This window comes from Saccostrea cucullata, unplaced genomic scaffold, assembly GCF_032062105.1.
Source record: "Saccostrea cucullata isolate Sc308-1 unplaced genomic scaffold, CSIRO_AGI_Scuc_v1 ctg1012, whole genome shotgun sequence".
Lineage (NCBI taxonomy): Eukaryota > Metazoa > Mollusca > Bivalvia > Ostreida > Ostreidae > Saccostrea > Saccostrea cuccullata.
In genome coordinates, this window is record NW_026923086.1 from 129,875 (window position 1) to 201,963 (window position 72,089).

The window sequence follows — 72,089 nt, forward strand, 5'->3', positions numbered from 1 at the left end:
CAACATGTTTATCAGTAAACTATGTCGCTTGAAACAAATAATGTCGAGTTGAATGCAACAGCAAGTATTTTTTTTTTTCAAGTATAAGAATTTGAACAAAATCTGCTTTATATCAATACAAGAAAGGTATGCTTTTGGGGCAAAAGTGGTCCTCTTAAGAATTCCAATAGATTATTGGAAGATATGGTCTCCAAAAACCACACAGATATTGTAAATTAGAAACTCAAGCAAATTTTAATTATGATCTTCAAAGTACGATCATAGTATTTTTTAACAAAATATTTTTGCAAGAGTTCTATTTTTATTGAATATTTAGCTCAGGTTCTTGAGAAATTTCATCAAGAATACCGTATGGCAGGTTATTTTACCGGCGTTAATTTTGGCGTTTTGATGGTTGTATTGGTTGTATTTGATGGTGATTTTGACAGGTGTATAGAGACACGCGTCTATAAAACTGATGTCGGAAATATTCAAAAGAACTCTGTAATTTCCATATTTGACACCCTTGAAAATATAAACTAGTAACAGAAGCTTGCTGGATGACGATCTCTTTTTTTTTTATCGCGGAAACGCCAACTTCGTGAATTGATTTTTCTCTAATATTGGACAAACCTTACAACGTCGCCAAACTGAGATTTCAAAAAGACATCGTATGCACATTTTAATCTGTGAATCATCTTCATCTGTCTTTAAGATGAATAATAAAGGCCTATCAAATTGCCCGAGGAAGGCCATTTTCTTTCGCGTTCTGTAAATACTTTGAAAGTATTTTGATGAGTTTATTTAAATTGCTTACTCGTATCACTTCAGCAAAACATTTACATGAAGTGACCCATTAAGATTATGTAATGATAACGTCTCACTGATCAATGCACTACTGATGGCGCATGTGTGTTGCATTTTTTTGTTAAAATGTTCGAGTATTAAATATATCTAGAATTCTAATATGATAATAATAAACACAAGTAAAACTCAGTAGAGGTTAACTAGGTCAAAGCAGGACACGAGAGGGTAGGATGATGCCACAACAGAAGATATTAATAAAAATTTCATAGGAATGTTGAGAAAATCTTTAAAAAATGCTTTAAAGCCATCATTATTGATTTTAACGTAAAAAAAAGTCTTGATATGCCAAAAAATATGTTAATTAATATACTGTTCTAAAATTGAGGGGACACTATTTTAAATTAAGTTGTTTTGTAGCTTTTGGAAAATATACATTGGCTTTACTGAGGACACGACCCCACAACTTTTCTCTTCGTTTCCTAAGGGCCTGATAGACTCAACAGTTTAATTTGTTTATATTATTCAACAAGAATTTAAAGCAATGAATCAATTCTTGTAAATGTCGAATCATTTACAACATATACTCACTTGTCTAGAATTTCAGTTTTAAAATATTGAACTTCAATTCCAGTTTCTAAATTCATTTGCTCAATCTTTTGAAAAAGACATTTATTGCTGTTTGATACCTCATGGAGCGAATGTTGACGTTTGATAGATAAAAAACTTGATCTGTTCTTTTGGGGAGATTGATTTTCACGATTTATACATGAGAAGACTCAAAAGTTTACAGCATCATTTTCCTGATGAAGCAAGAAATATTTTTGTCTCAGTCAAAGAGGCCAGCTCCCTGTGTATAATTATAATTATTTATTGAAAATAATATACATTAAAGTAAAAGAAATGAAGATTTGACTTTTAATGAAGTGGCGTTGTTTTAGTAATCTTATATGAAAAAGAAAACTTTTGGGGTAATTTATTGATGTGAAGTTATAGTCAACGCTATGCAGAGGTCATATCAATTTTTTCCCTATGTTCAGTATCCAAGGACGGTAAACATATCCCTAATTTTTATTCCCACTGCTTTAAATCTATTCCACACTTGGTATAAAGATTGAAATTTGCTTTAAGTATTATTAATTTTTGTTATAAGATTAAGAAAATTTCTCGAATAATCATTACAAATTCCATCAATATTTTTTTCTTTCTTCTTGATAGAAAGGCATTGGCTTTTAATTATTTGGATGAACACTATATGCAAAGGAAAACTAGTAGTGGTCAAAAATTGTAGAAGGACAATGGGGGGGGGGGTGGTTCCAACGGATATATGTTCAACGAAATACATAATTATTACATTGATCATTAGTTTTTTTTTTTATCTAATTTTTATCTAATTGAAGCGGTATTCAAAATTTATGAATGGTATGTTTCTTAAATTTTTCAGTCGAAAATGATATTTTTAAAAACAACTTATAGAGACAAAAGAGTTGCATTATTGATAATATATAGTGCATATTAGAATACAAAAATAGGAAAAAGGCGACTCTACTACTATATGATTTTTAAATAAATAATTATTACACGCCGGGAGCAAGTCCCTGTGTTCCTTCCCTAAAAATTAGACTCCAAATTTTTTTTCCTATCCGTAACTGTGCTGCGAAAGTTGACGGGCGAAGGATGGCGCACAACAGGGAACCTTATGTTACTTGATTGTTTGTTCAGGTTCTACGTGGTGTGTTGCTTTCCTTTTACCTTGGATGTTTGGAATGATGGGAACCTCGTATTCTAATTAACATCTTTCATGGACACTGGATGGGATCAGTAACCGGTCCATCTTTGCATGCCAGTTCCTGCTACAGCCTCTTGTAACAATGGCATTGCAAAAAAAGGAGTGGTAGTTATCATTTAAATTCAAATTTTAATTCATAATTCTTTTACTCAGTTGTTATGCATAATTCTTTTACTCAGTTTATAAGATTCAATTTTTATAGACAATAAAATATATTCATATGTTTACAGCAAGAATCCAGAGAAGGTGGTGACAGGTGTGTCACTGTAGGTAGAATAACCTGATCCAGAGCTATGGTTGACCCATACTGTGTCTCCCTTGTCCAATCGCAAGGTTACCAGATTCGTACCAGTCTCATAACCATCATTAGAATTATACACATTTGCCATCGCTCGAACCTTTTTAGATCCATTGAGTACAATATCTACATGTATAGCACTGTTATTGCCGTAACTTTGGATACTGACGTAGAACACGTAGTTTCCGTCCACTGGTGCGGTGAAGATTCCGGTGTAACGATTATATCTTCCTCCTATGTTGTTGATGACTTTTGGGAACACCAATATCCCACTGTTCCAGGAACTGCTACCAGACGTCACTCCAGCGGTGAAGGCCACTCTTTTTGGCAAGTCTACAAAAGCATTGATCTTGTAACATGTGCGACGTAAATATGAACATGAATCAGATTACTGACCCCCCCCCCCCGGGAATTTTGTGTGTTACCTACTTGCAATCACTTCTGCTAATTAATGATGCAATTCTACAAGTATCTGCTTTCTCATAGCTTATATTTTCTTACTGCTGATTTTTTTCAGTCAAGGCTTCCGTTTTTAGCTCAACTGAACCAAAGACTCAAGTATGTTTTTCTGATCAAAGAGAGCCCAGCGTCCGTCGGTCGTCTGTCTGTCTGTAAACTCCGCATTTTCTACTTCTTCTCAAGAACCACTGGGCCAATTTCAACCAAACTTACCACAAAAGCATCTTGAGACGACGAAGGGGATTTAAGTTTGTTTACAGAAAATGCCACGCCCTCTTTCAAGGGAAGATGATTACGAATTTGTGAAAAATTGGTGCATGGCATCGAAAAATAATCTTCAATATAACCCCGACCAAATAAAGATGAAACTTATGTAAAAGCTTCATTACATACTTTAGATTTGTTTATATTAATACCCTGGGGGTGGAACTCGGTCAAAAGAGGGGTCAAAAATATTACATAGGAATGCTGTAAATGTTTTACATTAACTATGCTTTCTTTTAAGCACCTTCCGCGGAAAGGAACTTCCGCTAAATCAAGTACATCACTAAAATGTTTAGAACATGTATATATAAATCGGAACACATGCACTAAATAAAATCTTCGCTAACTTTTATTCAAAAATTAGTTTCCGCCAAATATCGTACAAGCTAAATACCATGCATTAATTTTACAATATATAGGAAATGTCTTCAAAAACCTTTCCTCAAGAACAGCAAAGCCATGGTTAGTCATATTATTAAAGAAATATTCTCAAGTAGTGTGGATTTAAGTTAGTACAAATCATGACCCCTGGGGGTTGGGCAGGGCCACACGGATCCAAAGGGGGGACAACACCGATCCAAAGAATTATAGACCAATTACTAGTACCTTAATAAGTTGCCTGGGTAAATGGTTTACTTCTGCTCTGAATGAAAGAATAAGTAGATATACAGAAAACATTTCTCTTATATTGGAAAACCAAGCTGGCTTCCGCAAATATTTTTCCACTCAGGATCATATATATTCTTTGTATTCTATAATAGAACTCTATAAATCAATGAAGAAGAAATTATACTGTGCATTTATTGACTTTGAAAAAGCTTTTGATTCTGTCTGGCACATAGGCTTATGGAATAAGACCTTGTTGAAGAATATAGATGGAAAGTGTTTTAGAATAATTAAAAATATGTACAAAATATCAAGCCCAAAGTATTTTGTAATGGCAAAGCTCTGATTTTTTCCCTTGTACTGTTGGGGTAAGACAGGGTGAAAACTTGTCACCTATTCTGTTTTCACTGTATCTCGATGATTTAGAAGAATTTCTTGTTGTAAATGATGTTAATGGTTTAACAACAATGTCAGATAAAATGGAAAAGAATATTAGCTTATATATGAAACTGTATGTCTTGTTATAGGCAGATGATACTATTTTGCTCTCACAAGACCAATTTGATTTTCAACATCAATTAGATATTTTTTCTAAATATTGTGAAAAATGGCATTTAAAGGTGAATATTAACAAAACTAAAATATTAATTTTTGGTAGAGGCAAAGTGAATCACAATATTGTTTTTAGATATAATGAAGTACCATTGGAAGTTGTTAATGAATACAGATAAGTTGGGTGTTACTTTTTGTAAAAGTGCATCGTTTAATATGAATATAAAGGAGTTGTATGACAAAGCAACAAGAGCAATGTATGGAGTGATTAGTAAATGTTATTATGTAAAAGACATAATTTATCTATGAAATGTAAGCTTGGCCTCTTTGATAAAATTGTTAAACCAACGGTTGTGAAACATGGGGTTTTAATAACTCCTTGTTAATTGAAAAACTACATTTTAAATTTTGTAAACATATCTTAAATGTGAAAATCATATACCCCTAACGTAATGGTATATGGAGAATTGGGAAGATACCCATTGTTGATTAATATTAAGGTTAGGATGATTACTTTTTGGATAACATCAAACAATTCAAAGGTATCTTCAAAGCTTCTGACACTAGATGTGAACCAAAATGAAACACCATGGTGTAAATTTGTACAAAAAATTTTAAATGAATGTGGTTTATCATATATATGGAATTGTAAAACAGTTAATATCAAATGGTTGAAAAACAAAGTATACCATACACTTATTGATCAATTTAAACAATCATGGTATAGTGAAATGTACAATTCATCAAAAGCTCTTAATTACAGGTTATTCAAAAGTACATTATCTTTTGAGAAATATTTTGATATCTTACCATTGAAATTTCTGAGAATTTTTTGTAAATTTAGAACTGGTAATGCCAGGCTTCCTATTGAAACAGGGAGATGGCATGGTATTCCTAGAGAAGCAAGACTCTCTAACCTATGTAATTGTAAAGAAATTGGTGATGAGTTTCATTATTTATTCAGTTGTTTTGACGAAGTATTAAAACAAACTAGGTCATTATATTTATCTAATTATTATGCTGAGAACCCAAATGTATATAAAGAACTTTATGCGGTATATTGCATATATTTGCCCCCACAAAAGTCAAAGTTTGAAAATTTCCTGAAATGTGCTGAATTCAATAAATTGTATGAGAAATATAAATCAACAGAAAATATTATATTTTCAAAGCAGTGTATTCACAATTTTTGTTTTTATGACGTCACAAACTAGTCCGATTTTATATCCTTTTTCAGAAAGAGGACAAAATGGACAAAATTTCAACAATTTTAGCTTTAAAATTTATAGAGCGCAAGTTTGTTCAGGAACAATATTGACATATTTTATTGATATTATCATTCTAATATCAAAATATTGATCCTGAACACACATGCGCTCGGTGACTTTTACGCAAAATATCGACGAAATATGTACATTTTTCTGCAAAATTCATAAAAAAACTGAAATTTGTCATGTTTGTGATGTCATTACGTACATATGACGTCATTACTTATGAAAATATTCAGTGCTTTGAAGTCAGCATATACTCCCCTGTTTAAGAACTTAATTAAATAAATCTCCATCAAAGTTTGATTTGGGGGCCAAATATTGGTTATTACCGATAAAGTTCTTTGAGAATCGGTTTAAAACCACAAATAAGAAACAGTTGATAAAAGTTTGTAAATTTATACAAAACATTATCGAGAGTGTTCGCTCTCCTGATTAAATTCTAAATCCTGGTAGAATCATGGTTTCATCACTACTAATGCGCATTTTTCTTGGGAACAAGAAGGGGAAAATCTTTTGAAAATCTAATGAAGATGAATGGCAAGGTCAGAGTTGTGCCCCCATGGTTTCTTAATTGGTTCCTGCAACGTTGCAAGACTTGGTGTTTTCCTCATTTTTTCAAAGAAAGTATTTTAATTTTATTGTTACATACCACAACGATTGCTGGTAACATTCATTCGGAACACCTCAAGGGACGAGACAGTAGAAGATAATTTCAGCTGGTCATACTGTGATTGTTTAACATCATTCTGTAGATCAGCAATGGTTTTGTTAATATCATCTGAATATAAAACACACATAGGAAAAAATAAACAATGCGAGTTAAAAAGAATGTCTATCGTGAACCTCCCCTAATATTACTCACAATAATATTAGTATTCAGATATCTAAACGAAATAATGATGAGGTTAGCTGCTCTTTACTGTTAAAAATATTAAACCTTTTTAAATGTTAATATATTTTAATTATTAAAATATATAACACGGATATTGCATTTACGAACTTAAATTGGCGATGATTTTCACACAAAAGGAACTCCGAATAAAACAAATACATGTAGATATATTGAATAATTTTAAAAAGAAGATACAATTATATAATAGGGATGTCAAAATTGTCAATAAATCATTTGAGGAATAACTATTTTTTTGTTTCATGATGTGATCAATCGAGTGGCTTGTGTGATAATTTTATGCATAAACCTAAAAATAAATCTTGTTCAACTTCTTTAACATTTTGTCCAGCTAAGTCGTACAAAACAATGTGGCAGCACCAATGGTTTTGGTGCTTCCTAAAAAGGATATAGACCATATAAATACCTTTTTATATGTAAAAATCTAGTAAGTTTACAACCAAAATTATTGATTTTCGAGTTCTGAACATTTCATTTTAAACGTTTTGAATAAATCTCCAAAATGAAAAATGTTTTGCTTCAATCCATCTTGAGTAAAATCTTCACATACATGTACTAGTATATGTTCTTTTGACAAAGAAAAAACTGTCAGGAATAAAATAATCAGGTGGGTGGCAGTTCTTGCATTAAAGTCTCTCATTAATAAACACACATACCAATTATCATTTACCAATTTGAAAGTATTCCATTTTTTCTATTACTTTAAAAAGAAACAATCATTAGAAACACATTTAAGGACGTTCGATCCTGAGATTTTGAGCGTATTTTGGTCAGGCCCTTTATTTATAAATTCTGCATTATTTTTAAGTTCTAACATTAAATCTGAATTGTACAGTGCAAATTTAACTACATTCAATGGAAAAACCGCGATTAAATTCCCTTCAAGTAGAAATAAGCTAGGGACTATATTTTGTGGCGGAAGGTTTTTTTGACGAAAATGATCAGTTTTTCCATTTTGAACTATAACAGTACTGTTAATTTTTGATTCCTATTTATCCATCCTGGTTGCACACAAAACTATTTTTGCAGTGAAATGTGTTATGCTGGCACTGAAGTATCTATTAAATTATTTCTAATGAATTCTATCAACAAAGTTTGACAAATATAGTAAATATATTCTGAGAATCCGGGAAAAAATTGAGTCAATTTTAACGTAAAATTGACACTTTTTTAGTAATATTTGAAAATTTACATCACATACCCCCACTTTTGATGTTCTTTTCTAAACATTCAAGATAAATTTGAGCGATTTGCTTAAAATCAGAAAAAGTTTAAGACGTTAAATAATTTTCTTGCTTATTAAATTTTCAATGCCAGAAAAATAACTTTTTATTAGTGCTGAAAGGTCAAATAATTTAAACAAACTTAGAGTTTATTTTTTTTCATGCTTTAATTGGATAAAAATATTGGAGGGAGAACTTCAAAAAATTAATTAATTAAGACACAAATTTCAGTGCAAAAAAAGTCATATTAAATGTACTGTAACGCCAAAAGAAGGATATTGACCCCCATTTTTTGATTTGAATTTTAGTTAAGCTATGTTTGTAGAAACTAAAATATACTTGGCAAAAAAAGTTTGAGACTTTAAATATCAGGATCGAAAGTCGAACGTTAAAACTACAAAAAGGCATTATGAGTATTCTGCAAGACTTTGGAAAATCAGCTTAAGTTTATTTTCAAAAAAGTTAAACATACTACTGTGTGTGCTTACAAGAGTAAGGGATACCTACCAAGAATCGATGATTTTATCGTAATCTGAGTGTTTTCCAGGTTTGATATTAATTTATTAAGTTTTGAGTTTGTAGCGTGTAAATCACTTTTTAAATTTTTCAGTGAAGTATTCAGTGTCATTGACAATATACCGAACTTTTCCTGGACCATTTCCGGAATACTTTTATCAATTTCCTCTTGGGTGTGTTTATTCAAATCCAGCAAAGTGACTGACAAATAAAGGACTTCAACTTTCAAGTCGCCAAGTATCGTGCTGGTATTTGTCTCAAAAACTCTTCTTTTCTCCTCAATCTGTTCCAAACCCCTTTGGAAATCTTCATCGAGCTTTGTAAAATTGTCCTTAACGGCATTGAAGTTTTCTTTGTGTTTACTATTTTCAAGCTTAAGTCTCTCATTTTCACGTTTCAGTTCGTCCACTTCCTGTTTTATTGCTGTCACTTCTTCTTCCGTTTTCTGCTGTGAAGTTTCCAGTGTCTCCATACTTTGTTTCAGATCGACCATGTCCTTCATCAGTGAGTGAACATTTTTCACCAGTGCTATTCTTATGATGGTTTCTTGGTTCAGGAGTTGCCGAAATACGTCCACATTTCTCGAGTCGATGTCATTTTTGTCCAGCTGGGTGATATTCTGGCCACTGTTGTCTGTGAATATAGAGAGGCATTGGACATGTACGATATGCAGAAAAAGAAGTAAGCCAAGACCCTGCTTCATTTTGAAAATCTCTAACTATGGGGTGATGATCAGTTGGAAGAATTTATACCCCCTTTTCCATCATTCAATTTTCATTTGTATGCGTTAGATAAGGATTTACTTTGTGAGATAGATCAATCAAACAGCTATAATTATCAAATTTTCGGGTATAAAAAATATTTTGTTTAATGGCATATACTTTTTTAATGACGCAAAAAATCACCATTATCTTCATCTGATAATTCCTTCCAAAAATTCATTTTTCTTACTGTATCAATAAAAGTCAAATTAAGAAACTTCAAACTTGTTTAAAGTTCTCCTTCTTATTTTTATCATAATAAAGTTTTTAAAACAGTGAAGGATATCGTTTACTCTCTTTGCAGAAATTCCAATTATGAGAATAACAAGAGCCCCATGGGCCACATCGCTCATCTGAGCACATGGGCTAGGTAAAAAAAACATCAGCTTTCTGTTCAGGAGAAGATTTTTTTTCTATATAATTTTTATGTAAAACTTTGATCCCTCATTGTGGCCGCACCCTAACCCTGAGGTTCATAATTTGAAAAAAGCCTGAGGATGATTCCGTTAGATCCATATATAAAAATCACAAATCATGGATTTCCTGTTCTTCAGAAAAATTTTAAAGATATTTTAGTATATATTCCTATGTAAAAATTGATCCCACATTCTATCCCTACCATACCCCTAGGGGTTCTGATTTGAAGAATCTTGAGCCTACACTACATGAGGATGCTTCCATATAAATATCACCAATCAGGCTTTGCTGCTCTTGAGAAGAAGATTTTAAAGATTTTTCCTATATATTTCTATATAAAACTTCGATCACCCATTATAGTCCCATCCTCCCCCGGGGTCATGATTTGAAAACTTTGTATCTACAATACCTGAGGATGGTTCTGCATGAGTTTCATTTTTCATGGCCAAGTGGTTATTGAAAAGAAGATTTTAAAAAGATCCCATTAATTTTTCACTAATTCACAATTATCTCCCCGTTGAAAAGGGCATGGCCCTTCATTTGAACAAACTTGCAGCAAGTAGTTGATATACCAACCACAGGAAAGAACATCCTGGATCTATTTTTAACATCACATCCGGGACAACACTTAGTCGATGTTAGACTATTCCACCACTTGGAAATAGCGATCATGCTGTAGTACTCCTGCATTCTACACATACTAATTAACTCGACCAAGACCAAAAAGGAGAACCATATACATGTATCTGTGGAAGAAAGCCAATACTAACGACATTAGAGACTAGCTGCTGAGTTACTTAGATACCTTCACATATACCAATTTTGAAGATGTCAACAGCATATGGGGGTACATTAAGGATCTCATATGAGGAGCTGTAAAACATCACGTACCTTCTAGTCGTACACTTGCCAAACATACCTACCCGTGGATGACCTCTGAGCTAAGACGCCTTAGCAACAGGTCACAAAAAGCCTATAAACGTGCTAAGCGCAGCAAGGATCTAAGAGACATGAAGCGATAGAGGGCACCCAAAGGACAACTACAGAGGGAATCCAGGAGGGCACATAAAGCTCATTTGGAGGATCTCTTCAGCGATGACCTGTGTAGCAACCCAAAACGGTTTTGGACATACATGTATATCAAAAACAGGAAGCGGGATTCATCCCAGATAGTGACAGTTGAAGTCCAAAGACGGATTCCTCCGTAGCGACACTGCCAGGAAAGCTTCCAGTTTCAGTCTGTCTATACCCGCGAGGATTTATGCACTCTACTCGATATAGGACCAAACCCTTTCCCTACTATAGACAACAAAACAATTCACGAGATGGGAATATTGAAATTAATACCAAAATTATTGGGACTATGCCTATTCAAAGCCACTGGGCATGATGAGATTTCAGCGTTTATCTTGAATCAGAGTGCAAAGTCTGTAGCCCCAGATATAACATGGTTGTTTCCAGCTTTCCTTAGATGGCGGCCAGATGAATGGAGAGCAAACATCGTCCCATACAAGAAAGGGGAGACACATCAACCGTCAAGCTACAGGCCTGTCTCCCTAACATCAATAGCCTGCAAGCCCCTGGAACATGTCGAACACAGCACAGTTATGGACCACTCTGATCGGAACAACATCCTCTTTCGAGCTCGCCGATCATGTGAGACAACTTGTCATAACACTTGACCAGATAGCCAGAAATAGGGACCAGGGATACCAGACAGACATAGTACTATTGGACTTTTCAAAGGTGTTTGAAAAGGTCCCTGACCAACGTCTTCTATTGAAATTGAAGCACTTTGGAGTGTCAGGTACCACTGTAGGCTGGATTAAGGACTTACTAAGTCAGAGAACACAATCAGTGGTACTGGATGGGCATATATCTTCTCCACTGGATGTACTCTCCGGAGTGCCACAAGGAACCGTCCTGGAACCGCTCCTATTCCTGACCTACATCAATGACTTTCCTGAGGGCACCAATTTAGACGCCAGGCTGTTTGCAGATGAGAGCCTCGTCTACCGATAGATCCGAAACCAAAGAGATGCTGACAGGTTACATGAAGATCTCACAGAGAAATAAGAAAAGAAGTGGCAGATGTGTTTCCACCTTGAAAAGTGCACTGTTATTCGGATTTCCAACAAACGGGAGCCACTGCAAACATCATATATTTTGCATGGACATCAGCTGGAAATCGTGGAGAGACAAATATTCGCGGTGTTACCATCTCCCAAGACTTACAATGGAAAAACCACATTTATACAAACACAGGGAAAGCTACCAGAACCCTGAGCTTTCTGAGACGCAACCAAGGCCATTGCACTCCATCAGAAAAGGCAACAGCATACTGTACCATGATCAGACTATCGATCGTATATGCATCGTCAGTGTGGGATCTTTACCAGAACAGCAACCAGTACGCGGATACCTTCCCTGTGTGCAACATCACTACTGGAACAACTAGAGTGGGACTCACTCCAGCATAGGAGAAAATTACATCGACTTGCCCTAGGCTACAAAGTAAGGAACCGCCTTGTAGATCTCAATCCAGACAAGTACCACACACCTGGGGACAGAACTAGTGGTAGCCTTAGATATAGACAGCCTCTTGCTACCAAGTAGGTCTACAATAATTCTTTCATCCCACGGTCGGTGAGAGACTGGAACCGCCTACGAGAGACAGTTACAGCATCCCGTACTATCGAGGAGTTCAGGACTGGACTAGAAAGTGTCCCCTGGACCCAGCTCAGTTGCAACCCTGGTAGACGAGACAAACCACATTGTAAGTAGTTTTATTTGTTTTTAAAGGCAACAGCATACTGTTTTTAAACCATGATCAGACTATCGAGTTCAACTTCTTATGCAAAAAAAGATAGTCATATCTTTTTAACTATATGATCTTGAATTTTGCACATTTTTGATAATGTCCCATCATATACGTAAATTTATATATGAAGATATCGAACAGTATTTAAGCCCAAAAGTCAATTAAACAATACAAATCTTGGAGGAAAGCAAAATTTGACCTGTTAAACATCAGAGATGGGATCAGACCAGTCACACCGCATTGTGTTTCTCGTCATGATCGGGAAATAACGGAAAATACGTCGTCATCTCAGTTTTTTAAATAATGGCCCAACAAATAGTACGGAAATACTAGTATCTGTCAGCATTTGACCTGTCAGTAAGGAAAGTTGACGACTGAAAAGTTAAAATCAACATGTTTTTCATTAAGCTTTGATGTTTGATAACCATTTACGTCTTTTTCAAGTAAATTATCCAAAATGAAACAGATCTGTCAGAACCTGTTAGACTTATTTCAAGCTCATTGTAAGGATATATTGTTTTTAAAGAGGAAATAAGTAATTGTTGATTAACAATACGTCGTCGATATATCTAAATGTCGAGTTGAATGTAACAAGACTAGTGTTTTCTTTTTTTCACATATAAGATTTTGAACAAATTCTGCTTCATATCAATACAAGAAAGGTATGCTATTGGGGCAAAAGTGGTCATAACTGGAATTCCAATAGATTGTTGCAAAACCTGGTCTCCAAAAATCACATAGATATTGTCAAGCAGAAACTCAAGCATCTTTTCAATATCACCTTCAGAGTACTTGTGTGTACAATCATAATATTCTTTAGCAAAATAATTTTGCAAATGGTCAAAGTCAAGGTAAATTTACGAGTTTCATTTTTATTGAATATTTGGCTCAGGTTCTTGAGAAAGTTATTTCATCAAGCCTATTTTAACTGATTTTGACGGGTATGTTATAGAGACACGCGTCTATTACATGAGCTTTGTGTAAAACTAAGATGTCGGAAATATTCAATAAAAACACTGTAATTTTAATATTTGACACGCTTAAAAATTTAAACTAGTAACAGAAGCTGGCTTGAAGAACTTTTTTTTTTTATCGCGGAAACGTCAACTTCATGAATTGATTTTCCTCTAATATTGGACAAACCTTACAACGTCGCCAGAAAGAGATTTCAAAAAAACGTCGTATGCAAATCTTTATCTGTGAATCTCTTTAAGTTGAATAATAAAGGCCTATCAAAATTGCCCGAGGAAGGCCATTTTCTTAAGGGTTCTGTAAATATTTTGAAAGTATTCTTATGAGTATATTTAAAATGCTTACTTGTATCACTTCAGCAAAACATTTACATGTAGACTGATGTAGTAAGATTAATATGTAATGATAACGTCTCACTGTTCAATGCACTACTGATGGCACATGTGTGTTGCATTTTTTGTTAAAACTGATCAATGATAACAACTAGAGTATGTTACATGTGTGTTGCAAAAGTAATTTAGGTAAAACTAAAAGAGTTTTTTTTTGTTAAAAAAATAAGAAGAAAATTTCATTTCTCCACTGTCTTTTCCTCGCTTCATAAATATATTAGAATTAAGCTAAATCAAAATGATAATTCAAAAATCAAAACACAAGTAAAACTCACATACCAAAATTCAGCTCAATATCTGCAAGAGTTTAGAAAAAAAGTGCGGAAAACCAAGTTAACCGGACGGGTCAGAAAGACGGACGAACAGGGCACCTGAGTCCCCCCCGGTTTCACCGGTAGGGGACTAATAATAAACACAAGTAAAACTCAGTACAGGTTAACAGGTCAACAGAGGATAAAACAGAAGATATTAATAAAAATTTTAAAGGAAAATCTTTAAAAAATGCTTTAAAAACTGAAAAATGCTTTAAAGCCATCATTTTTATTGATTTTAACGATAATAAAAAGTCTTAAACAGATATAAAAAGCCAAAAAATATGATTTTAATAAAAAAAAAGTCTTGATATGGCAAAAATATGTTAATATACTGTTTTATAATTGAGGGAACACTATTTTAAATTAAGTTGTTTTGTAGCTTTTGGAAAATATACCTTGGCTTTACTGAGGACACGACCCGACAACTTTTCTCGCCGTTTCCTAAGGGCCTGATAGAGCTCAACAGTGTAATTTGTTTATTTTGTTCAACAAAAATTTTAAGCAATGAATCAATTCTTGTAAATGTCGATTTTTTTTTACAACATATACTCACTTGTCTAAAATTTCAGTTTTAAAAATATTGAACTTCAATTCCAGAAACTAAATTTATTACGCTTTATCTTTTGAATAAGACATTTATTGCTGTTTGATACCTCATGGATCGAATATTGACGTGTAGTTTGATAGATGAAGGGTTGGATTTGTTCTTTGGGAGATTGATTTTTACGATTTATACATGAGAAGACTTCAAAGTTTACAGCATCATTTTCCTGACGAAGCAAGAAATGTTTTTGTCTCTGGTCAAAGAGGCCAGCTCCCAGTGTATAATAATTATTTATTGAAAATCATATACATAAAAGTAAAAGAAATGAAGAATTGACTTTTAATGAAGGGGCGCGTCGTTTTAGTAATAGTTTTATATGATATTAAGAAAATTTTGGGATAATTTATTGATGTGAAGTTATAGTCAACGCCATGCAAAGGCCATATCAAATTTTTTCCCCATATGTTTAGTGACCAAGGACGGTTTACATATCCGTTATTGTTATTCACACCGCTTTAAATCTATTTGGTTCAACATGTTATTTTTGTTTTACATTCTTTTAAAATATTGTTTAAGTTTAAAGATTGAGATTTGTATAGAGCATTAAAATTTTTGTTACAAGATTAAGAAAATTTCTCTAATAATCATTACAAATTACATAATTATAATTTTTTTGCTGTGTTTTTCTACCTGACTGAAAGACATTATTGGCTTTTTTGGGGTGGGGGTGGGGTGGGGTGGGGTGGGGTGGAAACTATATATGCAAAGGAAAACAGCCTAGGGGTGATTTAAAATTGGAGAAAAGGGGGGGGGCGGTCCAACGGAACAATCTGTTTTTGTTTATCTGATACATGTTCATCGAAATACACGTTTACATTGATCAGTGTTTTTTTTTTATCTAATTGAAGCGGTATTAAAAATATATAAATATGTTTTATTTTAAGTTTTATTTTTTTTTAATCTACAAACAGGAGCCGATCTTTAACATGACAGATTTAGGTCAGATTCTACACATATAAAGTACATCTGAACCTATACTACTTTAAGTGAGATGATGAATAAAGAACGCAGCACAGAATATAAACAAAGAGCACAATATCAATGGAACAGCTTTACCTTCATATTCAAAAGTTGGTCAGCTTAGAAACCTACCTAAATTGATAGTGTCTACATAAAATATTTGAAATTTATACTCTTCCTAAGTTTTTTTTAAAAAAATGTAACGTATTTATTTGTCCTAAAAGTGCAATATGACAAGAAAAATATTTCATTGTTATTAGATACTATTAGAATGGTGTCGACTGGACCAGTACATGCAGGTTCACCAAAAAAACCAAAACCAGTAATATTTTATATTTTACACTAGTCTATCCAAACAGTGTTGATTGGGCTCTAAATGACCTATGAGTTTAATATATGATTTCATTACTATTTTGACATTGTCTCTTTGATTAAATGTGATTTCCCGGCTATTAGGTACTTGTTAGATCCCCTAATCACCCCCACCCCTTGGCTTGTTGAATATTTTCCCCCCAGATATATTGATTACACCTAAATGTATATTCATCTTTTATACCCACAGACACCTGACTTTGCATATTCTTTTTAAAAATGATAATAACCCAGTTCCAAATAAAACACAATTTTAAGTTTATCATTAGATATGGGGTTATTTCTATCATATTAAATATGTAACGTCATATCATGTGCCTGCATGTGAATATGAAAAGTATGAAAAAAGTACATATTGCAATGTATTTTATGTATAGTGGAATATTCTTGTGTGGCACGATTATTTTGAAGTTTCTCATTTTTACTTTTTACTATTTTTTATTGCAAAAAGTAGAATTTGTGAAGAAATATCCAACAAGGCCAATTCCACAATACAAAACTATTTTCAAATTTTTCATATATAATTCAAATCTTATTTAAAAAAAAAATATAAAATAAAAAACCACTTTTATACGGTGGTATATTTAGGACACGCAATTTTTTTTTTTTTAAATACCAGAAAAAAATTATCTTGTGAAAACGAAATATGTGAAAACGACTTATTATCTTGTGAAAACCTGAAAACGCATGTGAATATGAAAAGTATGAAAAAAAGTACATATTGCAATGTATTTTATGTATAGTGGAATATTCTTGTGTGGCATGATATAATAAGTCGTTTTATTTTGAAGTTTCTCAGTTTTACTTTTTACTTTTTTTATTGCAAAAAGTAGATATTTGTTTTGAAGAAATATCCAAGATAATTATGTCGTTTTCACAAGATAATATCTCGTTTTCACAAGATAATTATGTCGTTTTCACAAGATAATATCTCGTTTTCACAAGATAATATCTCGTTTTCACAAGATAATTATGTGTTTTCACAAGATAATATTTTCAAATTTTTCAAGATAATTATGTCGTTTTCTAATTTTTTTTATTTAAAAAAAAAATAATTGCGTGTCCTAAATACACCACTGTCCTAAATATTACTTTTACAATTACGTACAATATGTTTGTTCCATTGCATTCAGCATTTTTTAATGATTCATATTTGCATTTTTGGTAATAGGCGGTAAAATACGATATTGCAATCTTTGATAAAAGAATAGGGGTTTTCTCGGTCAGCGAACTATTTGATAATATAACCAGCACGTTCAAAGATAAACGTCTTTTATGTGGATAAGGATATTTGGATGTGTTAACCCAACAAAATATCAAAAAAATAAACAAATAAATTAACATCTGTGAAATACATGACACTCTCTTCGTGGTTGAAAAATCCATACGCTGGTACACATGTAAAATTCATGAATAAAGAAAGGAACGCATAAAGAAGCGAAATGGAATAGGGTATATGCTTTAAACACCAAGAATATAAGAATAGGTATATTAATATCTTACAAATGTTACTCTGATAGTACAATAAATAATTTTTTTTAAATTTAAACCTTTACGCGTGTTCACCTTATCTTAAAACCACAGTGAAACCTAGTGTGTGGCAATGATATACATGGATACAAAAAAGCTTAGAAATCTTCTGATATAATTAGTGACGTGCTTCGGATATCTTGTCGCAATCAGCTGCCTGATAATTTATCGCGAGAAAAAAAAAACAACCATGGCTAGAGATAATCTGGATGACACTACAAGACTTCTGCAAATTCAAAAAATTTGTTTAACATTTTTTGTAAGTAAAAAAGATTAAGGCAATACGTAAACAAATTCTTGAATTCCGGAACATTAGCAGAACTAAATATTCAACACGGAGAGAGAGAGAGAGAGAGAGAGAGAGAGAGAGAGAGAGAGACGTCCTTGCACTGCTCTATGATTGGTTTTGCCGGTAGAAGGTCTCCCCCAACGCTCCAGTAATTGACAGGCGGCAGAAAACGGTGTATATATTTGATTGCCTACGATTGAGTTAGGACCAACATGTCGCTTTGTTTACGTCTGTAGCCATTGATTAGAAAGCTGTCAGTAGAAACGGTCTCTTTTTTTTCATTTCTTTTATTGGAAGAATGGATTCTGTGCTCATTCGTGTCGAAGTAATCTTGGAGTTTATATAACTTCAGATACAGCAAAACAAGAAAAAGTAATCAAACTGAGTGTTGCATTGCCTTCTTTGATTTTTTTTTCTTTAAATTGCAAGAAAATGACGTAAGCACAAGGGTTTTATACGGAATTATTTTTTTTACAAGTGGAATTTGGATGAGTTTCCTAAACTGTAAAACAGGCACAGTGGATCTAAACGTTAACAAAATGACATAACTTCAGAACGACCAACATTTCACGATATGATGCTAATAATGAACATGGACACGAGGTAGTATTATTTCAATGAAGTTGACATAAATCAATAAAAAGACCAAATTAATTCACTGTTTCTCGGATATAAAGTTACACTAGATACTGTTTTTCGTCAAAATATATGTCTCAGTTGCGGCTCGATACAGGAGATTTAAACTACATCATAAAGATATTTATTACACGCCGTATACTGGTAGGTAGTTGAGGAAATATTTCATGGTTTTATTGGTCATTGAGAGTAAATGACCCAGAGGTACGGTACGGCTAGTTACCCCGGATAGGAGGAGAAGACAAGTGAAAATAATTCGACATGTCATACAAACTACAATCTTTTGACGCCATCAGCGATCCCAACTCTCTAGCAACAAGCCAAGATGGACTTTATACCACATCTCACTCCTCCAGAAAATCTGGGTGTTTTGTGTCCGCAAAAACAGGTTTTATTCTCACGTTTCTTGCCATGGCAACAATGGCCATGGTGGGGGTAATAGTGACGTTTGCAGTACCAAGAACGAACGAAAGTGATTGTAATTGTGGAGCTACCCAAGCCCCCGTGGTGGGGAATCCGGATTGTACCACCCCCAGCATCCCCACGCATGCTCACCCATCTCCAACCACGTGTCCAGCATGTGAGTACATTTGTTACTTAATATAGAATATAGCAACAACTTAAATTTTGAACATTTGCAGCAGCATTTAAGAAGTTAGACGTACATTGCATTTTGCTTAACACTTGAATACTTACATGAAAAAAACTGGACAAAAAAAGTTCATTTACTATTTTAACTTAAAAAAAAACGTGTATTTTCTCTCTGCTGTCGTAAGATTGTTCAACGGTTTCTATTTATTGACGATTTTTAAAAAAATATTTCTATTTATTGACGATCGATCATGCAGATTACTACAGACCATTTCTTCTGCAATTGCCCTAGCTATATAAAAAATTGAGAAGAAAATAAGATTAAGATAAAAAAAAGACTTATTTATGTTCAGTGAATGAAACATAATTTCGAAAAAAAGGAAATAAAATCTTAGCTTATTTTGAAAAATAAATTCTAGTATATATTTTCCTAGAGATATAGCTCGTTTCATTGATTTTCAAAATAAAATGAGTTCATTCATGAGTTATAGGCTATAACATCCATTGCTTTTTCTTATCTCATCAAGATAATAATTTTTGACTATTCTTTCAGAAATCGCATATGATACGACATTTATTGTGTAATTATAAAACAGGAAGATTAACTGAAATACAGAAAATGTAAAAGAAAATTTATAGATCTGTCTTAAGTGGGATAATAAAACAGCTGAAGCATCGATTTATTTGCGAAATGGGCAAATCTTCTCGGAGTTTTACAAGAAAAGCAAATACAATACGGTCCTTGCGAAAAACGCATTCATGATCACGTTTAGTGACAATAACTGCGCAATGAGAACAACGGAGACATCTTATCAGACAACAAATTTCGAGGGCGGATCTACATAGTAGAGGTGGGAGGGGGGGGGAGGGTAGTCAATAAATCTTTACTTACACTTGCATATGAAAATTTTCAAAAAATGATTGTCATAAATTTCCCCTTAAATTATTATCGAAAGGCTTTCGAAAATACGCATTTGGTTTAAAATCTTGTTTCATCTCCTAGAATTCTTTCAAATAAAAATATATTGCGTCCTAAAAGTAAATCAAGAGAAACCAACCCTGTCACCAAAAGAATGCATGCCTTTCACTAATCAAACTTTGTTGATTTCAGATGCAAAAACAGATTTCGACATTCACTGCTTGCTATAGAAATGGAATTAACAATTAACAATTTAGAACGCGTTAGATTATGACTGAAAATAAATCATAAATTACAAGACAGGTGATTGCAATGTCTATAACAATATAAAGTAAAGTAGCTAAATCAAGAAAATTGCAATGTTTGTTTTTTTTTGAAACAGAAACCTACCTTCTATTTAGCACAATAATATGCTTCATTTTTTCTCTCTATATATAAGATCTACAATGTTTAAAATATTGGAGTTCAAAGAAACTGAAGGAATTTCATATACAGTACAATAAGTTAAAAATGTTCTGGAGTATAACTTCGGCATTTCATCTCTTCTTACCGGTAGAAAATGTAAGATTAGCTTTACTTGCTCTGAATTAAATCAAGGATTTTATATAGAGTAAAGCTTTATTATAATTCAGATGTTACAGAGGATAGCTTAATTTCAGTTTAATATTTTGCAATTTATCCGTTAATGTGACTTCCAGGCCGTTCATTTTACCCAAACAAGTAGATGTAATATATACAGTGGACTTTTGACGATAACAGCACAGGGAAATTTATTTGACTTGTGTAACGCGGTGTGAAGGGCCCTCCAGAATCCAAGTCAATATTGTTATAACGGCCCTATTCGGGCTATCAGTCGTCTTATACAATTTATAGCCGGTAATTGTATCGCTCTCAATGCTAAATAAAAATTTACTGTCTCCAACATCGCCGACCGCGCCCTTATTTGACACATTAGCATATATATCGAAAACAGACGTGACAAGTTTTATCAAGATCGCATATAAAGTGAATCAAATTAAAAAAAAAAAACACTTGGCATGCCATATTTGACTCTTGGTAAGGCAAAACAAAAGGTGTGATGCTCTATATGTTTTTCAAGAAAAGTAAAACAGTTGAGGTATATCATTATGTGTTAGCAAGATTTCGGATCTCCCGGAGTGCAAAGCACTTTCCCGAGGCGAAGGGACAAAGGCTTGCTCGAAGGGACTCCCGCATTGATGTAATTTAACTATGAACTGATTGAATAGGATATAGTTTCAATAAAGATTTCAAAAATTAAGATCTTTTACAAACAATAAAACAATTTCTCAACAAATATGTTAATTTTACAATGGACAAATACAACTGAAGTGACTTAACTGAAAACGATTACTTGATAGAATATGCATGTATTTAGAAAATAAATGCATGCACATACATGTAAACAGAGGTAGACAAAGAGTTTTTTCATAATTAAAGAGGACATTTTGGGAGAAAATCTTTGAGATTTTGCAGCGTTTTTGTTCAGACGTTTAAATTTTAACAACTGGGTTTTCGAAAATCTTTCAAAATCATATACTGTATACAGGGAAATTAATTTTCGCCCCTCTCGCCCTTGTCACAAGTGAGCGAATTCAAAGAGCACAGTAAAAAATCTTAAACAGACCTGTGACTGGGCGAATTTAAAATAAAGAATTGTTAGCAAGTGTAAAACGCCCAAAATAACCCTTTGTACAGTACATGTATTATATTCGAAGCAATCAGATATGTCTTCATCAATATATTGGCAACATGTAAAAACCTGAAAAAAAATTATATTAGATGTCTTTGTTTGATTTTTTTTTAATTTTGGATAACTTTTTTTTTCTTGATTATAAGGTCCCGACTGTACCGTGCCAACAACACATTCTCCAGAAATGACTACAAAGACAACCATGGGGTCCACATCACACTCTCCGGATATGACGTCAGTGTCAACAATGGCACCAGAAGTAACACAGTCTCCTGAAATGGCTAAAAACTACCGTTTACCAACCTCCCTTCTTCCTATTCACTATAATGTCGTATTGCGTCCTGATTTTTATGACAAAGCTCCCGCCAATTTTTCTACACCAGGTCACGTGAAAATCTGGATTAATTGCACAGAAAACACAAAGAATATAACACTCCATATCAACAAAATGACATTTGACAACTCTACTGTGAAGGTTCATGATACGAATGGAGACCCAGTAACTGTTTCCATAGTAACTGAAGACAAGGAACTACAATTCTTAATTGTGCACGTGACTCAAGATTTGATAGCGGGAAAAATGTACATATTTGAAATGAACTTCACAGCAGCACTGCTAGACGATCTGTCTGGACTTTACTACAGCGAGTTTGACCGTAACGGTACAACCAAGTATGTTTTGAAAAAAAAAATCATTTTAAAAAAAATTAAAATTTTAATCTGACTTTTTCATATCGTCGGGTTTTTAGTCTATACATGTATATCTCTGGTGTGAATGCATGTGTGAATGGTGTGACTTTATACACGCGTAGTGTCGCCCTTATATTATTGCGGACACACCTTGTAATCACTTAGTGAACCGAAAAAAGAGGGGAAAACCAGCTGATTATAATACATTATGAATACATTTTATTAAGATCACCAGATATAATAGATTTCATGAGGAAAATAATATATTTCACTGAAAAACACATACATATGTATATGATGTCGATATATCTATGGATTGATTGGCATGAAAGGGCTGCATTTTGCTACATTTTTTAATAGACAGAAATAGGAAAAATCAAAACAAATGCAAATCTCCTGTTCAGTATTGTATATATTTCAAAAACTGCACGGTGATTTAAAATAAATACAGAGGATCCTTCATTGATTTATTTAATCTCTTATTTTCCCAAGATATCTAGCCATTACGCAGTTCCAAGCAACACATGCCAGAGAATCTTTTCCCTGTTTTGACGAACCAGCTCTGAAAGCGACATTCGACATCACGCTGGAACGGCGGAATAATACACCAGAGTATCAGGACTATATCTCACTCTCTAACATGCCTCTAATAGATTCCTACGCTACGTAAGTCATTTTTATCCGTCTTGTAATTTATTTTATAAAGAAACATAAAACCCTTAATCTATCAATCTGAAAGCGATTTATATTTGATGGAAAAATGGATAAATAAATATACTTTGTCGATAATAATTACTCTTTATAAAGATATTATGGGGAATCACTGGCATTATGTGTTTTTAAAAATATAAAATCCATGATTGTGTTTTGTACTTTCAATTCTTTTTGTTTATCTTTGTGATACTTTTTTGATTTGAGTATTTGGCATTGTTTATTAGATTTATATATTTCACCTAATTTAAAACAAAACTAGAAAAAAAATCATTGTTTTATATTAATGTGAATTGAAAAACATACACATGTACTCGTGTGGGAACTACAATTCATGCGATTTGTTTATTGTTCATTTGAATTGATTTCAACCAAGGGTATCATAGCAAAAAAATATAATACAACATATCTTTTAGCCAGTTTATCAATTGGCCCTAAGCCACAATTATAAGCTGAGGGCAAAAAGTTAAGATTAGAATTCAAAAGTTTTAATGATCGATTGGAAAACTATAAACTTGGACGAAATTCGAGCATCTGATTGCATTGATGTCCGTTGACCTAACGTCTTCTCATAAACTTCACCTTTAGAGGTAAGGATCATGGCAAATCTTAAGACTAGAGTTAAACAATATTTTTGACGTTTTGAGCGGACAGAATTTCAACACATTGCCAATGACCTTGACCAGTAAGATATGCCTCTGAATAAGTATAGTGACCACTAGGATTGTGGCAATTTTCAGATACTAAGTAAAAGATGTCGCTTATTTCAGTCAGAAGGGTCTCCAGGAAATAACACTTGTTTTGATGTAATGAATTTTGTTTTGGAGAAAAGTTGAAACAGATATGACACACTTTATCCACTGTATAGATAAATCATATTCGATTGGTTTAATATAAAGTTTTGATTTGATTACAGGGATGGCGGTTTCATTGCTGACGTCTTTGATACGACAGTTGTAATGCCCACCTATCTTCTGGCTTTTGCCGTCTGTGATTTTAAGTATCTGCCGCATGTTACCGCAAACTGGACGGTATCACATTTTTCCACTTCTTAAACTAGGCCCTACCGACTTTTTACAAAAAGATTAAATTCAGTCATGTTTTTTTTTTTTTCATTTTTGAAAAGAGTTTGCAAAACAATAGCATTTAATATAGTTAATTGTTACGATAATGAAATGCCAACATTTTCAAATTCGGAAAAATGGATGCTAAATAAAATACATGTTTCTAAATTGTAGATGAATACCTATGCATCTAATGAAGAATACGACAAAACTGAATTTGCACTCGAGGTCGGTGTCGATATTTTACGAGGATTTGAAGACTTCTTTGAAATTCCATTTGTTCTTCCAAAATTAGGTAAGAATTTTTCAAATTATGGAACTATCAAATTGTGTAAAGTTTTTATAGCCTTTTAAAGCCCATGGAAGAAATTTCTTTTCTGTTTGACTATTTCAGGGCTAGACTTTTGGTCAATTCTTGATTGATCATAATTAGTGATTATATAAAACATAGTTTATTAATGAATCTTACCTAAATTTTATGTTTGAGTGACTCTCAGTAGGATATGGAGATAACTAATAACAGATCCCCTGCTTACCGGTCACACCCGCCGTGTGCTCCTTGTCATGATCAGGAAATAACAGAAAAATCCGTCGTCAATTCAGTGTATAAATAATGGACTAACAATTGGTATCAAAAACGCCAGTCTGCATTTGACTCAATGATAAAATGTATTTGCTGACAAGGACATTTTATCGACCATAGAACCATGAGCACACTCTGATATTCTTGTTTCATCAACTTGCTTGCAGTAATTTACCTCGTGTTATTGTTCATACGTAAGGTTTATTGCTGCATGCAGGTGATGAGGGTATATTGCTTGGCGAATTGAGAGAAAAGTTAAAAGTCATTACGTTTATCATATAGCTTGGTTGATAGTTTACCATTAACGTTTTTTTTTTCGTGTAAAATATCCAAGTATGAAACAGATGTGTCAGACTCTGTGGTATCCTTTATCTCAAGCTCACCAGGAGATATCGTGTCGACATAGGCATGGAAATTGCCATTGGTAACTGACAATACGTCGTCCATATATCTAAATGTCGAGTTGAAGGCCACATCAAGTGTTTTCTTCTTTTCACGAATAAGATTTTGCACAAATATTGCTTCATACAAGTATAAAAATAGGTCTGCTAATAACGGAGCGCAATTGGTACACATAGGAATTCCAATAGATTGTTGGAATACCTGGTCTCTAAAATCACATAGATATATCGATATTGTCAATCAGAATCTCAAGAATCTTTTTGATGTCGACTTCAGAGTACTTGTGTGTGCAATCAGAATATGTTTAAAAAAAATAATTTTGCAAATGACCAATGGCCAAGTAAGTAAATTTACGAGTTCCATTTTTCATTGAAAAAGCAGCTGTCAATGATATATAAAAAAGCCTGGACTCTAATTCATCGTGGGGAATGGTTGTGTATAAAGTTGAAAAGTCATAAGTTTTCAAGCTGTTGATTTTGATAAAATCTTGTGATTTCAAATTGTCCAAAACATCTTTGGAATTTTTTATTAACTGTAGTTTAGTTCTAGATTATGTATTAGATTCAAAATAAAATAATTATGATAAAAATGTACCTTTGGATAATGAAAATTGCCAAATCCTCTTGATGCTGTCCAAGACTAATATTTCACGCTTGGGTGAATCTAGACAAGGTCAGCATTTGGATCTGTTTCGACTTATAAACAAACCTTGCAGACAGGGAAGATCTAGCAAAATCTGAGTGTTCTTTGCAAGCTTTTTCTGTTATTGATCATTTGAAAATGATGTATTTATAACAAGAATATCATCAAATTTTTATTAAGTCATCATTCTCTCAAGTTCTATGGTCGATACAATGACCTTGTCAGCAAATACGATCTATTATGAAGTCAAATGCTGGTTGACATTTTTCTTACTAATGTGAGGCCATTATTTACACACAAATTGTCTTCGGGTTTTGCATTATTTCCCAGTCATGACAAGGAGCTAAAACTGATACAGTTGATATTAAAAAGATGATGAGTTTCAGTTTGACAATGTCCAATTCCTTTTACGAGATTTGGTATTCTACCAATCTGTTGGAAATCTAATGCGTACCAGTTGAGTTTTTGAAACATTGAATTTATTGAAACGACTTTTACATGAGAAAAAAACACCTACTGTGGCCTTTAAGTCGACTGTTAAAAATATCGACAACGTATCAATAAAAAAAATCCAAAAATCATTACTTTAATCTATATTTCGACTCGATATATCCCTGTGAACTTGAAATATTTTTACTATGTTGGATATGCATGAATATGCTTAGTCTATGAACAATTTTTTAAACGAGGCAAGTTATTAACAAACAAGTTGGTGAAACAAGAACATCAACAGTCTCATTAAAGTCATCATTTTTTATGCATAGATGCTTATGTATTTCTATGTTCGAAACTATGTTCTTGGCAAAAAACTCCACAATCTGTCATTTCATCGAATTCTGACTGATATTTTTCATATTATTTGTTAGGCCATTATATACACACAAAACTCTGGTCGAATTGTTTCGTTTGCCCATACATGATAAGGAACACACACGGAGAACGACCTGTCGACAGAGGTCACTAACTTCTTAACGACCCTTGGTCCCACCTCTGATATTTTAGAGGACTGCACGTGTTTACTCTGCTCCCAGTATGCATTGTTATTGGGCTTCTTAGCTTAAATATGTTTGTTATTCCAGAGGACAAATTTTGAAGATTTTAAAATCATATTATTCTTATACGAGGGTTGATCCAAAAGTTCGTGGAATAAAATTTTACACGATAAATCAAACAACAGGCATATTTATAATATAGAGTCATAATGCAACGACATTGGAAAATTTCATAACTTTCCAATTACCAACAAGGTCAAACGAGCTTTCTGAAAATGGATAGTTGTGAAACCCCGGGGGAGACTTCGCCGTTACGTCAAATTAAATATGTCACGTTCACGTTATAGAAGCATCTCACCCTATTAACGCTATTAATTTGTCTAGAGGGGTAGACACTTAAAACAGAGCCTCCAAAAGGCGGCCACACTTTTAATCAACGTCCATGGAAGTTCTATTTTTCTTAAATTTCTTATGCCACTGGAAAACCAGTAACTAAATGCATTTTCCCCAGCCTATATTATTAATATACGCGTTTATAATAGAGTGATTCCGGGATTTTCACAAAACTGTTATGACTTGACCGAAATTTGACGTGTTCTAACAACTAAAAGATGAACAATAAATCATCAACTAATAAACTAAATATCCAGTAAAATCAGTAAAACTCTCACACAAAGGTTTATAAAAGATCAAGCAATAATAATAAATAATAATGACACAATTTTCGTTTCATATACCACAACGGGCTGTTTTCCTCTCATTTCACGTATTAAGAATTAAAATGATAATAAACGCGCTAATGTCTCCCCCGCGTTTCCAAACAACTGCCATAGAGTTACTATCATGAATATTTGAAATGTTTTTTATTAAAAGTATTCAACAAGTGTCTATATTCTCATTTGTAATTTTCAACCAATTTCTAGTTAGAAAATAAATAAAATATGAAGAAATTCCACGAACTTTTGGATTAACCCTCGTAGATTGCATCGCTATCAATAATTCAATGTCGTTATTTGTATCATTTGTAATTAAATTCGATTGGTTTATGATTTATATACTAGTACTTAATGAATACATCAGCTAATACCGCACATATCATTAGGGAATTTCATGTCATTAGTCGTAATACGACTCTGGTCTAGATTAGAGCTAATGATTGATGTGACCAATAACAATAAAATAGTAAAATATAGGATAATAAAATAATATCTTTAAATTCTTTAATGTATTACCGGTATTTCCCAAATGGTATTTTACATATTACAGAAATAATTTAGAATTGCTTCTAACATGTGAGATACATATCTCAAGATTTTAATAATGAAATATGAGGATAATAAACAGTATTCAATCTCGAAAGTCCATTCAAGCAATTCGTATTTGGAGCAAAGCTAACCTCGAACCTCAAAATTAAAGATGGAATCAGATGTCATGGAGGAGCTAGCATCCCCTGCGACCAGTCACACCCGCCTTGTGCTCTTTCTTATGAGCGGGAAAATTCGTAGACCGTTCGGTGTATAAATAATGAATTAACGAATAGTATAAAACATCACAGCATTTAAGTTAAGGATAGATTGTATATTCTGACATGGTAATTGCATCGACCATCAAACTTGCAAAGTGATGACTTCAAATTAACGAGACTGTTGATATCCTTTTTTCATAAACTTGTTTGTCAATAACTTGCCTCGTTTTAGAAATTGATAATACATATACATAGAGCATGCTCTTGCGTATTCAATCAATTGAGAGATATAAACCCCAGATTCATGTGATAAGGGTGGATTGCTATATAAGTAAGGGAAGTTGGCGATTTAAAAGTTGAGGTCACCACGTTTGTCATAAAGCTTTGACGTAACTGGTTTGCAAATGAATAACAATGGTAATGTGACAAAACTTTTTTTAAGAATAAATATATAAATATGAAACAGATGTGGCAGACTCTGTGGTATCTTTTATTTCAAGCTCATCGACATATGAATAGAAGTAGCTTTTGTTGATAAATTATACGTCTGCGATATAATTTTATCGAAATGTCGAGTTGAAGGACACAGGTGTTTTCTTCTTCTCATGTAAAAGATTTTAATGAATTCTGCTTTATATGAATAAAAAAAAGTCTGCTAATAACTTGGCGCAATTGGAACCAATGGGAGTTCCAACAGATTGTTGGAAGGCCTGGTCCTTTAAAACTATATAAGATATTGCCGAACAGAAACCCAAGGATCTTTTTATATGAACTTTGTGTGAACTGCAACAATCAGAATGCTTTAAAAATAATTTTGCGAATGACAATTGACAAGATAGGTATATTTTCGAGGTTATTATTTGTTTTAAATTGAAAAGCAGCTGTCAATGATGCCAAAAAGCTTTGACTTTAATTTATTGTGCATGGGAATTGGTTGTAGAAAGTGTTGAAAAGTCGTACGTTTTGATGTTATTGATTAATTAATTTCAAATATAGCAAGGACTTGTCGACAATTTAGGTCTTTTTTTTACAATACTTCCAAGAGCCAAAGTGTATTACAAAGAAGCTTTTGCTAATTTATACATAACCAAATTATTAGATCTCTTAGATCTACCGCCAAGTACCCTTTCTGCGTGGGGCTGTAAATTTGATATATTCTCAGTAGAATTCTGTTTCAAGCTGTTTCTGAATTTGAATTGATTGACAGATATGATCGCCATTCCGGACTTTGGAGCAGGTGCGATGGAGAACTGGGGTTTAATCACCTACAGAACACAGTACATGTTATACGACCCTAACGTCACCACGGCAAGCACTCACAGATTCGTGGCCGTTATTGTGGCACACGAACTGGCGCATATGGTAAAAATTCATTTACTTGAAAACTTAATATTATGATTACATCATGTAAAAAATAATTAATATAATAACAGGTGGAAATATGCAGTCATGATATTATTTACATGTACTTACAATTATGTTAAAACTGACAATTTTTTGACAAAATTTTATTTTCATACGATGATAAAACTTATGATATGCTATAAACTTAAAAGAGGGATATATGGTAAGTGTCTCAATTGGCCCCTTAAAATGAATATCTTAATTTTACTTTATATATAGCTTTAAATTGTACAGCTATATATGCGACCTTTATTGGTCATTTTCATTTTGATCAAAATGCCGTTATTTTAGAAATATGACATCATAAAAATCACGTTTTTCCGCCATTTTAGCATATTTTGTATAAAACTCTTTATTTTCAAGCAGTTTTTCTTCCAGAAAATATAGAGCGCAGCCTAGAACAAGCTTTATATTTTTAACAAAGATGTATCTATCCAATACTAATTAGTGACAGAAAAATTATGTATGTTCTACACTGCGCTCTATATTTCCCATAAGAAAAAACATCAAGAAAAAGGCATTTTTTTGGATTTTTTGTTAGTTATCAAAAAAAGCATTATTTCTCAAGTCATTTACAGCTAGTGAGTGCATATAAATGTGAAAAATATATTGGAAATATTTCTAATATAATCTCTTCTACAAAGTAAATAACAAGTAAACATATCTACATGTCATTCTAAAATGTTGATTTTTAGGGGGCCAAAATTGGCTCTTATTATATATACTCCTTTGAAATATTAAATAATTTAATTTTAACTTAATTCGCAGAATTACCCATAATATTCTATACAAATACAACATTGATGGTATTGAGCAAGCTTATTGATTTTGCAAACATGATTAGTTTAAGGTATAACGTGTATAAAATCTCTTTTTTTGTCGGTCGCTTGAATAACCTGTTATAAGCGTTATGATATATATAATAGAAATACTACGTGTATGTTAACAATAGTGTTAATGATAAAACACTCTTACTTTTCCTTATGCTTTAATTTACCATTTATAAAAAAAATATATATTTAAGTTCAGCTTTCATTCCTTGAATTAAACACCTGTCTGACAACATTGAGCTTGTTTTTTGCCAAATAACACAAGACATGTTTGTTCCAAAAATATGTCATTTATTATGAAATGACAACATATAAAATAATATAATACATAAAACTGAATAAAAAAGACTGGGAGACAATGTAACCTTAAAACACAATTCCTGAGAAAATTTATAAAACAATTATGCAATAACTATTGGTCTCCCAGTATGTGACTATTACATAACATATATAATTTGGCAAAATAGGTGGCCTCCAAAATATGGCCAAAAAAGGAAAGGCTACAAGCATTTCCTTGCGCCACCCGATTATGTTTATGATTTGAACTTTTTATTTGACAGTGGTTTGGAAATCTGATTTCGCCCCAGTGGTGGGATGACCTCTGGTTAAATGAGGGCTTTGCATCATTCTTCGAGTACATAGGAGTCAACTTTACCAGGCCGGAGTGGAATATTGTGAGATACGTTACATTGTTCCCTATGAATAAAAGAATCTTTGATACTCAGTTGGGGAGCAATTTCACTGATATTTGATTCAGATCAGTAGACTAGTAATTAAAGTATTTCATTCAATTCGCTCTAAATTTTGGCACTACTCAGCGCAATCAATGATGAATAAATTACTTGCAATATGTCGCTTTCATACTCTGCTTCATTTACCTGACTTTATTATTATACATGTGTAGTTCTGATTGTTATTAACGCACAATTAACATAGCTGAAGAGTTTCAACATGAAACTAAAACTCGCACAATTCCTTACAACAAGGGGATGAAAAGAACAGATAGAATGTATATGTGTAAGACTCCAAAGTCCAATGGTGACACAAAAGTCCGATGGTCTCGCCAAACCCCGATGGTCTGCGCCAAAATCCGATGGCTCGTTGTCTTTACGGACCCCAAAGTCCCATGGTCACGCCAAAGTCCGATGGCTCGTTTCCTATGAGACGCGCGACGCTAAAGTGTGATGGTCTGACAAGCCGAAGTCAGATGGTGCGGAGGAACAATTAACGTTTATGACGTCACAATAGTCCGACGTCATGACGTTATTCTGCATTCAAAATCCGTTGATTCAGTATTCGTCTCACATACGTTTTTACTGCTATTGCTTTTTGTTTTCACCCACCAGAGGTATTAGGGTTAGTCCTCGTACATCGTTCGATTGATAAGGGTTAGTCCTTGAACACTAATGTGTTTCTTCGAACCCACCCGAAAGATTTTAGGGTTAGTCCTCGCACAGTATTGGATTGTTTTAGATTAGTCTTGCACCCACCTATGATAGTTAGGTTAGAGTTGATACTCATTGTTCGACTGATAAGTCTTAGTTTCGCACCTACATCCAAAAGACGAGGGCTAGTCTTTGTATTCATGATATTTTGTATTTATTTATTGGCATGGCGTGGCATCGCATTTTTGCGCAGTAGTACTATGACGTCATAGACGTTAATAGCCATTCTCTGTAACCACTTAAACTTCGTTGCCACGCATGGTCACCGATTTTGATGAAACTTCACCCATGCTTAGTACTTAACACCAGAAACAAATATCAAACAAAATTTCGTTGCTAAGTGTCTCGGTTGCTATGGCAACAGCCGGAAAAGTTTGAAAAATTGAGATTTTCAACCACTTTAAATCTTGACTGACGCTTAATAAAAACTAGAAAAAGCAAACAAACCATTGTAACAAAAACATGACACCTTGATGTCACTTATACTGTAAAAAAACTGTTTAGAATATATCTCTAAGTAAGTGGTAACCAAGGGTACATTTGGAATACATTTAAAATGCTGAAATATGCTAAAAAACACTCCATATTCACTAATGGTAGGTTTTACATGCTAAAACTCAATCATCGACTTAAGAAAACAATGAAAATGTTTGACCTTAAGTATATAAGTATAAGCAATATCATTCTATAAATAAATTTTATGGTTGCCATGGTAACACAGTGTAACTATGCAAAACCAGTAACTAAGATTGGGTTAATGCTACTATTTTGAGGAAAAACATGAAAATTTAAGACTGGCAAATATGCATCCTTAGGACCTTGCAACACCAAAACCATAAGAAAAATTGGGTAAAATTGCTACTTTGTAGTGTTACCATGGAAACAAAGTACCAGTTCTTAAAAGTGAATTATTTTTCACTGCATTAAGAATTAAATTGCCATATAATCAAGAAACAAATTATAGGACTCAACTTGAATAGTACTTATCTGTTAGAACTGAAGTTGAATAGCATATATTGATAAAAGTTGATGAAGAAAACAACACTGTTGCTATGGTTACCAAGAAGGGAAAATGTTCGATTTTGTGAACTTTATACCAATATTAAACTCTGTGTGCCAATTTGCATCCACTTAGAGATTGGATGATAGTCAAAATTAAAAGTCAGGTTAGCTGTTAATAAATATCAATCATAAAAGTTTTGGGAATCTACATTTAAGGGTACGTATCCAAGGAAAGAAAATATTTTTCAGGTTTTTAAGCATATATTTTCTGCTTATCTCCATAGCAACACTCTATTTAAAGAATCTAATCTGGTTTTTTTCAAATGGGAAAACTAGGAGCACACCAACATCTTTAAAAATTGAAAATTAGTTATGAGGAAATGTGCTTTTTTAAAAGATAGGATCAGATTTAAACATACAGAGTGTTACTTTGAAGGCTCCCTGTGGTATAAAAACCTTGGCAACCATTGCCAACCAAAATGAAATATCATATTTTGTTCTTGGTATATGTTTCAAGGATTCTTTTTCTATTATTTGGTCACATTTCATCCTATAATTGCTTTTTATTTTTACGTGTATGACTTTATAAAATTCAATGAATATTTTTTTTACTTTTGAATACTTTGTTACCATAGTAACGTATGTAATAGTTGATTTACCAAACATGTTTATCATGCATTTGAGACATCTGACCTTCAGCTTTTGGAAACAGTCATTGCCAATTGTTTGCTTTGCCGCAAATGTTAACTGTGGGGCTCTAAACATGTTAAAAAATGCCATTTTCCGAAATTTAAGACATGTTGCCATGGTAACTATAAAACATAGCAACCAATTTTTGCCTGATTTCAGTTTAGGGTATCAATGACTTTTATCATAGAGAGTTTGGAGAAATTCTGAGACTATGCGTGCCACAGCTCCTATATAAAATTTCAAATCATTACAGAGAATGCCTCTTAATTGTTTTCTGCGCCATCGGACTTTGGCGTGTCAAACCATCGGGGTTTGGCGCAGACCATCGGACTTTGGCGTGACCATCGGACTTTGGAGTCCCATCGCACTTTGGAGTCCTACATATGAATTGTTTAAATTACCTTGTAGTTGGACGCCTTCGCGATAGAGAACATGCACCCCGCCTTTGGGGTGGACAGTTACCCCACGTCACGACCCATATTTGCCACCAATGTTAATAGTCCAGATGATATAGACCGATTGTTTGATACCATTACATACCAAAAGGTTTGTTCAAGATCAAGTTCAGACAATGTTCTATTTATCATGTTGGTTTAATTTTCATTGTTTTTGAGGTATGTTGAGACCCTTGAATTCATATCCCATTTTTAAATTACAAAGTGACTTTTTTCAATCATGATATTAATATCCCATGGAACATTTTTTTCCTAAAACTTCGAAAAATCACCACATGCAAAAAAAAAACATATATTCATTTTACAGGATCATAAACAATTAATAGCAAGAAAAAAGAACTAACAACTATTCAAATATTGCTTTTCGACGGTGATTTAAAATAGTAAGAAAATATTTTCTTTCTTCATACTAAATACCTAATTTATATGTTTTATTTTGTAGGGGGCCTCGGTTATAAGAATGATGTGGAATTTCCTTGGACCGGAGACCTTACGCAAAGGATTATCTGTAAGAATTATTTATTAAGGATTTTAATTGACCTTTCTTGAATTTTTTCCTAATGTTAGCAATTTTTAGATATTTCCTTTTAACTTGTCCATTAAGAGATATAGAATTTACTTTGAATATTGTAAGGTAAAAGGAAATGTCCTTTCTCTTTCATTCTTAAAAAAAATTAAAGAAATATGTTTCATAGATGCTTGATTGCCTGAACTTCATAATGATAAAGAATTAATGGAAAAAAAATTGCTTTACAATGCCCAGATATCAAATATTTGATATTGTGGCCTTCTACTCAACAATAAGATATATCTATGACGTCCTGTATTTATAAAAACAATATTCATTTTCATTCCAATATTCATTTGATATAGCTTTCTGAACTCTGAAAAAAAACCCACACAGATGATAAATGTTCTTTAATTTTATATAGTTTATTCTTTCGATATATCTACCTGTTTACTAGTATATTAATAATTTTAAATACACTGTTTACTTTTATTTTTAGACATACATCAAAAGAAAAGAATACGGGAATGTTAGACACCAGGAATTGTGGCAGGCTCTGGAAGAGGTAATTATGGCATCTTTTTATGTATTACAACCATTAATGAATCGAGTATCTTAGATATATGCTCGTATATTTTTGTACCTTAGTTATCTTATTTCCTCCGACATGATTTACGCCTGTGTCAATACGAAGCCATGGCAAATTCAATTCCTATTTAAGTACAAAAATACGGATACAATTTCTCTGTTTCATTGTACCACAACCTGAAGTTTGAAAAATGACAAAAAAAAAAAAAAAAAAAAAAAAAAATCCAGAAAAGTTTTTTAAGTTAAGCAAACAAGAAATTGTTTTAGGAGGAAATTAATTTTTTTTTTTTTTCAATTTTGAAGATAAAAACTTTAGACTCCTGTGATTGTACATTGACCTCGGCCTTTGAAAAATGACTTTGAGTAAAGATCAAGATAAGCCTAAAGTTTGAATTATGTGGCAAACATGCAGACAATCATCTCTCCTCGTGTTAGGAGAAAAATAAGTGTTCATGTTTCAATTTGTTTCAATTTTTATAGTTGTAAAAAGTGTTACCGTTTCAATTTCTGATATCATTACAAAACGTCAATTTCAGAAGAAACATTTTTTTTTTACAGCAAGCAAGTTCTGAAAATAAAATTATTGATGTACAAGACATAATGGATACCTGGATCCTCCAACAAAATTATCCCGTGGTCAAGGTCACATTTGACAACAACAACATCCGGGCGGAACAGTCTCGTTACGTCATCGGTAACCCTTCTGATGGAGCACCCTCGCAATTCAAGTAATTAAGTGTTATTTTTTTCTAATTTCTTTTTGAATTTTGAAAAAAATATTTTTCGTGCAAGAGCTAAACTGAAATTTAATTCGTTTCTGTTGGCAAGTCTCGGTTTTATACCCAAAGCAATGCAAGAAAATTAAGACTTACCTTAAATAGTGCGACATTTAACTCTGGACACGGCATTGTTCAGACTTTTTACTACCATCTGTAATTGTGATATCCGAATAATATTGATACATAGCACTTGGGTCTCAGTTGATCACAAATATGTCTATTTTTAAAGATATGAAGTCCTGAAAGTCGGATTCCCATGGGAGAATGATGGGATTTTTAGTCTATCCCACTTTTCTCCCATGGGAGCAAAGTGTCAGATGTAATATTTTATTCCATTGGAATTTTTTTTCTCCCACTAATTTGTACAAATGGGATAAATCCCACGGATATTAACAATTAGTAATTTTCTCCCAAACATTGTTAAACATGGGATATACTAGTATCTCATATATTATGATGAGTGAGATATCACTATTATAATCTACAGGATATACATGTATCCCTAGTTTAACAATGTATGAATAAAAATCCCATTTGAGCATTTTTGTGGGAGAAAAAAAAATCCTAGTGGGAAAAACCCATCTTGCACTTTTTTTGCCATGGGAGAAAGGTGGGATAGACTAAAACTCCGATCAATCTCCCATGGGAATCTTTTAAAAAAAAAATAGACATGTTTATGAGTACAACATGAGAGCATTTTTTTCGTTTGACATACATTACTTCACTAGGATTGTATATTGTCTATTTTTCATTCTTGTATATGATTTTCCTAGTATAGTAAATTTTCCATTATCAATCGAAAATGTCTAACTGAGATTCCCTCTTTTTTTCGCATAACCAAAATTTCTCAGAAAACTTTTTATATTGTTACAAAATTATACAGTGTTCTCTACGTTTCAGCTTCACGTGGACTATTCCTTTCACATTTACATCCAGTAATGATATCTTATATGAGGACAACGAAATTCACTGGATTTACAGAAATCAGACTGGTGTGTAAAACATATTTTCTTGGTGGATAGAAAGTGTTCATATATTACGTAACAATGACTTTTAAAAACAAGCTAGAACGTATAATTATTGCTTTGATATAAAATAGAAAAAATGTTAAAGGTGGTCCATACCTCAAGTACCTGTGAGCTGGACTGTAGAATAAACTTAAGGTTTAACTAAACTCAACACTGAAGTGTGTTTTGAAGAAGTTTACGAAATACAAATAAAATAGACAAACAAAATAATTGCATGGAAATTGTTATATGATTTTTTTAAGTAAAAAGATTCAACTTAACTGTAAATTAATCGAACTTGCTGATGATTGAGCAATGTTGTTGACTTAAAACTACATCCAGCAATAAGTGTTGTTCTCCCTAATACAATAAACGATAAAGCTGCAACCATTTTTATTTTTTGTCTGCTAGCTTTTATTCCTCCAACATAGTAAAAACTCTATCAAGAATTAAATAAACTAGGATACCGGCTCATTGGATTTTAATATTCAATCTACAAACTTTGAGTTGTCTTACACAACACTCTCATCCTTAGACGAACCCGATTACGTCTTTTTCAGCTGCAACTTTTGATTGGACTAACACAATTAATACTAACAATGGTGATTGGGTGCTAGCAAACGTACAACAGTATGGGTATTATCGTGTGAACTATGATGAAAGCAACTGGAGGGCTTTGATAAATCAGTTAAGAAATAACTATATGGTGAGTACATGTATCATCTGTTTATGTAGTAAACGTTTCCAGTACAAATATTGCAAAGGAAACAAAAAATTAAAACGATTTAATGCAAATTATAACTTTACTTATTGCAATATTTTAATTTGCAATAATCTTAAATATATAGAAACATAAAATGCTTGATCTAACTTATTTTTATATTCTAAATTTAAAATTTTAGTACCATGCAACAGTTCGCAGATTAGACAAAATCTAATGGCTCTTGTCAGGTAAAACAGGCCTATATAAAAGGTCATTTAAAAAAGAGAAAGAACTGCGCCATGATTAATTAAAAAAAACAACAACTTACGACTTAGTCTAAATCACTTAGTTTTAACAATCACCAACCTCACAGTTTTGTGAAATTGTCACTATATAAATTTTCTTTACTAACTTCTTAATGTTCACAAAAATTGTAATTATTTAATCCCCTTGAATACTTTTCGATATCTCCATATATTTCATTCGAAAAAAAGAAATCCATAAGCGATCACAAAGTATCGTTTTAGCTTCATGGTCATTTGTACGTTAACAATACCGATGCAGATGAGAACCGATATTTTTAATATGATATAATAATTTTATTTTATAGTTTGGATTCGATAAACATAACCTTGGCTCTGAGTTCCCTAGATTACCTCGATCAGGAGACGGAGTACGTGCCGTGGTACGCCGCTCTGGGGGAAATCGGCTACATCAGGAACATGCTTCTTACCAAACCCATCTTTGGAAAGTTTGAGGTTCATAAAATCTATAAACAGGCTTCAATACAATTAACTGAGAGCAGACTTAAGTCAAAATTTTAATCCTGCATATCTTGAATTTTTTTTACTAATATATTTTAGATTTGTACATCACTGAAATTAAATGTACGATAAACATGTTTAATTTTTTAAAATTATTCCAAAAGTTATTTGGAAAATTTGACTTAATTATATTCAAAGTTCATGGTCTGGGGACCTAAAATTTATTAACCAAGCAGCAAATAATTAGAGTATATGTAACCCTTAAGGAAAAGGTGACCTATTTCTGAATATTTTAATTGAACATTTTTAGCCACTTCTCTGAAATAACACAGCTAATTTTAAGGCAGTTAGTACGTTATATCTGTCGATCATTCTTATAATTTATTGAAATGTGTATTATTTGGTCTTTTTGTCCCTTTGTGTTTGTTTGTTTGGGTGGGTCTCAGTTCGTTGTATTTCTAAAAACGTATATCTTTATGATCTTCATATAGGAGACAAGCTGCATGTAATGTGATAACGAAATGAGACTTCTGAACAAATTTTAAAAAGTTGATATGCATTCGTAGATGAAATTGATTCCCTCATTAGTCGTATGTGGCAACGCACTTTGAAAAAATTACGCACTTTGAAAATTTTTTCAAAGTACGTTAAAATTGGGACAAAATCAACGCACTTTGAAAAAAATTTTCAAAGTGCGTTAAATTTGGGACACACTCAACGCACTTTGAAAAATTTTTTCTAAGTGCGTTAAGAGTGTACATAAACTTTTTTACCATGTGGACATTTAACGCACTTTGAAAAAAATATGTAGAAAACAAAAATTATAGACTTAGATTTTAGTAATTGAGAGAATTAATTTGTAGTAATTATATCTTTCGAAAAGTGTTTATTTACATGCATTAATTTACCTTGATTGAGAACAAGGAGAAGATGAGTATACAGAAGGTCTCTCAGCCAAACTCTTTTTTAGATGTGCATATTATAAATATTTCTTTACTTTTCCGGTAGCACTTTTGAAAGCATATGCCATCCTTGAATATAGGTAAGTTTGCCACAATTTTTAATGCCTACAGAATTATGTAAACTTTGCAGGACACAATGTGTGATGTGCATATTACTAGGAAATTCCGATTCCTTTATTTTTCCAGGAATTTCCACACTTTCTACTTTTTTGCCATATTTTGAATATAGAGATGAACAGTTTGTTAGCACCACTCCTCTTAAACTGTTGCTACATCCAAATAAATGTATATTTGCACAAGTCCATTATTACTAAAAGATGAAAACTTTCAAATAAATGTGTGGATTTGTATATTTAAATGATTGCAAACTGGAAAAAAATAAATGCACAGTAAACATTTCAGAGAGATAGAATTTTCAAAGTATTAAAAGTGCACTGTGCCTTTCATTATGTGTTTCACCATCAAGTTATGGGGGACTTGAGCTAGCTCACTTTTTCTTTTTTATAGTATGATTATAATAGACCTTATCACCGAAAAGTTATTGGTTTTAAACAGGACATATTTAAATCAATTACACATATCATACAATGGACATTTGAAGATTTTGAATGTTTAATATTGGCATCAACTTTATCAAATTCACATTTTTTCAAAGTGCGTGCATATAGTGATAAAAAAAACTTAAAACAGAGTTGAAAAAATTTCTTCTTTAAACAGGACATCTAGTAGAAATGTTTTGTGATTATAATGAGCAGAAGTGTCAGTTCTTTGCAGGTCAGAAAACAGTTTACGGTAAAATTGATTATTTATTATAAACTTACTTGACAATGAAAATCTAACCACTTCCTGTATGTTGGTAAAAACTTTTCCCTAAAGCTTTTGTTTGTAATTTTTCAAAGTGCGTTGTAATTTTTGTATCCTGTATATCTTTAAAAAAAAGAGAAAAAAATGTGAAATATATATATATATATATATATATATATATATATATATATATATATATATATATATATATATATATATATATATATATAATAATGTTTCTCTTTGTTTTGTGAAGGTGTATATGAGATCTAAGCTGGAGACAATATTTGGCAAGATTGGATTCAACGGCAAAGTAAACGAAACTATGAACGACAGGTAAATGTGATTCATTTTTCCTTTTTTCTATCCCTCTTTCTTTTACTAGAACACAATTTTTTCATTTATAGTGCAAAACTGGTTAATTTTTTCCTTTTTTCTCTCTTTCTTTTAGCAGTAATAATTTTTTAATTAATGGATGATGAAATTAAGTACACCAGGTTACCGAATAACATTTACACATTTGATGAAAAAGAAATGCTAAGGGTAGTCCGATCCAATTTTGCCAAAAAAAAAACAAAACAAAACAATTATATATTATAAATTTTTCAGAAGAGCAAGATGATACCTGAAATTTTTCAATCTGAACGAAAATTTTATGTTTACATTTAAATTTGACAAAATACTTAATATTATAAGTTGTTAAAAATAATCCTATCTATTTCTTTAATAGGTTACTAAGGTCTTACATAGTTGGCGGTGCTTGTTACTACTATAATCAAAATTGCACCGACCAAGCAGTAACATTATTCAACAACTGGCTGGACGATGAAACACAATTGTATGTATAATAGATGTACAAATCAAATCTTTGAAATAGGAATAAAGCATTTGTAAACGTACTTACCCGTAGCTGAAGTTTAGATGACGACATCTCTAGTTGTAAGAAAAAAACTAGGCATTCGTATTGTTTTATTTATATTAAACCAGTTTGAAGTAAAGAAATATGCTTAACTTGGATAAAAATTGTTTGCTAATTTTGAAAATACACATGTGCATTATTTAACTTTTCCAATGAAAAGATTGCGAGAACTTGGAAATATTATTTATTAAATTTTAAAATCATAACATATGTTGGGGTCTGAACTGTTTATTTTAATTACTGGTATATGATATATTGTTTTAAATCATAATCATACAAAAAAAAATGATATAATTACTTTGGGATATATGGAATACTGACATTAAAGAGAAAAAATCGGTAACTGTTGTAGAATCCCACCTGACGTAAAATCTCGTGTGATGTGTACTGGGATCCGAGAATCTCGTTCTGACACGTGGGACAGACTGTTTGCACGTATGGCATCACAGACGCCTTCCGACCAAGCCATCATCATCAGTGCTCTGGGTTGTTCTAGAGAACACTGGGTACTAGAACGGTATGTTTATGTACTACATGTACATGTATTATGCTTTATGAATACACACACATAGGAACCTTTTGATTGTAAAAGTAAATTTTATTGGTGGGTGATTAGAGTAAAACTTTAATCTTCTCACGGTTTGATATTATACAGATATTGAATTTTTCGAGCCAATTTCTGTTACAGTTAAATGCTAGATTGAATGCCACTGATCGCCTGTCAGGCTTGATTTTCTTTAATTAGAAAAAAGTTAACATAATATAATACTTTATGTTGAGCCATGTTTTTATCAAGATTTGAATTTGCAATGTGAGAAATTTTTGGTCTGTGTTTTTGTCAAAATGTTTTTCATCGTGAGATAAACCTTGTTCCGACGCCACAGTTATGTATTAGTTACTATCGATCTTGTGAAGAGTTTTTCAGAATCAAAACCATTGTAATGTACATGTATAATGAGAAAAAGGTAATGTTTGAAAATTTTGTTTTCTAACAGATATATGTCTTACGCCTTTGACGATACTAAGATCCGCCGACAAGATGCTCGAAATGCTATTTTGGCTGTGATATACAACCCCCTGGGAAGAGATCTTGCCTGGAATTATCTCCAAAGGAACTGGAATCAAATAACTGCAGAGTAGGTGTATTTCAATCTTAAATTTCTAGCTAGAAAATATATATAATGTAACTGATAAATTTGGCACAAATATCCCATTTCATAATGGTAACTTTACACATAAGGTGATATATACAATTGTGCTACAAAGTTTTGTACTTTTGGTTAGATATACCTTGCATATAAACATTAGTAATTGACCAGATATAGCTAACAATATAGTGTTTGGTCAGATAATCTAACAGTATAGGGTTTGGTCAGATATATCTAACTTATATATACATGTATTTGTAATTGGCCAGATATAGGATGAGCGGAGGAAACATCAACAGAATATTAAGGGGGCTTGCCTCTCGGCTGACCACTCAGTTTCAGAGGGATGAGGTAACTTTCATTTCATCTTTACGAAAAAAGTCATTCAGTTATCTATTGTATACTATATAAGCAACCCTGGTATTTTTGACATTTTCATTATTACTTTTTTTCAACAATATCTATTTTTTTTAATAAGCTTGCCAGTTTGAGAGGAACATTACAAGCAGACAGTCCATATCTTCCATTCTTTGACAATGCACTTCAAGATGTTGACCTTAACGTTAACTGGGTAGGCAAACACTATAGCGAATTGGAGGCCTGGTTATCTATCATAGAATAAGACACTCAAGCTCAGGCAGATAAGAAATGGGAAAAACAATGTTAAAAGAATTTACAGTATAATGTTTTGGAAATCATTAATAATTCATAATCCCATTGTTGAAAAACATTTGATGTGTTCCCCGAAATATGCTTTGCGGAAATGACTGATAAATTCTTGCATTTTGTACTTTATTAATCCAAGATTTTTTTTAAATGTATTGTTTTTTTTTTCATTTTTATATGTTTAAGTTTTTTTTTTTTAAATTGCGTAAAATGTATTGATATACGGAGAGTAGCAAGATATACACAGATATATCGTAATTAAGCTAACTTCCTCTTTTTTGGAAAGTTGTATTTTCCAGTGGTTTGAAATCCGAATGCAATTATGTTTGCCAGACAGTCATGTACTTGAATATAACACATTCTTTCCTATCATGCGCCAATCACTCAGAAACGTTTAAAGCTTTATAGTTGTTTCATTTTGCTTGAATTCCAATATAATTTTGTCCCCCATTGCTTTATATCTATTGCAAATTCATTGCTAATTCATATATTGTTCTTAATATATTAAAACTTTTCCACTCGAATTGTAAATTATAGTGATATCAAAGAAGATAGAGAATTAATATTCCAGGATTTTCAGCGATATTTCAGTGTGGAATAAACATAGGCATAAAATTCTGTTGAACTTTGTTCCAATGGATGTACTCGTATGTAACATATGATGTATTTGTGTGATTGCAGGTATACTAAAACTATGACCTCATTTTATATATGATTTCAAAGATTATATAATGGTATTTTTAACAATAAAATTTTGATATATTTGGTGTTATTTTCATTAAAAGTAAGAAGAAAAACAAGTACGAATTAGTTAAACAGTTACAAGGCAGACGTAAACAGTTGCAACATGCACGTTAGATGAGATTTTGTAAAAACACTTTTTTTGAAAAAGGGGTCAACCTTTTTATATGATTTTAAAGATTATATTGTATTTTTAACAATAAAAAAAATTTGGTGTTTTTTTCATTAAAAGTAAAAAGAAAAACAAGTGAATTGTTGAACAGTTACACGTTTGAAATTTTACATTTGTCCCAAATGTAAAATTTCAAAGTGCTTGTAGATATCGTTGATTTTTATTTCTCAATCTGTCGTGTTATATGAATCGTATCCTTCTTATATTGAATTTTAACCCAGAAAATAAGTTCATTTGTTCCAGTGGGATTGAAAATATCATTGACTTCATTCTCCTTCACATAGTAGCGATGAAAATATGGAGATAAAGAACCGTATTCGAGACCAAGAAGTCCATTTAAGCAATACAAATGCAAAGCAATGCAGACCTTGACCTTTAAAAATCAGAGGTGGGATCCGGTACCTTGGAGAAGCATCCCCTGGCCACCGATCACAATGGCTGTTTTTCGTTCTTGTCATTATCGAGAAAACGGGAAAATCCGTCGACAAAGCAGTATGTAAATAAAGGCCTAAAAATTAGCTTAAAATATATCAGTCCACTTTCGACTTAATGATATACTGTACTTTCTAACAAGATATTGTAATGACCATTTTACTTCCCAAGATATGACTTTAATAAAAGAGACTGTTGATGTTTTTAATTCATAAACTTGTTTGAAAATTACTTGTTTTATTTGAGAAATCGTTCGGAAGTAGAGCATGTTCTTGTGTATCAAATAAACTTAACTGAAATGTAAAATGTAGACATAGCCACCATATGCAGGTGATACGGGTCTATTGCTCACAAGTAAAGGAAGTACACAATAGAAAACTTGAAGTTATAACATTTATCATTAAATCTTCTCAACAGCATAAAAAATTTCACTGGAAAATAAAATAAAAATCATTTGAAATAATGAAGTTGAATGAAAACAAATGAAGTTTATGTGAAAGACATAGGTTTATTGTGTGCTCCAAACAACTGGGACGATATCCTGAAATCACCAATAAAAACTTCCAGCATTTTATCCATTAAATGAAAGAGAGAAGGTATAACCAGTCATCACTCTCACTCTTTAAAAAAGTCTTCCTTTCTTCTATAAACGTATCCAATAAAAAGCACATTCTCATCACAACGTTGTTTCTTTTGTGTCAAATATCCTCCATAACTTCATGAAGTCTTAAGGTTTTCCTCGGGTATTGGAATGTATGGTTGGCAGTGTAGCAATCGTTTAAAAACGTTCGCATGTGGTTTATAACACTGACTATAAAAAAATTCCTAAACTTTAGGGCACATAATGAAGAGTGAACACTGAAAATTTGTGGAGACAGGCCTGTACAGCTACATGGTGTCTGTGTCAGGAACGAAGACTCGAAAGTCGTGGAGACGTGTCTATACTATGGCGCCGTATAGTGTCTTGTTCTACCACCGGTTCAAGTATGTGGCTAAATATATGTCCATTTCCATGACGGTGATGCAATGATTTTATGGATAGAGGATTTGTAAGTTTGGGACGGTTTGTCTTGATGTCGAGTTCATAAGCTTCTGTTTTTTCTGTAATATGGAATTCAAAAACTTGAAAGTATTTTTAAAAATAAAAGGAAAAAATCATGGTTAATTATGTAAATTTTTAATTTATTTTTTTAAATTAAATCCTGCTTTTGAAAAGAAGCTTTCTTGCTTGCATTGACGGATTTTATTAAATATCTAAGTGAACCGAAAGTTACCTGAATGTTTGATTTTTGTTGTCGGTTTAAGAGATGATTCTATTGTAGGTTTGGATGATCCTTCATAGAAACCGAAGAATCCCAAGTACGGATTAATTACTTTCGCAGCCAGTCGTTCCAGTCGCGCGTAGTTTTCACTTGGCGGGAATCCATCGTGTATACCCTTCAAAACAATAAATTTTTTACACAAATTTATAAACTTAGATCAAAATTTCAATCAAGATAAAATCAGACAAACTAAGTACGATAATTATGTTTCAGGCATGTTTAATTTAAATAAAATAATACAATCAGCCTTTCAAAAGCCGCTCACTAGAGTCGTGGATTTCATTAAGAGAAGAACGATCCTCAACTTAATAAATAACAATCGTAATTGCAGTTTTCAGAATGTCACTGAATTTAAAAGTAACCATGCCATTTCATTTAAGTTCACCGTTATAGGTATTCATATTATGTAAGGAAAATAATCAAATCTCAATTATATTTTAAGAAATGCGGATCAACCTCTTAGTCATGAATTTTAATTGATCATTTTTAATTAAAACTGCCATTGCAGCACGTAATAGTTCGTAGATCAGTAATTCCTAAAATAGTTTCATCGTTCGTAAGCCATTCTGCTTTACAACTCTCCTGTTGTTCATGAATTTTATTTTTTTCAATATCTCATGGTGTATTTTGCCACTAAATTCAGCCAAAACGTTAAAGAATTCTTCTCCAGAATTGATATACTGTTATCAATAATACATTTATGTATTGGTTTTGGCAAGTCTTTCATTCTGTACTTGATGATATGACCACAGCAGACAATATATATGTTACGAGCAATTGGTGCTATGATGTAATTCGTTTATAAATAGTAACTTGCAAATGATCGGTTGTGATCTTCTAGAACCTTTCACATGAGAAATTTACAAAAAGGGACATTCAATCGATATCTCGTTAATTTCTTCATTTCCCTTCCTAAATTAGGCTATTATCCTAAAACTGCTCCTACTGAAGTACAGATCAATCCAACTGGGGAAAAATGGAATAAAAATTTGCCGCCACACTAGTTGAGATTTTTTCCCCAAACAGTGGGATTTACTCCATGGGTCAAATATGAAACATAATGCGGCAGAGTTTCAACATTTTCTTAGCTCTTTGTGCTATTTATCCATATTTACTTGTTTGTAATAATCATAATTGTCGTTTTTACTTTACTAACATGCATTATGCACCTGAAACCAAATATTACAAGTACCAGAATTTATTGTGAAAAAGGAATTAAAAGAAATGTAAATGGTCCAATGTGAATTAAAACGAAAAATAAAATCGGCTCGATTTCGATATTTTTTTCATGGGGGGTGTCAAGGTTACCTAAAAGTGAAGACTATCTAGTTAAAAGCCAAAATGAGAGGTTAATCTGAGAAACACTTTTTTAAAAATCATAAATACAGTATTTATATATCTCATCTTTAATTGTTCATCTCTTTGTCTATCCCTTCTATGTCTGGGAATTTAATATAAGACTTTACAGTTCTACGTTTTACGAAATGGAGGGAAATTATTTAAATACATATAAGAAAATAATTTCACCTGTAGAACCAAAAGCATCTGTATTATTTGTGAGGGAACATCATCTCTAGCTACTGAATTCAGGGTATCTAGAAAAAGAAAAGTGAAAATTTTGTAATCTAAATCACCTAACTACATGTATATGAAGAGAATTTTCTTTGAATATGAATTTAAAAAATAGATGCAATGTAATGTTGAATTTCTCACCTTCCATTCCTACTTTCAGAACTACCACGTCTCTGAATTCCAACATTGAGACCTTTCGTATCGACACGTCTTTGTTCTGTAAAATAATTAACAAACCATAAATCTATAAAGATATAATTCTGAGGAAAACAAGTAAAAGTAATCATCAAAGATAACGGACAGAAACAATAATTTACCGCAGAACAGGGTGAACTCGATTTTTTATAATCAACGGAGAATGAACTTTATGGGCTTGGAACCTTTAAAATTAATAACAAGAAATCACATGGACTAGGATCTTTATATTGACGGACAAAGATCGACATGAGCTTAGTACCTTTACAATTAACGGGCGAGAAACAACTTGAGTTTGGAAACTTTCATAATTAACAATCAACAAACGACATGGGCTTGGAACCTTTATAATTAACGCACTAGGATTGACATAGACTTGGAACCATTATAACTAGCGGGAAAAGGAGCGACATAAGTCTGGTGTCTTTGTTATCAACGGACAAGATACAATATGGGCTTGGAAAAAACGTTTTAATTAATGGAGGAGAATCAACGTTAGCTTGGTACTATTATAATTTACACACCACAAAAACTGATATGGGCTTGGAACCTTTATATTTTACATGGGCGCCAAAAACAAAGAACTGGAAAAATAGTTTTATACCTTTATAATTAGATGACAAGGAAAAACTACATGGGCTAAGAAAAAAATAATAAACAAACTAAAGGACACGGGTCTGGAATCTTTATATTCAATAAAAAATGAACGAAATGGGCTCGGAATCTATATAAATACATGTAACAGAAAAGAATGTCTTGAGCTTTGAAATCTTTATATTTATCAAACGAAAAAAAAAAATGTGTTCGGAATCTCTACAATTATTGGACAAAGAAAAGAGGTACTTTATAATTTATGACCAAAGAATATCATGGACGTTGAATTGTTATAGATAACGGACAAAGGAAGTCTTAAGCTTGAAACGTTTACAACTTGCTTACTAGGAAGTACATAGATCTGAAAATTTTTGGACGAGGACATGGGCTTGGAACCTTTATAATAAACGGACACATATCTGCATGGGCTCGAGACCTTTATAATACACGGACACAAATCTATATGGGCTTGGAACCTTTATAATAAAAGGACACAAATGTCTATGTGGGCTTGAAACCTTTATAATAAAAGGACACTAATATCTATGTGGGCTTGAAACCTTTATAATAAAAGGACACAAATATCTATGTGGGCTTGAAACCTTTATAATAAAAGGACACTAATATCTATGTGGGCTTGAAACCTTTATAATAAAAGGACACAAATATCTATGTGGGCTTGGAACCTTAATATTAAATGGAAAAGAACATGGACTTGGAACCTTGACGGACAAGGATTTACTTGACCCTGTTACCTTTATAATTAATGGACAAGGATTTACTCGAGCCTGCTACATTTATAATTATGTACATGCATTTACTCGAGCCTGTTACCTTTATGATTAATGGACAAGGATTTACTCGAGCCTGTTACCTTTATAATTAATGTACAAGGATTTACTCGAGCCTGTTACCTTTATAATTAATCTACAAGGATTTACTCGAGCCTATTACCTTTATAATTAATGTATAAGAATTTACTTGAGCCTGTTACCTTTATACCATTGACGAACAAGGATTTACTTTAGCGTGAACTACCTTTATAGATGACGGACAAGGATTTATTTGAGCCTGTTACCCTTATAAATTAATGGATAATTGACGGACAAGGATTGACTTCGGCCTGTTACCTTTGTAATTAACGGACAAGAATCGGCATATTTTGGAACTGTTAAAATAAAGGGACAAGGGTCATGAACTTGAAACGTTTTAAGTCAACAAAAGTTAACAATAATTCAATTAACGGAACAGGAATGACATGACCTTAGATCCTTTATAATTATCTGGAGACAGGTATCGTCATCCTGTCTAACATACCGGTAACGGATACAGCATAGCCTGTAGTACGGGAAGAACCTGTGTATAAAAATAGTTCCACTGGTCACTCATTTTCTTCAGAAGTACCAAACCTGCATAAAGTATTTTTAAAACGTAAAAAGACCCTGTTAGAAACTTTTTAAAAATAATATATCAATTTAAGAAGGTATTTACCAAATTCACGTCAAGATTACATATTATTTTGATATGATTTTAATAAGTTAAAATCTTTATATACACGTACCTAAATCATTCTTCATAAATTCACGTAGTATCACCATTCCTTTCTTCAATAATTTATCCTGCAAAAAATCAAATCAACTACTTAGTATATAAAATATTGACCTAGAGCATTTGTTTAATAATCTTATGTATGCTGCGACAGGAAACTTGGTAGTAAATGTACGGTATTCATAAAAAACTAAAACCTTAAGGCAACGATCAATTTTTAGTCATTAAAATGTAAAATAATATACTTAGTTACGACTTTAAGGGACAATCTACACAAAAAGTAAACTCATAGCCCACTCAACCCTAATCATTTTTTTGGTTCAAGGGCACGACGATATTCTTGAAAATATACAAAATAGGACATATTGATAGAATGCATCGCGTTATAGACGGATGACAACGATTTGTGTCCTATTCCGTTTTGATAATTAAGGAACTGGTTTCCAATACAGACACAGAAACACAAATCAGATACAGCGAAGGATCAAGTCTTGCATTATTCATCACAAAAACGGAAGCGCGCATTAATATCTGCAATTCTTGACAAGCATGGAGGACAGAGGAAAATTAGTTGATTGGTAAAGATACGTTAATCATATTCTTATATTTCCTGTTGAGATTTACCTTGAAGAAATCGTAGATAAGGGGACCTGCCTCGGAATCCACCAAATTCCTTTAAAAAAAAAAGGACAATAATTATGATACAAATGATTGGATAGATTCTACAACTAGTTAAAAAATCTTTAAAAGGATACATGTACGTAAAATTATTTTCAAATGAAAATGGCCGATTGAATATTATTTTTCAAAGAAAATGACATGTTCGAAAAATAAAATCTGTAAATTCATTTAATTCAGCATCGTTAAAATATCATAGTTTGAGACAACTTTTATGTTGAGATTAAATATTAATGTAAAATGAACAGACTCTGAAAGTGATGTCTTTAAGATGCTTTGACAAGTGTATTTTTAAATCTATCATTGTTCTTCGAAAGTTTTAAAATTATTTATGATAAACGATGAAAAACTCTGACAAAATTTAGAATAAAAAAAATTATCTAATGTTTTAAACTTCAATAATTTAATTTCAGTTGTAACGCGTCATTTGATTGGTTAAACGTTTTTTTTCCATTTCGTATAACATAACTTGCCTACGTCACAATGAGTTACGTCAAAAACGTATCACTCCGCTTGACGTAACTTTTAAAATAATGCTCACTTTGAAGCCTTTTTCTGGAGGAAATATTGTCTCATTGTCTACATTGAAATTAAATTATAAGAAATGAAGCTTATTTCAACTTATGTTATCCGATATAACAAAACTTGGGGCAGTATACGCTTATTTATAAACCGCTTCGCGCTTTATAAAGCGTAAACTGCCCCAAGTTATGTTATATCGGATAACATAAGTTGAAATAAGCTTCATTCCTTAAATATCTATTTTTTTTTTTGTTAAATGTGACAGACATTGAATCTTACCGAAAATAGTAAATTAAAATTATATTTTTAATCACGATTTAACACTAAAAAATTATCAGCTTGTGATAAATATAGTTACAACTTTATTTGACAGGAGCTTTCTATCACGTAGGTAAAAACAAAAATGGTACAAATATACCTTGACATAGATATTAATAAGATGAGAATATTACTTCACTTGACACGGCGGTTTTATTTACATAAATAATGCCTAAATAAAGTTACATATGTAAATGTTGTGAAGTGTGGCTTTTTCGGCTTTAATTACAGGTATTAAATAGATGAAATTTTTGCCCATTACAGATTCGTTAATGACAATGAAAAGTAAATCAACAAATTGTGCTGTTACAAAAATTAGTTTATTAAATTAATTTGCACTTGGTTCAGTCAGGAATAAGTTTGTATCACGTAATGAATAACTCGTTTATTTCACACTTAAATATTTTAAATATGTATAATTAACCATGAATATCTCAAAACTCGCGCAAAAGAAAATAAGCAGGACAATAAATTTGAAAACAAAATACACTTTTAAACACAGATATTACTGATTAAATGTATCAGCAACAGATGTCTTCAACTAAACGTTTTTAAATGAACTGCAAAAGATATTCCTTTTTTTAGTAAAATTAAATGATAGTAAAAGACAAAATAGTTATTTCAAATGAAATATTTCTCTCAGGGATGTTCACTCCTCCATGGCACCTGATCCAATGCACCTCTGATGTTTTAGAGGTCCGTGTTTGTTTTTCTTCTCATTTGTTTTATTTAATGGACTTTGAGTTTGAATACTGTTCGTTACCCCCATATTTTTTCAATCAAACAATGCTATATAAAATTGATGATTTTTTTTGTATCTCTACTCATTTTTTTTTGTTTTTGAAAATCCATTTTAATTTAGAATATTTTAAATTTTGGATTAACCTCTATCTAGCAAATCCACTAAATGATTTCAGAATTGGCTTGGATTAAAGCATTATGCAAAATGAAGGGATGGAAATGGTCATGTCCTGAGAAAGGAAATTTCAGATATACCAAGGGGAAATATCTTTTGTATATTTTTTATGTTAAACTTTTACAACCTGTTGGAGCCCCTTCATACCTGTGGTTTGTGATGGAACAAACTTTTTGAACAGAAAAAGTCACTTCAGTGTCTTGGCTCAGATGAAAACTTAAAATTGACAACTTTTGACATTGATATTGATTTCAAAGATATTCTTTCTTTAAAATTGCTCTGAACAGCCTAGACATCTGTATCTAGTCAACAGAGAGAGAGAGAGAGAGAGAGAGAGAGAGAGAAGGTTACCTGACATTGTCTTGTATCTGTACCAGTTCACATTCTTGTAGAGGTTTCTTTTGAAACAACTGTATAATTGCTATCTGAATGCTGCAAATAAAAAGAACATTGTTAACCAGACACATAGGTAGATGCGATGATGATATTTTCTGACATATATAGATTATGCATATTAAGCGTGGATTTCTTTATCTACAAGTACAAGGTACTGCTTAAATACCTTTCAGCAATATAAAACCTACGATTCCAGCAATTTTTTAAACGATTCCTTGAAAAATCTATAAAATTTTATATTCGCAAATAATTTAACTAAATGCACCCAGTCCATAATTTTTATATACAGGATTATGTTTATGAATAAAATAAACCAATATTTATGATTAAATATCGCATCTGTATATAATCTTAATTTTATTCATGAATGAATAAATAAAATTAGACAACACAATCCGCTAATAAATATCACACACTGAGAAAAAACACTTTGTAGCACTGCTTAAAATTGTAGGTATGAAAGAAACACAATTGTGACAATGCATGATATCGCCGATTTTAACGGTATTTTGAGATACTAAATAGGTAACAATGAAACATATTGAGATAACGCACAGTATTCATGATCAAAAGTCCTTAAAACAATACAAAATAGAAGCAAAGCAAACACGGACCACCAAAACATCAGAGGTGGTATCAGGTGCCATGGAGGAGTGAGCATTCCCTGTTGATCGGTGATTCTTTATAGCTGCATCACCAGCTTAACATATTTTTATAAAGAGACAAAAACATGATCACACACATGTACCCAACAGTCAATTCATTCCAGGCAACTTTTGTGTTTTGCATATTTTATATTTTCTATGTGTATTAATACACAGAATCTCAGATTTGTCTTTGGCACTCTACACCACAGGAAAAATTTAAAAACAGAGTGTTTTATGATCAATGATAGGCTATACATTTGTTTTGCTGAAACGTAGCAGATTTTATGCGGAAACGTTCTTGAAAATGATATCTTTTTAAAACACCTTCGTTAATCATAAGCTTACGGCATATAGCATCACAGAATTATATTTAAGATTATTATCAAGTGGGTAAGCTTAAAAGTCCATGGACTTCATATTTAAATTATATGTAATAGTAAACCAAAATATCAAAATACACTCTTTCAAACACCTATTGATATATCTTCAGGCAGTAATTTAATTGTCTATATTTTGAACTTTGTGAACAGATTAAAATTTATCCTTGTCAACAATGTTTCATTCACGAGTTATCCGTTATTTGTTTACTGTGTATAGCTACTAGAACTTAACTCCCCGATCTAGCTGGTACATAAAATTTTGCTCTAATCCAGGCGTGAGCATATCAGATACAGTGCTTGTCTAAATAATCACTTCACTTTTCACCTATAGGTATACTAGTATCTGATTCATGACGAAGAATTCTTAACATATCAACTGATAATTTTTCTTTAAACATATGAATTAAATCAACTCCCGCAGATAAAATTTTAAGTATTTTTTGATTATTTACGACTTTAAACTTGACTTTTACCTTTCTAAGAATTCATGGCGCGCTGCGCAGTCCAAAGCGTTACCGACCGACATCCGGCATGACGTCATAGAACCCCTTCTACCACTGGACAGCGACAAACCTTTCCAAGCCTCGGCGATGTCCGCAAGACTGTGCCTACAAATAATGGCAAACTTCACATTTGTACGTATAAAGTCAACCAATATCCAAGTAAAAAATTATTAAAATCTACAATAAAATAGCAAAAAGCAAACCAACATCTTAACACCTCTTCTGATCGAACTGTAAATCTAATAAATTCTTTTTTTTTAAGTGAAACAAAATTAACATACATCTTTCATAAAGATCTATTTTAATGCGTTAATAAGAAAATGTAAAATTTCAGGACCTTTTTCTAGAAAACCTACTTACACCTACTTTTTTAGTTATAATCTCACAGTAACATACAGATACGTTACAAATCAGACCGGATCACTGTACTGTGATTAATATCTACTGTGTGGGAACAAAGATCATATTTACAAACACTGCAGATCATAGATAATACATCCAGGATGAGGTATTCAAGTGCAATTCAAGTCGGGAACGGAAGTGAAACATTCGCAATTCTTCGTAACCGGAAACCACGAATTTAAAATATGTGGTATGAAAGTATGCAACAATGAAAGATTGTATGTAGGCTTATTATCAAAATGTCAATTGACTGAGGCAGATTTAAAGAGATTTATGAGGTATATTGTGACATAAATATGTCTACCATTTTATCTACCTTTAATTTCATTGTCGCGGGAAATGTTCCGACTTATATGTGTATGTTTTATTTTTTTTTCCCCCGACTTCCTTGTTTTAAATAACACCCACGTCGATTTGTTCGTCGCACAATGTCTTTAATGTTGTGCTTTTAATAGGCCAAGAACATAATGATTATAATAGTGTATTGTCTTTACATAAGGAACGTGAATATTCATTATATCGGCTCAACCAATACAATATTGACCATTGAAATTAGAATCATTTACAAGTTTGACATTTCTATAGTCCTGGTATTATTAGTAAGGAGAGAATTGGTACTATATTGATAATGTTATTTGCTCTGGCATTTATTTGTTCTAGATCCAGTACATTTAAAACTTAAAACATGCATTTTTAAAATGAACCAATGCCAATGGATTGATGGTTACTGGACTGACTAGTACATGTATCAACAATGGACTGAATCATAAAACAAGAAGACTAAATGACAATAATTAATCTTATGAAGAAATCCAGATGTATACTTATAAAATCTATTTAATAACTTTATCGAGGTATATAGTACAGGGTGTCCGTAATAGTGATCGGATGTTTGTTGAATTCATATCTTATAATATTTAGCCATTAATCTTCAGTGTTAATTGATTGAAGCAAAGCTTTCCTCTAGACTTTCACATCGTATGGAATATAAAACTTACTGTTTGTAACTGACTCCTTTAAATTAATGTATTGATTAACATAACAGGTGCCCCTTTTATGCACGTTACAGCGTGAAATAGAATTATGAAAAATCAATTATCTCACATTGTCCGAGCATGTAATAAGACACTGACCATATTATACAATGGATCAAAAACTATGAATGATTTATTAATACTTATTGTTAGAACTTCGATTTTTCGAACACTGATATTGAGATATGCATATATCAAAGTAAGATGGGAGTCCATATTCCCTTTTTTTATCACTTAACCTTGATATCCCGATTTCTCGGATATCTCGAAATTTTTTCATAATTTTTATTCAGTTCGAGATAACGAAGTTAAACTGTAATATGATACAAGATAAAATTAACACTTTCGTGTAAAAATTTAAGTTTAAGTTTATTATGAGATTTCTTAAAGATACAATGTATCTGATATTTTTAAATTTTTGGGTTTCGCTGACAAGTAATGAAGGTATTTAAACTTATCCAGCTGATCAAAGAAAAACACTGTACATTACACTAACAACCTTTGATCACTCAGTTATTGCTATTTACAACATATCTCTGGCTGTGTTCTGTGATTCAAAATGAGCACGTCACTGTCTGACATAAGTCCACTCTTTAAGAAATATTGGACATTAATTTAAAATGCTGATGTTCTGAAACATGTTGATTCATCTGATGTTCTTCATAATGAATGTATTTGTAAAACGGTGATACAAACCGCAAATTATAGCGTTTATCAGGTTTGAGGCCCCTACTCTGAATGGTGCAGTGCAAATAGATTTACATTTCATTATACCAAGTTTTATATGTATGTTTTTCTACCATAAGTCCATTTACTTTATTTTTCTATTTTCTTTCAAAGGATTTTTCTCTTTCTCCTCGGAAAGCTCTTTTATAAATAGTAGGATGCATTCTTTTGTGTTTCTACTATGGCTAATCCATGTAATCTTAAGACATAATAAAAACAAAGATCGCAATTTTTTACCAAGATGTTACAAATATACTAAAACTTCCTTTTGATCAGAACTCATATCATGTCCGCAACAAAGAATTGTATTTCATCTTAAGAGCCGATTTCTAAAATTAAAAAAGCAAGTTAAAAATAATCTCTGAACATGACACTGATTTCGTGTTTCCCCCCGAGGGTTCAAGACAACAACTGGGTCAAAACTAGTGTAACCCTAAATATGTTTGCCTGTGTTTCCCGACATCAATAGATCATAGGACAAAAGAATCGTATGTTTACATGATGATAAACGAAACTAGTAAATTAAAGCTTTTAACTTTGTTAAGAGGTCATTATGGTACTTCTTAATCTACTTGCCAAAAGTCAGCGCTGCTTTTTCAATGAATGCTTTTGAGAGAGACACGCAAGCGAAAGAAATATTTCTCATCCCCTCATGCAGATAGCACTTTGAAAATTGTATAATAATTGCCATTTAGTGTCTATTTATGGTAAAGAAATGTAATTAAATATTGATTCTAACGAAAATCCTCCAAACACAAAAGATGAAAGTACATATAGCAGACGACATGAGACTTACCGCTTCATGGTGCTACGTGTTCCCCCTATCCCGTTCGTCTGCAGCATCGACATTTTGGTTCCTTCTGACGTTTCCTTCATTTTCCCCTCTCTAAAGCAACTACATCCTAAAACGACAGAAAAGGCAGACATTCCATATAAACCATTGTCCTAACTTTCACGGTGTCCGAGTTCCGGAGGGCCAACTAACTGAATGGTGACCGATGTGAAAGGTGGACCCCCAGGTTAGTGACCCGCCGCAGGTAAAAATTACAGGTGATCTAGACAAGGAACGGTGAAGGTGTTATATAATTGAAATATACATGCAAACTGGAGACTAACCCAAACAGTTGACGTCTTAAGTAGCTTTTTACCTGACGGAAAAATAAATTTATCACTTGGTCGAGTTTGTCAGCCTGCACTTTTAAGCTGGATGTTTCACGAAGAATTACGTAGGAATCAAGTCCTTGTAAACAACTTGATGAAATAGATACTTCCATTGTTTAAAAGTATTGATCAAAATATGAAATCTAATAAGGCTGGCTCCCAATCCTTGCTGAATTAATAAACTTTATATTGCCTGTGAAATATTCCAGATGTATATAGTCAGGCATGTGAAACTGTAATTAAAACTCTCACCAAAATTTCTCGTTAGAAGAAATTCAATTTTAATTATCCATCTTCAGATTGCCGAGTTAAAACCTCCGCAAAATGAATGAGAAATCAAACATGTTAATTTAAGTGATGATATATATATAACTAGAGACTGTTTTAAATGCAAATATTGTCGTCACGGTTTTATTATTTTTTGCGGTTTTGACATTCACTCAAGATAAATTTCATTTTCTCAATCAAAATTTTATCTTTAATCGTTTCACAGAATCAGAACTTTGCATTAATTTTTTGCAGCTCAATGTATAACTTTCTTTGATTTATCAGGAAGAAATTCAGACAAATTCACGAATTAACTGCAGCTGTCAAGTTGATTTTAAAATGATTTGATTTTTTACCCTGATTATCAGTACGGTGCTTATTTAGGAAAATGACTTGACAGTCTACAGAGAGAGAGAGAGAAAGGGAGAGATAGATAGAGAGAGAGAGATAGCTTGATAGTTATTCAATAGGGCTTGAGTACTGTTAGAAGTACTTAAGTGTCATTCTAGATATAATTTTTAAACTAGAAATATAACGTCCATTTTCCCATCATTTACAACCAAAAAAGATAAAAAATATTTACAAATCTAGACATCGATATCAATATTTTTGTTTCTAACACTCGTCGTTAAAAAAACCCTTTATGTATGACTTGCAATAGTTTTTTTCCCTACCGAGGTATTGTATCCTATATTTCATATTTTTTGGGAAGAATTTCTTATCTTCTTTTTAGAAAATGACACATTACATACATTCCAAGCAAAATATCTGAAACTGCAATATATAACCTAAATATTAATGGTACAAAGTACAATATAAGAACAGGAAGATGAATTATTTGCCATCATATATATTATATCTATGAAAAGCGTTAGAATCTATATTTTTAGAATAGAAAATTAGAGTAAACTTTTAAGTGAAAGTTAACATATAAATCTGCTGGCATAGAAAATCTTCAATAAAACACACACACACACACAAATCTTACTTTTTCATGCGTCATGTGATGCGATGCACATGCCTGCATGTCCTCTATTATAACTATATTTAATCCCTCTTGTAGAATTATTTACTTCCCTCTTCCTGGAGGACTTTCCACAGACTCAGTCACCAACAGTTAAGTTACCAAGTAGATAGAACTGTGGAGGCATGAATATTTAACCACTTAAATCAATACTAACGTGTCTGTTAACGCGAGGTTGATATATGAAAATATTGGATCATATTCAAAATGTGAGAAACCGACTCTCATCATAACAAGGAATCGGTTGACCCCGAGTAGTTTATACGAAGAGAATGTGTGAGTGTCATCGTCTGATATAATTCCATTTATCAAATACGGATGTGGCTGTTCGCGGTGCACATAACTGTACAATTGTACACAGATGCGGCGGTCATTTATAATTATGATATGGCTAACTTCAGTTGGCACTATGATAAAGTACTGAGATTCTTAATTTCCCATCTCCTGGTTAATAATAGACACCGTGCCAGTGGACAGATAAAGAACATGATGTATATAGAAAGCAGACAAAACGGATAACTAAGAGTTGTATTAAAATTTATACCATCCTTTAAAAATTTTGACATCGAAATGAATGGGGGGAAAGTCCGAAAACCCTTTTCTTCGTATAAAAATGTTAATTTAAAAAAATGTATGAAGTACATCCTAAGTTTATAAATGAATGATACTGAATTTGTCATTATTAGGAAAAATTATTCACAGACTTCAATGTCAACATCTAATGTTAACATCTACATTTTCTTTTCTTTTGCTTCGTACTCTTCGAATTACTCGAACTTTATTAGAATTATTTTATTTGCAACAATTACACGAAACTTTAACCATTCAAAAATAATTCGAAGCATTTAAAATCATTAATCAATTTTTTATTACCTTCTTAAAGTCTGAAATTGCGTAGTTATTTAAAAATATCAGAAAATAGAAACACTAAAAAAGCTACCTTCAGTTGTAAACTTGCTATCTGTTGTTGTTTTTCTCTTCAAATGAAATATTTCCGCTCTTTGACAAGCTTTTTTCTAATTAGAACGTGGTTATCGCATGAAAACAGCGCGACGATTCTTTACTTTAAATTACGTATTTGACCAAATTCCGGAGAAGTCTAGCCGACGATATCTGGTGAACATTTCACCTTGTTAAAAAGGCAATCTTATCAAACCCTCATTGATTTCTGTAATTAATGCTTACATATAAATCCTCTATATCGAAAAATTCCATTTTGTGCTTACCTTCGTCTTATTGATAAGACCCTCCGGCATCCTTGCTTGCAGAGTAATAGGTTCATGTCAACCATTCAAAGTTGTACGTTAAAAATAAATTGGAAACTGAACGCACAACATGCGTCATTCGAACTGTCAAAAACACTATATAAACATATACAAGTCGATCAAGGGGGTCCCGCTGTTGTTTGTTGTCCAAAAAAGAAATCATGCAAATGCTGCATAGATACTAAACTTTCCTACGAATTGGAAATATATACATGTAATAATTAGCCTTGCTTACCCTGGTTTAAACAGATGCAACCTTTCTGATACTTATAGAAAAGCTGCATCAATGTTTTATTATGACAAGCTTGAAGTATACAGCACCTGTAGTTTTTATACAGATTATTTTACTATGTCACTACATGACATGTCCTGTAAATCAAATGTAAACTGTTAATATGAAATTGTTCATCAAACATCAGGATTGTTATCTACTTGGAACCTGTCTCAGAAGTTTAGAAAGGTCCTATCAAATTTTGTAAGTTATTTTTTAAGTTTATTTTAAATAGATTTTAACTTTCCTATCTTTTTCTTAAAGCAGCATTGAGTTTGTGAAGTAAAAATACGAATATGACCCTTTTTCTTAATCTAAATAAAACAGATATATGTATCTGCACTCGTCTGACATACATAATGAAATTAAATTATTGGATATTGGTAATTGTTAAACAACAGGGAAAATGTATAAATTATGTACCCTTTTTCATCAATAACACGAATATTAAACGCTCTGAAAGAAATCAATTAATACTGTATTCAAAATTCATCCACATTTCAACATCTATTCAATCGTTATTACATCAAAGAAAAGCACTCTCGAAGTCCATGATTATTTATTTAATCAATATAGAAATGTTGCTAACTACACAATGCATAAAGCTTTAGGGTTAAATAGAAATGAGTTCATATAACCAAGTCTTATATCTTGCGAGGACGGACGAAACTTTTGTCAACCACACTTCCTACCCTAAAAGCTGGAACGAAATCATTGTCGTGAAAGGAAAATACTAGTAGTTTACTAGTTATAATAAAACGACGATTAAGGTATAATTAGATTGAACTTCATTAACTCGTGCTTAATTGTCTGTCAGGTAGTGGCCTCCGAGCCAGTTTCCGAAAAGTTGCAATCACGTGTTTCCTGAAAGTGAGGTCAAAATACCCGTATATAAAAGGGTTCAGCACGTGGTTGATCACAAACATTCTATGTACAGTTAAATGGATGTTTAACACAAGTAGGTCATGAGTGAACCAGAATTCGACATCGCTTTCGTTCAAGAAAAGATACACCATGGATGGCACAAATGACACAGTATTACAGATGAAAATTGTCAAAAACATGATGTAAAAGTTCAGTCTGTATTGTCTGTACGTCCCTTGGTTAGAACGCAGCAGATCGACGGATCGACTTGTAGATTCTAAATCTCTTCCTGAATTTGAAACATTTGAAACATCATTACTGTTATCTTTTTTAATTGAAGTCACTGCAGCAAGCACTGAAAATACGGAATTACTGCGATCTAGATTTATTTGGTGGTGTACCAATCGCGGACTTGGAGGGACCGAACCTTTTCTCGTCTTTCGGAGCCTTTTGAATACCACCTTACCAACGGCTACGTAAAGAATAGCCGTCACAATTATAATGCCGGAGATGATGCCAAACATGCACCCAAAATAAATAGTTTCCTCAAAAGTCTGTTCTGGATTGTGGGGAGCACAAGTTACTCCTATAAAGGTCTCATTTTTATACGTAAAATTTATGTATTGCAATTCCACAAAGAACACCATAGGTGTTAGAATTAAAGACACAATACTTAACATGACCGCCATGAAGATTCGTTTGTGGTGTATAGTCATCTGTCTGCTATGAGGTCTGCAAAGTTTAAGGTATCGGTTAATGGCCACGATGAATAAAATGGAAACTGAAATTCCACTGGTTAAGCATGTCGCATACCACATTGTCTTGCAGACGATGGCTGAAGGAAATGTGACCGAATACAAATTTTCTAACAGCGAGAAGGTAGGTCCTATCACACAGGCGGCAAAATCCACCATTGCAAGAAAAGGGATGAAGTACCGCTCCACGTTCCAATGGGATAGCCTTGAAAGGTAAACATAGAGAACGATAGAGTTACCAATGACACCAAAAAACATCAACAACATCATTATGATCGTATTTGGGAGTCTATCAAGGAGTATGTGATGGTTAAATTCCAATAATATCGTCTCCGAGCTAGTCGAGTTCGATTGAGATATGTTGGTATTTGTGCCGTGGTCAGTATGGTCGTGATTCGGAAAGATCATGATTTCCATTGGAATTTCACAACTCACAATCTTCAATATCTTCTTTGCAAAATAATTTTATAGAAAAAAATTGCAAATTGAAAATATAAAATCAGACATAGCGTCTTTTCGAAGAGGTTCTTTGTTTCCAATTCGAGGTCAAAGCATTGATTAAGGCAAGCGAAGAGAGGATTTCCTTGTTTATTCCTTTGAGTTATTTAAATGATTTGAACTCTTTTATCACTAATTTTCATCGTCACAAACATTCACAATCAAAAATCACTGGCGAACCGTGCGGAAACAACGAAAAAAGTATACCAAACCAACCCTGGCAAATTGTACGGTGAAAAATAGAAGGTATATCCAATCTCTAGTCACTTTACGACAATGTCAGAAAGTTAAAAATCGACCAAAGGGGTCATATTTATCATAAACAGCCACCGGACCAGTGACTGTGTATTGTTTGTTGTTGCCAGACTCCGACTAAGTGAGTATAAACAGACGGACATGTTTGTTATGTCATGCTGAGTTCTGGTGTTACTGCATATCCGTGTAGAATACACAATCGGTCATCACCAGGAATATGTGTATGATAGCATTAAGTCAAACCTTTCTGCTCGTTATTTACACTTACTTCATAATATCATTACCTCGGATGTGAAAACAATGAGCTACATTTTCTGTTATGTGATGCATTTTTGATGTATTGTTATTGTTTAATTTTGATGCATTTTTAAAGTGTACATATATATATTTTTTTTACATATTCTCCCTCATTACATCCAAACTTCTCATTACTTTACTTATACATGTACTTGTACTTCTTTAATGGCAAACCTTAGCAGTAAACGTTAATTGAAACAAAACTTCCAAGAAATTAAAATTTTTCTGTAGAAATATCAAGTTCTAAATTTTAAAGAGTCTTACAAGCTATTAGATATTTCTAGAAAAAACAAGTTCCTTCTAAAATCAACTGTTTACCTTTATGCGTTTATAGTTCGGAAGTAAAACGAAAACAATGGTATGCATGGTCATTAAAAAATGGAAAAATAGGAATCACATGTATTTCATAAATACTTTTTTGCAAAGCAAATCTCCGTCAATTCGGTCGAATTGATAATACAAATCTATAAAATTAACTGAATGTGTTTGATGAAAATGTATTCACGTAAGATGTATTCATGCTATTCATTTAAAATGTACTTATGCAAGAGCTTGTTCTGCGTCTGAACAATTTCTAAAACGAGGTAAATTATTGACAAACAAGTTGATGAAAAAATAATATCAGTGCTCAGTCTCGTTCAAAGTGATCATTTCGTACGTCATATGGTCGATACTATAACCTTGTAAGCAAATACAATCTATCATAGTTAAACCAAATGCTGACTGACGTTTTTCATACTAATTGTTAGGCCATTATTTACACACTGAATTGTCGACGGATTATCCCGTTATTTCCCAATCATGACAAGGAGTTCACGGCTGGTGTGACTCTCGACAGGGGATGCTCACTCCTCCATGGCACCTGATCCCATTGCTGATGTTTTAGAGGTCCATGTTTTCTCTGCTCCTATTTTGAATTTTTTAATGGACTTCTGAACTTGAATACTGTTCTTTTTCTCCACTTATTTTATTTACACATTATTAACACAAAATAATACAACATCAAGAAGTTGTACTATTTGCTGATGTGGCTTATAATACTCTGTCTAAAATTATGCAGTGCTAACACATTGCTTATTGCTGTATAGATAATCCTGATGCGACGTAAACAAATAAAGATAAATGACTTAAGATATATAGTAGTTCGGATGGAGTGTGCCTATTTGCACAGGGGGAGAGTTCAGTAGCATTTTATTGCGTCTGCTAAATGTACAATTCTCACACTTGTACATGTATTATGAATATTGTTTTAAAAAAACAATTTTTTTAACACCTATCAGAATTGAGTATATATAGTTTACCAATCATTGATTACGTTCCTTTTCATTTTTCTAACTCAACAAAGACAACAGGGACACAATATTTTTAAATATCTGTTAATTCCAAGTCCATAGGAACTTTTTTCAGTCGTAAAAGGGTGGGGGGGGGGGGGGGGCTATGGAAATATTAAATTGAAAAAGTACAATAAACACACTAAATAGTCCTATAAGTATTTTGGGAATTAGAGGGGTGATCCCTTTCTCTAATTTCAAACTTTTCTTTTAAAATTCTGAAATTTGAAATAAATATTGTTAATTGATAAAATGTTGTCAATATACAGTACACATGTATCTGAATGTCGAGCTGAATCAGTTGATGGTTATAACAATGTTTTACCCCCACACATAGTAGAGTATGAATAAATATCTCAAAAAGTACATTTGTTTTCCTCAACGTAACCATTGTCTGCATACACAGAAAAACGCTCTTTTCTGTCTGGATAATTCCTCTGTTACTGCATCACTTTCAATGTGTAGACCCTATGTCAAGTTTTGAAACAATATCTTTTTAAATTATTTATTAATATAGTGATATATTTATTGATATAAAAGGTCTTCCCGTAACCTTTTTTTATTATTCATATTTCATTTATTTATATAATTAACATACAATACATTCAGTACATTGCTTACAAATAGTTTTATAACAGCATACATAGTTTTAAATATAGAAAAATTCCAATCTGTAAAAATCTTTTACATCCTGTAACCTTAATACATATATAAGGTCTGTAGATTAATGGGCACTGACCTCATGTAAAGGCGCTCAGTACAGAAAGGTCAAGAGACAGACAGACATGGTATCGGGTTTAGGCAAATGTAAGTTCTTGATAAAAAAACTCCGTCATAAAATAATAAATATATACTATTGTTAGAGTCTTCTTTAACAAAGTAGTCTGTAATCAGATTCATAAATAATCTCTTCACAATTAATCTGATTTGTTAATTATCTCCTTACAATCCGATTCATTAATTGTATTAGTAGGTTAAACTGTCATCAAAGAAGCACTTCTTACAGCAACATCTAATGGTGCTTTTGAGACGTCATCAGAGGTCTGGCTACATGTATGCATATTTAATCATATAATTCATAAACACTACATAAAGCTGAAGTGATTAAGAAACTGTGCAATATCTTTCATACTAATTGTTAGTCTATTATTTACACTGAACTGACGACAGATTTTTCCGTTATTTCCCGATCATGACAAAGAGCACACGGCGGGTTTGACGGTCAGCAGGGGATGCTCACCCCTCCATGACACTTGATCCCACCTCTGATGTTTTGGAGGTCGGTATTTGCTTTGCTCCTATTGTGTCTTGTTCTATTGACTCTTAACCTTGAATACTGTTCGTTATCTCCATATATTTCATCAACAATGATATTCCAAACGTGGCCAACATTGAAATACATGCAATTCAAAACGTCTTGCACGTATCAGAAACTTGCATTACAGTAAACCAAAGCAACAAGACCTCTTAATTTTTTTCTTTAGTAAAGAATTCTTTATTATTTTTTCCATTACAGTCGAATGGTGTCTACATAACTCCAATGGTATAATAAAACATTGTATTTCAACTTTCATTTAAGATTCAAACACATATACAATGCTACGTAGACTAGATGTCAGACATCATATGCCGGTAATGTACTATAAGAAAGCCATCAGATGCTGGAATTTTTTGTTGTTGCAAGAAGCAACCTTCTATCAAAATTCCTGAGTCAACATATAAATAAATATTGAATATGAGTTGGTATTAATTAACAACAAGAACATGCTTGAATTAATGTTTTAATAAAATTTAACTGAAAACGATTTCAATCGAAGTACCTCTAATGAAAATTAGTTGTTAAATATACCGCACTTTTCAATACCTTGGTCTTCTTTGTCTTGGAAATATACAATGTAGTAAGAAATGGCTTTTGTTTGATCAGATTTCATGGTCAAAGCATTCTCTATAATCACACCCGCTTTATTTCTTTTGATTACCCCATACACATCAAAGATCAATATACAATGTACATGTATTTTATATTATATTCTCCTATGCCTACGTACATGTAGCGCAAAGCAAAGGAATGATACGATTTCAGTGTTTCATTTTACTGTGACATTTATATACGTAAGTCGTCTCTTACTGGACCTGAAGGAATCTGCCCATCCTGTTTATTAAAGTAATACATGGCTATACTATCCTAATTATGTACTTTAGAATATAAACAGCTGTCCTCTTATAATGAAAAAATCCAGCTGTCATCTCCAGGCAGGTACTCGTCACGATCACCGTGTTGTCTGATGATTTAGAGACATGGCGATGCTGGTGGCAAATGAATGTCTTAATGTAGTCATTCATTTATATGTTTGTTTTCAGAATTAACAAAATACCTATTTGAAATTCAAAATATAAAATTAATTAAAATTTAAATTTGAAAATACAATTAGATATTGTAAATCTTTTTATTGATGTTATGATGTCATGCATTACAACGTTTATGATTATACAGTTATTTTTGTTACATAAAGTACATCAAAATTATATAAACAAAAAATTAACGCAATGTTTGTGATTCAGAACTTTTATTTGCACAGTCATACTGTAAATCAAAATAATTTAACAATAATAGGTGCTCATAATTACATATTAAAACGTTCACAGTCTCATCTTCTTACTCTTTATGCGGTATATGAAAGATAACAATTATTAGCCATTCTCATTGTGTTAATTTTCATCTCAGTTGTATAAGGACAGCACATAGTCTGGCACATGTGTTTCATTTTAAGATACTTTATTAGAAAAAAAACACCTACATGAGATTAATACTAACATGATCAATTAAAACTTTTTTCATCATCAGCTTCCCATATCTTCCCCTCGCATAGGAGCTGGGGGGGAATATAGTAGCGCGCTTGTGTGTGGAAGGTGAAGGGAATGGGTGTGTATTAGTTTGTCCTTGATGCTTCACGGAAATGACGTGTTTTGCGTTGGGATCGATGCCCAGTGCTGCATTGATTTATAGATACTTGAATAACATTTTGCGAGAAGATGGTCCGCTTTGTAATGTCTGCATCATCCAGACGTTTGCATATGCAAATACCTCCACAAACGTGGATATCACTGATCGAAACAAACTTGTTTGGATGAAAATGCAGTCTTTCACACAAATGGTTAGTCCGCTTTGTGATGCACCCTTGCTCTTAAATAAAAATACCATTATCACCCGCATATGAAGTTTAAGTCTTCCAGTTGATTCAATATGCAAATGCAAATTCAACGTGTGAACAAATTTTAAAGCGAGAAAGACTATTGACAAATTAGTTCCTAATACAAAGATATCAACAAACTCAAATATCTCTGATCGAAACAATGGCCTTGTTTGTTAATATAATATGTTTCTGAAAAGTTGAATATTGATTGAAGTCTTTCACACAAATGGTTAGATGATTACTTTCATACAGAATTGTCAATTGAATTTTTGTTTAATGCGTACACACATTTGATCCACCTGCAGTTTTCAGATCTCCATGTTGAATTCTGTGCTACACACACCTCATTCAGCACCTGATCCCACCTCTGGTGTATTAGAGGTCCGTGTATGCTCTGCTCCTGATTTGTATTGTTTGAATTGACTTTTAAGCTTGAATTCTGTTCGTTACCTCCATATATTTCATTATTACCAAGGATAATCTTCACATTATTTACAGATTAATACGGTAACTTTGATTACCACAAATGTTTAACCAAATATATTTGTGAAAAAAGGTTTAAGGTTAGGATAACTATGAATTATTAGTATTTGTTACATTATTTACTTAATAAACAACCTTCTGTATTTTATTGATATCTTAGTAAACTTTCCTTTATCTTCTAACCGCCCCTAACTCCATCGATAACATAACCCCAATATTGAAGATTTAAACAAGATAACATGACCTATCGTAATTGTTTCATTGAATTAATAACCAAATCCAGTGACACGTGATCTCATTCAATTCAGACTGATGAGTGCGTAGTTTTGTGGACACATGTTGGCCAGGTGTTTACTTCTCGCCTCCAGGTCGTCATGGGAGTAGGGTTCTGTAGCATTGATAGCCAAAGTCAACATCCTCACCTGTATAACGTAAAACATAAAACAGCTGATATTGTGATGAAAGATCAATTTCGATACAATGACCTTGTCAGCAAATACAGTCTATCAGTAGGTCAAGTGCTGACTGAGTTTATTCATACTAATTGTTAGGTCATAATATACACACAACGACAATTTCTTTCGTTATTCCCGATCATGACAAGGAGCACACTGTAAGGTTTGACCGGTCTGTAGAAGATGCTATCTCAACCATGCCACCTGATTACACCTCTGGTCTTTTGAAGGTCCGTGTTTGCTCTGCTCCTGATATTTGTATTGTTTAATGGACCTTTGAGCTTGAATACTGTTCGTTATCTTGATATATTTTCTTTCTTTTCTCTCTTCGATTAGTCAATCGAAAAAAAGCTGACGCCACTTAAAAATATAAGAGTACATTATTTTGCATTATATATTTTAGCGTTTTCCGAACAAGTCAGTCTTTTGAATTTCTCCATAAAATGGCTTTTTCATTTTATTTTTTATACACTTATATTCGCAAAAACTATACCTCAAGAGACAGTAGCCCGCTCTCAGTATGCGCAAGATGTCGGTCATCGGGGTGAATCGCCAAAATGTAACACGTGTAAGTTTCATCTTTGTAAGCCATTAGATGCTGAAAATAAATTTTCATTGTGGAATTATTCAGTATGAAACTACATGTATATGTCTATGTTCAAATGCACTAAAATATATACATGTACAAAACAAAAAATTGTACATGAACATATATTACATATATTAGTGCATTACAGATGCACAATGCATTCTATTCAGGTTAATATACGTTGCTTGTAAAAGTCTTCGGTGATTATTTTTAATTCATATTTAAGTGTCAATATTATAATTCGTTCGTCAATAAAACTGACCACTTGTAATAAATGGCATCAGATTTTGACAAATGTAATTGTGGTCTAGTTTTGTTATGATGGATTTGATGTTATTATATTTATACGTATTTGATCTGGATACATTTTTTAAAATTTGGATACAACAGAGATATATAAGAGACCCTCTCTCTTATATGTCTCTGGTTACAAGTTACTTTTTCATCCCCTTTAAACAACCAGTTTGTCGTGCAAATATTTTCAACTTGAGTATGAAAATTAATTAATAGACAACATTATGTATTTTTACAATTACAATTGAAAATTCATCTTCAAAAAATAGAAAATATACTTTGAAATAGTTGAGAGTTGGATGATAGTTGTACATACACTATAATGGTCATATTTGAAATATGCTGAACCAAATACAGATGGCTCTCTTGTCACGTGTAGGTGGTTTCCATGATGTGTCGTGGTCACAGCCTCAGTTGTAGATCCAGAATCTTCATTATTTGTATTCACAGCGGCTCCCCAGATTCCTACATACTTTAAATTTTAAGAATTAAAATAAGGTAATCGAAATTCATCCAAAAATATGGCTTAATAATCTTCATTCTAATTTATTTATTATTGATTCGGTTGTTCTGTCATCTGTTATCATGTTTTGTGTCTAGAAGCATATTTGGACTCAACTGCGTTGAATTGTTCATTAACTTACTGAGCATGATGTTTCCCTGTGCAAATTTTAGCACTGGTTGATTCCAACTACATTTTATTTCTTCTTTAAATGATTTAGAGTATCAGCTGAATCTTATACATGTAGGTCTACATACACAGATATCATTGCCTTTTTGTATATAACATTTATTTATGATGATCTTTTTCATTATGTGCTAGATCTTACATGCATAATAGTATAAAGTGTAATTTTACTGTTAGTACCTGCTGCTTTTAATTACTGTACAATGTGCTAATTGTGTCACATGTCCTTCGTTCATTTAGGTCAATACGTCAGAGTATAAAAAACGGTTTTCAAAATGATAGTCACGAAGCTTTACAAGCACAAGGCTCTTGTTTTAAAGTTTTTTTGCAATAATAAGTGATTGGCTTACCAGAAAACTACAGGTAAGTAGAAGGGAAACCAAAACAGACATTTCTTTTTGTCCAATTGGCTATCAGACTATTTACACAAAGATAAGAGAGGTTCGAGATTCATATATGTAAACCTATATTACATGCTATTTAGCGAGATTTTTCCAAATTGCCTTGGATTTTAAGGCGTCGATCTCTGCTAAGGTAAATAACTCATTAAATTTCAGGAAATTACAATACAATATATATTGTTTTGGTTTTTTTACCCTGAATACACACATTCCAGTTTTGTATGAGAAATGTTTTTATCCTTTGAAAATAAAGTTAAGACCAGTTCGTGAATTTCCGATATATATAATTTCATTGACAAATCCGAATCATGCCAACACATTTTAAACGTTTATACTTTTGCAATAATATTTGAACCACAGTTCGGGTAGCATAATTGATTGATTGTTGTTTAACGTCCATCTCGAGTATTTTTCACTCATTGGAGAAGCCATAATTTGCAGTTGCAGAGCTACAAATTGTGTCCTATACTGATTTACAACCAAAGAATAACCAAAAATATTTACAATTCCAGTGTTTCTAACATTCGTCGTTAAAAAAAAATGACCACTATGTATGATTTGCAATAATTGTTTTCCCTATCAAGGGATTATATCCTATATTTCACATTTTTTGAAAGAATTTCGCATCTTCTTTTTAGAAAATGACACATTATATATATTCCGAGCAAAATATCTGAAACTGAAATATATAACCTAAGTATTAACGTACATGTGCAATATAAAAAAACAGGAAAATGAATTATTTGCCTTCATTCTATAACTTTAACAAAGTACCAGAATCTATATTTTTAGAACAGAAAATTTGAAAATTAGAATATACTTTTAACTGAAAGTTAACATATAAATCTGCTGGCAAAGAAAATCTTCAACAGATTAACCACAAATCTTGTCTCACAAAACGATGCATGTGTATGCATGTCCTCAATTATAACTATATTGAATCCCTCTTGTAGAATTATTTACTTCCCGCTTCCTTGAGGACTTTCTACAAACTCAGTCACCAACAGTTAAGTTACCAAGTAGATAGAACTGTGGAGGCATGAATATTTAACCACTTAAATCAATACTAACGTGTCTGACAACGCGAGGTTGATATATGAAAATACTGGATCATATTCAAAATGTGAGAATATGTGTATGATAGGTCATATGATAAGTCATACTTTTCTGCTCGTTATTTACACTTACTTCATAATATCATTACCACGGATGTGAAAACAATGAGCTACATTTTCTGTTATGTAATGCATTTTTTATGTATTGTTGTTTAAATTTGATGTACATTTAATGTATACATATTTTTTATATTCTCTCTCACAACATCCAAGCTTTCCATTACTTTACTTATACATGTACTTTCACTTAATGACAAACCTTGGCAGTAGAGGCTAATTGAAACAAAACTTCCAGGAAATAAAATTTTTCTATAAAAATAACATTAACAATGTTTAAAAAGTCTTAAAAGCTATAATTGATTGATTGATTGATTGTATTTTGTTTAACGTCCCTCTCGAGATTTTTTCACTCATATGGAGACGCCACCACTTGCCGGTGGAGGGCTACAAATTTTGTCCTATGCTCGGCACTTAGGGCCTTTGAGCAGTGAGGGATCTTTTTCGTGCCAGCACCTACTGCGACACGGGGCCTCGGTTTATACGGTCTCATCCGAAGGACCGGTCTCCACGTCCCGCAGAAGCTATAATTGAAGAAGCAAGTTCC

At 32.4% G+C, this 72,089-nt stretch overlaps 6 protein-coding genes across 8 annotated transcripts; 2 read left to right on the plus strand and 4 right to left on the minus strand.

The window, feature by feature from the left end:
* Positions 1-2,681: 2,681 nt before the first annotated feature.
* On the minus strand, positions 2,682-9,413 carry LOC134263133 (uncharacterized). Its single transcript, XM_062745443.1, has 3 exons — positions 8,663-9,413; positions 6,672-6,800; positions 2,682-3,203 (listed from the first exon to the last, which is right to left on the minus strand). Exons 1-3 carry the CDS (start codon positions 9,372-9,374, stop codon positions 2,797-2,799), a joined length of 1,248 nt encoding a protein of 415 aa, XP_062601427.1. The 5' UTR covers positions 9,375-9,413; the 3' UTR covers positions 2,682-2,796.
* A 2,023-nt stretch (positions 9,414-11,436) lies between these two features.
* Positions 11,437-11,871, plus strand: LOC134263130 (uncharacterized). Its single transcript, XM_062745438.1, has one exon. It carries the CDS (start codon positions 11,437-11,439, stop codon positions 11,869-11,871), a length of 435 nt encoding a protein of 144 aa, XP_062601422.1.
* A 6,816-nt stretch (positions 11,872-18,687) lies between these two features.
* Positions 18,688-43,940, plus strand: LOC134263135 (aminopeptidase N-like). The gene is made up of 21 exons (XM_062745444.1): positions 18,688-19,316; positions 22,104-22,629; positions 23,140-23,313; positions 24,275-24,389; positions 24,597-24,717; positions 29,714-29,868; positions 31,301-31,414; positions 34,286-34,423; positions 34,775-34,840; positions 35,340-35,405; positions 35,987-36,156; positions 37,108-37,199; positions 37,775-37,924; positions 38,117-38,165; positions 38,528-38,675; positions 40,704-40,783; positions 41,178-41,285; positions 41,719-41,883; positions 42,362-42,502; positions 42,784-42,865; positions 42,993-43,940. Exons 1-21 carry the CDS (start codon positions 18,998-19,000, stop codon positions 43,134-43,136), a joined length of 3,123 nt encoding a protein of 1,040 aa, XP_062601428.1. The 5' UTR covers positions 18,688-18,997; the 3' UTR covers positions 43,137-43,940.
* A 964-nt stretch (positions 43,941-44,904) lies between these two features.
* LOC134263136 (proline-rich protein 5-like) lies at positions 44,905-58,843 on the minus strand. Of its 3 annotated transcripts, XM_062745446.1 has the most exons (11): positions 58,695-58,843; positions 57,075-57,180; positions 54,087-54,221; positions 52,542-52,622; positions 50,381-50,429; positions 49,770-49,827; positions 49,526-49,617; positions 47,561-47,636; positions 47,375-47,442; positions 45,800-45,962; positions 44,905-45,626 (listed from the first exon to the last, which is right to left on the minus strand). In XM_062745446.1, exons 2-11 carry the CDS (start codon positions 57,152-57,154, stop codon positions 45,430-45,432), a joined length of 999 nt encoding a protein of 332 aa, XP_062601430.1. In that variant the 5' UTR covers positions 57,155-57,180; positions 58,695-58,843; the 3' UTR covers positions 44,905-45,429. The 3 variants fall into 3 exon arrangements, with proteins under 3 accessions (XP_062601430.1, XP_062601429.1, XP_062601431.1); XM_062745445.1 differs by lacking the exon at positions 58,695-58,843 and having other exon boundaries at positions 57,075-57,376; XM_062745447.1 differs by lacking the exons at positions 57,075-57,180; positions 58,695-58,843 and adding an exon at positions 54,324-54,406.
* A 2,109-nt stretch (positions 58,844-60,952) lies between these two features.
* Positions 60,953-62,802, minus strand: LOC134263128 (neuropeptide receptor npr-1-like). The gene has a single exon (XM_062745435.1). It carries the CDS (start codon positions 62,300-62,302, stop codon positions 61,058-61,060), a length of 1,245 nt encoding a protein of 414 aa, XP_062601419.1. The 5' UTR covers positions 62,303-62,802; the 3' UTR covers positions 60,953-61,057.
* A 5,324-nt stretch (positions 62,803-68,126) lies between these two features.
* Positions 68,127-70,419, minus strand: LOC134263129 (uncharacterized). The gene is made up of 4 exons (XM_062745437.1): positions 70,320-70,419; positions 69,598-69,753; positions 68,892-68,996; positions 68,127-68,365 (listed from the first exon to the last, which is right to left on the minus strand). The coding sequence occupies exons 1-4, from the start codon at positions 70,359-70,361 to the stop codon at positions 68,243-68,245; spliced, it is 426 nt and encodes a 141-aa protein (XP_062601421.1). The 5' UTR covers positions 70,362-70,419; the 3' UTR covers positions 68,127-68,242.
* Between the last annotated feature and the right edge of the window lie 1,670 nt (positions 70,420-72,089).

What these genes read in the sequence shown, in the direction of transcription:
- LOC134263133 (XM_062745443.1), bottom strand. Translation starts at nt 9,374, where the DNA reads ATGAAGCAGGGTCTTGGCTTACTTCTTTTTCTGCATATCGTACATGTC. An exon ending in GATAAAATCATCGATTCTTG is followed by an intron (nt 6,801 to 8,662) that starts GTAGGTATCCCT and finishes TTTTATATTCAG; the next exon opens with ATGATATTAACAAAACCATT. An exon ending in TGTTACCAGCAATCGTTGTG is followed by an intron (nt 3,204 to 6,671) that starts GTATGTAACAAT and finishes ATGCTTTTGTAG; the next exon opens with ACTTGCCAAAAAGAGTGGCC.
- LOC134263130 (XM_062745438.1), top strand. Translation starts at nt 11,437, where the DNA reads ATGTCGAACACAGCACAGTTATGGACCACTCTGATCGGAACAACATCC.
- LOC134263135 (XM_062745444.1), top strand. Translation starts at nt 18,998, where the DNA reads ATGTCATACAAACTACAATCTTTTGACGCCATCAGCGATCCCAACTCT. An exon ending in ATACCATTACATACCAAAAG is followed by an intron (nt 34,424 to 34,774) that starts GTTTGTTCAAGA and finishes TTTATTTTGTAG; the next exon opens with GGGGCCTCGGTTATAAGAAT. An exon ending in CTCAGTTTCAGAGGGATGAG is followed by an intron (nt 42,866 to 42,992) that starts GTAACTTTCATT and finishes TTTTTTAATAAG; the next exon opens with CTTGCCAGTTTGAGAGGAAC.
- LOC134263136 (XM_062745445.1), bottom strand. Translation starts at nt 57,205, where the DNA reads ATGTCTGCCTTTTCTGTCGTTTTAGGATGTAGTTGCTTTAGAGAGGGG. An exon ending in CAGATACAAGACAATGTCAG is followed by an intron (nt 50,430 to 52,541) that starts GTAACCTTCTCT and finishes TTTTTTTTAAAG; the next exon opens with GAATTTGGTGGATTCCGAGG. An exon ending in CTATGCTGTATCCGTTACCG is followed by an intron (nt 47,637 to 49,525) that starts GTATGTTAGACA and finishes ATTATTTTACAG; the next exon opens with AACAAAGACGTGTCGATACG.
- LOC134263128 (XM_062745435.1), bottom strand. Translation starts at nt 62,302, where the DNA reads ATGGAAATCATGATCTTTCCGAATCACGACCATACTGACCACGGCACA.
- LOC134263129 (XM_062745437.1), bottom strand. Translation starts at nt 70,361, where the DNA reads ATGTCTGTTTTGGTTTCCCTTCTACTTACCTGTAGTTTTCTG. An exon ending in TACTTACCTGTAGTTTTCTG is followed by an intron (nt 69,754 to 70,319) that starts GTAAGCCAATCA and finishes TAAAATTTAAAG; the next exon opens with TATGTAGGAATCTGGGGAGC. An exon ending in GCGGGCTACTGTCTCTTGAG is followed by an intron (nt 68,366 to 68,891) that starts GTATAGTTTTTG and finishes TACGTTATACAG; the next exon opens with GTGAGGATGTTGACTTTGGC.